We start from the raw sequence: 58,965 nt of genomic DNA on the forward strand, positions 1-58,965 counted from the left end.
GGGGGGGGGGGGGGGTGGGGGGGGGGGGGGGTGGGGGGGGGGGGGGGTGGGGGGGGGGGGGGGTGGGGGGGGGGGGGGGTGGGGGGGGGGGGGGGTGGGGGGGGGGGGGGGTGGGGGGGGGGGGGGGTGGGGGGGGGGGGGGGTGGGGGGGGGGGGGGGTGGGGGGGGGGGGGGGTGGGGGGGGGGGGGGGTGGGGGGGGGGGGGGGTGGGGGGGGGGGGGGGTGGGGGGGGGGGGGGGTGGGGGGGGGGGGGGGTGGGGGGGGGGGGGGGTGGGGGGGGGGGGGGGTGGGGGGGGGGGGGGGTGGGGGGGGGGGGGGGTGGGGGGGGGGGGGGGTGGGGGGGGGGGGGGGTGGGGGGGGGGGGGGGTGGGGGGGGGGGGGGGTGGGGGGGGGGGGGGGTGGGGGGGGGGGGGGGTGGGGGGGGGGGGGGGTGGGGGGGGGGGGGGGTGGGGGGGGGGGGGGGTGGGGGGGGGGGGGGGTGGGGGGGGGGGGGGGTGGGGGGGGGGGGGGGTGGGGGGGGGGGGGGGTGGGGGGGGGGGGGGGTGGGGGGGGGGGGGGGTGGGGGGGGGGGGGGGTGGGGGGGGGGGGGGGTGGGGGGGGGGGGGGGTGGGGGGGGGGGGGGGTGGGGGGGGGGGGGGGTGGGGGGGGGGGGGGGTGGGGGGGGGGGGGGGTGGGGGGGGGGGGGGGTGGGGGGGGGGGGGGGTGGGGGGGGGGGGGGGTGGGGGGGGGGGGGGGTGGGGGGGGGGGGGGGTGGGGGGGGGGGGGGGTGGGGGGGGGGGGGGGTGGGGGGGGGGGGGGGTGGGGGGGGGGGGGGGTGGGGGGGGGGGGGGGTGGGGGGGGGGGGGGGTGGGGGGGGGGGGGGGTGGGGGGGGGGGGGGGTGGGGGGGGGGGGGGGTGGGGGGGGGGGGGGGTGGGGGGGGGGGGGGGTGGGGGGGGGGGGGGGTGGGGGGGGGGGGGGGTGGGGGGGGGGGGGGGTGGGGGGGGGGGGGGGTGGGGGGGGGGGGGGGTGGGGGGGGGGGGGGGTGGGGGGGGGGGGGGGTGGGGGGGGGGGGGGGTGGGGGGGGGGGGGGGTGGGGGGGGGGGGGGGTGGGGGGGGGGGGGGGTGGGGGGGGGGGGGGGTGGGGGGGGGGGGGGGTGGGGGGGGGGGGGGGTGGGGGGGGGGGGGGGTGGGGGGGGGGGGGGGTGGGGGGGGGGGGGGGTGGGGGGGGGGGGGGGTGGGGGGGGGGGGGGGTGGGGGGGGGGGGGGGTGGGGGGGGGGGGGGGTGGGGGGGGGGGGGGGTGGGGGGGGGGGGGGGTGGGGGGGGGGGGGGGTGGGGGGGGGGGGGGGTGGGGGGGGGGGGGGGTGGGGGGGGGGGGGGGTGGGGGGGGGGGGGGGTGGGGGGGGGGGGGGGTGGGGGGGGGGGGGGGTGGGGGGGGGGGGGGGTGGGGGGGGGGGGGGGTGGGGGGGGGGGGGGGTGGGGGGGGGGGGGGGTGGGGGGGGGGGGGGGTGGGGGGGGGGGGGGGTGGGGGGGGGGGGGGGTGGGGGGGGGGGGGGGTGGGGGGGGGGGGGGGTGGGGGGGGGGGGGGGTGGGGGGGGGGGGGGGTGGGGGGGGGGGGGGGTGGGGGGGGGGGGGGGTGGGGGGGGGGGGGGGTGGGGGGGGGGGGGGGTGGGGGGGGGGGGGGGTGGGGGGGGGGGGGGGTGGGGGGGGGGGGGGGTGGGGGGGGGGGGGGGTGGGGGGGGGGGGGGGTGGGGGGGGGGGGGGGTGGGGGGGGGGGGGGGTGGGGGGGGGGGGGGGTGGGGGGGGGGGGGGGTGGGGGGGGGGGGGGGTGGGGGGGGGGGGGGGTGGGGGGGGGGGGGGGTGGGGGGGGGGGGGGGTGGGGGGGGGGGGGGGTGGGGGGGGGGGGGGGTGGGGGGGGGGGGGGGTGGGGGGGGGGGGGGGTGGGGGGGGGGGGGGGTGGGGGGGGGGGGGGGTGGGGGGGGGGGGGGGTGGGGGGGGGGGGGGGTGGGGGGGGGGGGGGGTGGGGGGGGGGGGGGGTGGGGGGGGGGGGGGGTGGGGGGGGGGGGGGGTGGGGGGGGGGGGGGGTGGGGGGGGGGGGGGGTGGGGGGGGGGGGGGGTGGGGGGGGGGGGGGGTGGGGGGGGGGGGGGGTGGGGGGGGGGGGGGGTGGGGGGGGGGGGGGGTGGGGGGGGGGGGGGGTGGGGGGGGGGGGGGGTGGGGGGGGGGGGGGGTGGGGGGGGGGGGGGGTGGGGGGGGGGGGGGGTGGGGGGGGGGGGGGGTGGGGGGGGGGGGGGGTGGGGGGGGGGGGGGGTGGGGGGGGGGGGGGGTGGGGGGGGGGGGGGGTGGGGGGGGGGGGGGGTGGGGGGGGGGGGGGGTGGGGGGGGGGGGGGGTGGGGGGGGGGGGGGGTGGGGGGGGGGGGGGGTGGGGGGGGGGGGGGGTGGGGGGGGGGGGGGGTGGGGGGGGGGGGGGGTGGGGGGGGGGGGGGGTGGGGGGGGGGGGGGGTGGGGGGGGGGGGGGGTGGGGGGGGGGGGGGGTGGGGGGGGGGGGGGGTGGGGGGGGGGGGGGGTGGGGGGGGGGGGGGGTGGGGGGGGGGGGGGGTGGGGGGGGGGGGGGGTGGGGGGGGGGGGGGGTGGGGGGGGGGGGGGGTGGGGGGGGGGGGGGGTGGGGGGGGGGGGGGGTGGGGGGGGGGGGGGGTGGGGGGGGGGGGGGGTGGGGGGGGGGGGGGGTGGGGGGGGGGGGGGGTGGGGGGGGGGGGGGGTGGGGGGGGGGGGGGGTGGGGGGGGGGGGGGGTGGGGGGGGGGGGGGGTGGGGGGGGGGGGGGGTGGGGGGGGGGGGGGGTGGGGGGGGGGGGGGGTGGGGGGGGGGGGGGGTGGGGGGGGGGGGGGGTGGGGGGGGGGGGGGGTGGGGGGGGGGGGGGGTGGGGGGGGGGGGGGGTGGGGGGGGGGGGGGGTGGGGGGGGGGGGGGGTGGGGGGGGGGGGGGGTGGGGGGGGGGGGGGGTGGGGGGGGGGGGGGGTGGGGGGGGGGGGGGGTGGGGGGGGGGGGGGGTGGGGGGGGGGGGGGGTGGGGGGGGGGGGGGGTGGGGGGGGGGGGGGGTGGGGGGGGGGGGGGGTGGGGGGGGGGGGGGGTGGGGGGGGGGGGGGGTGGGGGGGGGGGGGGGTGGGGGGGGGGGGGGGTGGGGGGGGGGGGGGGTGGCGGGGGGGGGGGGTGGGGGGGGGGGGGGGTGGACCTGGGGGGGGGGGGGCGCGGGGGGGGGGAGCCGGGGGGGGGGGGGGGCTGGGGGCGGGGAAGTTGGGGCGGGGGGGGGGCGGGGGGCGGGGGGGGGGGGGGGGGGGGGGGGGGAGCCGGGGGGGGGGGGGGGGGGGGGGGGGGGGGGGGGGGGGTGGGGGGGGGGTGGGGGGATGACAATCTCCTTGCCCTTCCCCCCTCACAACAAACACCCTGTGAGGTAGGTGGGGCTAAGAGCTCTGAGAAGCTGTGACTAGCCCAAGGTCACCCAGCTGGCATGTGTGGGAGTGCACAGGCTAATCAGATAAGCCTCCACAGCTCAGGCAGCAGAGCTGGGAATCAAACCCGGTTCCTCCAGATTAGATATACAAGCTCTTAACCTCCTGCGCCACTGCTGCAGGGTCACAACAGCTTTGGTCCATCTTTCTCAGGGGCGTAACAGCCATTGGGCAGTTTGGGCCATTGCCCAGGGCATCGGAATTTTGAGTCACATGGGGGGCATGTGAGCAATCCGTTTTTATTTTTTGTTGTTTTTTCACATTTTGGCCTGCAGGGGGTGCATTTTTGGACGTATCGGCACCAAAATTTCAGAGTATCATCAGGAGATTGTCCTGATGATACCCCCCCAGGTTTGGTGCAGTTTGGGTCAGGGGGACCAAAGTTATGGACCCTGAAAGGGGGTGCTCCCATCCCCCATTCTTTCCAATGGGAGCTAAGGAGATGGAGGCTACCCTTTTGAGGGTCCATAACCTTGGCCCCCTGAACCAAATTGCACCAAACTTGAGGGGTAGCATCAGGACAGTCTCCAGGTGATACCCTGAAATTCTGGCTCCAATTTGTCAAAAAATATGCCCCTCTGCAGGAACATCCCAGAAATTTGCCCAAGAATCTTTGTTCTGGGATGTTTTCTACATTGCTGTCAATGTGGGATGCAGGCTGGACGGGCACATTTCTGAAGGCACCGTCTCAAAAGTTTCAGGGTCTCATTAGGAGACTTCCCTGATGATACCCCCCAGGTTTGGTGCAGTTTGGGTCAGGGGTGTCAAAGTTATGGACCCTCAAAGGGGGTGCCCCCATCCCCCATTCTTTCCAATGGGAGCTAAGGAGGTGCGGACTACCCTTTTGAGGGTCCATAACTTTGGCCCCTCTGAACCAAACTGCACCAAACTTGAGGGGTAGCCTCAGAACAGTCTCCTGATGATACGCTGAAATTTTGGTGCTGATACGTTTAAAAATGCACCCCCTGCAGGCACCAATGACTTGGTGCAAAAAAATTTTTGGTCCTGGTGGGGTGGCCGCCCATGGGGGGGGCAATCCAACTCAGGTTTTGCCCAGGGCTCCAGTTTGCCAGTTTGCCTCGTTACGCCCCTGATCTTTCTTGTCAATAGCGGTTGTTGTTCACTAGTGCCGTGCCCGTCACACACCCCAGATTTGATCAATGAAGGAATCAACACTTTGAAAGCTGGATTCTCTTTTATTGCTGGCAAGCCTAGGGGAGCTGTTGACATATATTGTCAGAACTCAATACATTAAAATAGGCAAAGCATTATATCCCCAGAACAGATATATCAGCCCCCCCCCCCCTTTCTCTCTCCTGAAACGGGAAGGTACTGCTTCACAGCGGGGTGTGGTGGTTAACAGCAGGTGCACTCTCATCTGGAGAACCGGGTTTGATTCCCCGCTCTGCCACTTGAGCTGTGGAGGCTCAATTACCTGTGAACCAGATTAGCTTGCGCACGTCAGCACATGCCAGCTGGGTGACCTTGGGCTAGTCACAGTTCTTTGCAGCTCTCTCAGCCCCACCCACCTCACAGGATGTTTGTTGTTGAGGGTGGGAGGGAAAGGAGATTGTAAGCCCCTTTGAGTCTCCTTACAGGAGAGAAAGGGGGGTATAAATCTAAACTCTTCTTCTTCATACGTGCACACATCCCTCAGATGGTGTGAACTGGATTGAAAACACTGCAGTTCCACCACCGCCACCCACAGCTGCAGAGATAAGGGCAGACGGGTTCAGGGAAACATTCCCAGGCCTGCTTAAGCAGTAAGCATCCAGTAGTCAGAAATATGGCAGGACCCAGGCCAGGACACTAGAGGGCCGTGACGCTGCCTTTGTTATGCTTGTCAAACCTCCTCCTCCTCTTCCTCCTTCTTTGTGGTTATTAGCCCCTTCCCTTTCCCTGACCCTTTCGGCATAAATCATTGAAAACGTTTGCAAAATGTTTTCAATCCCCTTCCCCTTCACCATGATGTATGTCCGCACTCACCCCCTCTAAATGATTCGTGGTAGCATTACGTTATTTTCCCATCCTTTTTTTTTTAGTTAATTGAATGAATCGATGCTTTCATGCTGCACAGCTTCCGGCTGTGATTCCCCATATTTGTATAATCCTGCCTCATAGATTACCGCCCTCCCCCCCAAATATAGTAAGGGATAGAAATGATCTAATAAACAGGCGAGGGATGCTTGGAAAACGGCACCAAGGAGACAGTTCGGGGACGACACAGCGGCGTGGAGAATGCTTTAAAATGATCCGCAAACCTGTGGAGCTGTTTTGAAAACGGTATCCGCCTAAAGAATCGATCTTAAAAAGAATTCGCTGAAAACATTTTGAGGCTGGAAATAAAACGTTTTCAGAACCAAAGGGGTAAAATACACCGCCCGAGCCCCATGGGGGAGACAGGAATATACGTTTGACAAAATAAAAATTTAAAAAATAGTGTGGAACTCCACGCTCTCAGTAGGAGCTTTGTTTCCCGCCTCAAAACATTTTAAAAGGTTTGTGCGGAAACGGCCCTTTTCCCCAGCAGCAGTGGCGTAGTGGTTAAGAGCAGATGCATTCTAATCTGGAGGAACCAGGTTTGATTCCCCGCTCTACCGCTTGAGCTGTGGAGGCTTATCTGGTGAACCAGATTAGCTTGTGCATTCCAACACACGTCAGCTTGGTGACTTTGGGCTAGTCACAGCTCTACGGAGCTTTCTCAGCCCCACCTACCTCACAGGGTGTTTGTTGTGAGGGGGGAAGGGAAAGGAGTTTATAAGCCCCTTTGACTCTCCTTACAGGAGAGAAACGGAGGATGTAAATCCAACTCTTCTTCTTCTTCTTCTTCTTCTTCTTCTTCTTCTTCTTCTTCTTCTTCTTCTTCTTCTTCTTCTTCTTCTTCTTCTTCTTCTTCTTCTTCTTCTTCTTCTTCTTCTGACCTGATTGGTTCTGTCACCTTCCTCTCAGAGTGGCAACACTGTTGTATGTCTGGTTAGCTTCCAGCCCCCCCCCCCCCAATCCTCATATATGAGTGTAGGAGCAGCAGTGGCGGAGGAGGTTAAGAGCTCGTGCATCTAATCTGGAGGAACCGGGTTTGATTCCCAGCTCTGCCACCTGAGCTGTGGAGGCTTATCTGAGGAATTCAGATTAGCTTGTGCACTCCCACACACGCCAGCTGGGTGACCTTGGGCTAGTCACAGCTTCTCGGAGCTCTCTCAGCCCCACCCACCTCACAGGGTGTTTGTTGTGAGGGGGGAAGGGCAAGGAGATTGTCAGTCCCTTTGAGTCTCCTGCAGGAGAGAAAGGGGGGATATAAATCCAAACTCTTCTTCTTCTTCTAATCAGAGTGCCATCTTATGCTATGTTAGTTTAGATTAGTATTCATGGTTTTAATTACCTGTTTTAATCTGCGTTGACATATTTATGCTCATTACTGCTGCTGTCAATTGCTCTGGCCCTGGCTTTGTTGGGAAAGGGCAGAGCATAAATCCAACAAACAATAGCTGTCCAAACCGCGATAGCAGAAGGCTAAGGAGTGACATGTTAGCTATATTCAAATATTTGAAGGGATGGCATGTTGAAGAAGGAGCAAGCTTGTTTTCTGCTGCCTCAGAGACTAGGACCAGGAGTGACGGGTTCAAGGTACAGGAAAAGAGATTCCGCCTAAACATAAGGAAGAACTTCCTGACTGTCAGGGCTGTTCGACAGGGGAATTCCCTGCCCTGGAGAGTGGTGGAGTGTAGGGGTGAGCCAGCAAACCCAGCAGAGCCTCAGACAGAGCACAGGAATGCCTGCGCTATCTGTTGCCCTCTGGGCGAGCACTCTCACCTGTCACAAGACCCCCATGACTCACGGGTCACAAGATGTCCTGGACAAAGGGACAAAGGGTGCATACCCCCAGGTATGGATTAGGCCCAGACAGGAACGTTTCCTACGCAGCCCCTATGAGTCATGTACTGTACAATATTCTCCCGCTCTCCCGCCTTCCTGTGAACCCTAATAAAAGGTGCCAGGGACCCCAGCTCGGCAGATTAGCCGCTGGCTTCTCTCCACCGGATGATATCACTGCGCCTCGCCTATTCCTTGCGTTGAACGTAACGACTTCATGCTGGTGCCGAAACCCGGGAATCTCCAACCGCCGCCCGCTTACCGTCGCCTGGAATAGGCCCCAACGGTGCACAATCGTCCGCCGGATCTACACGTTCCTGGACCTGCGTTCTAGGACCCTCTCTCGTCCGACGAACCACCGGTAAGTATGGGAGCTTGCCAAAGCACGGCTTATGACAAGCACGTCCGCGAGCTGAAAGCGCTGACAAAAAGCGCCAGAATCCCAGTAAAGAGAAGGGATCTGCGCAAATTGGTTGGGGAGATTGATAGGCAATGTCCATGGTACCCTGAGAGGGGGACATTGAATCTTAAGGACTGGGAAAGTATCGGGCGGATCCTGCACGAGGAACCCCGTGCGCCGGTACAACTGCTACTGACGTGGAGGCAATGCTTTGCCACCATCAGTCAGCAAATCCTCGGCCACTCTGCCGAGGATCTCCCTCCTTCTGATCCTTCACCTTCAATTTCACCTCCGGAATACTCTCTTTCTGCTAAGTCTAGTGTCTGCCCTCCTCCTGCCTCGCCTGCTACTTTGCCTCATTCAAACTCTCCCGCTCCTACTCCCGTGGCACGTCCGCCTCCTCCTCATTCTCTGCCTTCCACTCCGCTCCCTCCTTCTATTTCTGAAGCCACCGTGCCTCCGTCAGCGCCACGTAATGGCGCGTGTTTCAAATCTCTCGCAGAACGCATAAACACTGATCTGCAGAGGAAAGAAACACTTATGGAAGAAGATACCGACATCTTGGCACTATGCCCCGTCCATTTCACTGACCGAGAGGACGATAATGGTGTCATTTATAGGATTGTTGAGTATCGCCCGATAGGCTATAATGTGCTCATTGAACTACGTAAAGCAATACGGGACGTGGGGATTACCAGCCCCTATGTGAGAGGCATGCTGGAAGCGGTCATGCGGAATCGCCTAATGGTTCCGGAAGACTGGAAAACAACTTTTCACATGCTTTTGAACACACCGCAATATGTGGTCTGGGAAAGTGAATTCCGGCAACAGTGCCAAAGCAGAGGAGCCGCCTCTGGCAGAGCCTACACCGCAGAGCAGCTCTATGGCGCCGGAGATTTCACTAATCCTCTCGCACAGATCATCCTACCAGAGGCCACCCTTACGGCCGCCTCTGAGGGCGCTTACAAGGCGTTCCTGAAAGTACCTAATACTGGACGGACGGCTCAGAGCTTCTCTAATATCAGGCAAAAGCCTCAGGAGCCTTATGCAGAATTCCTGAACAGGCTCCAGGAAGCTCTTAGGAGACAAGTTGATAATGATGTGGCCCAAACAGAACTTCTCATGCGCCTCGCTAAGGAGAATGCCTCCGCCGAGTGCCACCGGGCGATCACAGGTTTAGGAAAAAATCCGGAACTGGCCAGGACATCGGATCGCCCTCACATCAAGCCAGTCTCCTAGCCGCAGCAATCATGTCTGGAAACAAAAAACTCCAAGGAGAGTGCTTCAATTGCGGTAGGCAGGGACACTTCCGAAAGGACTGTAGGTCCCCCGGAGGGGGGCTTACCGCCCCGACGGAGGAGGGTCCACCTCAAAACGGCAAGGACCCCAAGGAAAGCCCAAGACGAAATGTCCCTTGTGCCAGAAAGGCTTCCACTGGAGAAGCGAGTGCAGGTCGGGAAACTCGAATCCGGGCCTCTCCCTGGCCCAGGAACAAACGGGAGTACTAAAACAGCCCCAGGACCCGAGACCTGCATCGCATAAGCCTGAACGACCTCTCTCCGCCAGCATTTCTCTCACCTGTCTCCAACCTCTTTCCCTCAAATTTCCTCATGAGATCCTAATCACTCCTACTCAATACCGCGATCCAATTCCCCCAGAGGCCATTGGGTTGGTCTTGCCTAAGGCCTCAGCCGCTGAGCAGGGATTGTTTGTTATTCCAGGGGTCATTGACTCCACACACCAGGGAGCCATTCACATCCAGGTGTGGACAAACATCCCACAGGAGTTGCCCAGCGGAATCAGTTGCATCCAGCTGATCCTCTTGCCCCACGCGCTGCCAGCTTCCAATTCAATAAAGGCCACGAGCCCAGGTAACCAATGCAGCGCTGCCAGAACCACCGTGGCAGCGGTGGAAACACCCATTGGTAGCTCTCGTCCCTACTTGGAGCTCACCATCGAAGGGTGCCTTTTTTGGGGGTTGGTGGACACGGGCGCAGACGTGACCGTCATCAGAACAGCCGACTGGCCTGATCAGTGGCCAGCCGAGGCCTGCCCTCGTGTTTGGGGGTGAGTGGGGGGAAAGCAGACCGCGAGACGGAGCGTCCACCCGCTCACGGTCAGCAGCCCCGGGCTTGAGCGGCAGCTCACAGTTCGTCCCATCATTTTGGACATTCACGTGAACTTGTGGGGAAGGGATCTTATGAGCCAGGTCAAGAGGACCTTAGTCTGGGATGGATAAAGCCATGCCCACCGCCCTTCCTCTCACGTGGCTCACAGAGATCCCTGTTTGGGTAGAACAATGGCCGCTGCCCAGAGAGAAACTGACCGCCATGCACCAACTGGTAGAGGAACAACTTGCAGCCGGCCACATAGAACTTTCCACCTCACCATGGAACACACCCGTTTTTGTTATCAGGAAAAAGAGTGGTCGCTGGCGACTCCTCCAGGACTTGAGAGCAGTAAATGCGTGCATTCAGCCCACGGGCCCCTTGCAGTGTGGTCTTCCTAATCCAAAGAGGAGGAGGAGGAGGAGGAGGAGGAGGAGGAGGAGGAGGAGGAGGAGGAGGAGGAGGAGACTGAAAGGGCTGACAATCTCCTTGCCCTTTCCCCCTCACAACAAACCCCCTGTGAGGTAGGTGGGGCTGAGAGAGCCTTGAGAAGCTGTGACTAGCCCAAGGTCACCCAGCTGGCATGTGTGGGAGTGGGAGTGTACAGGCTACTCTGAATTCCCCAGATAAGCCTCCACAGCTCAGGCGGCAGAGCTGGGAATCAAACCCAGTTCCTCCAAATTAGATACACGAGCTCTTAACCTCCTACGCCACTGCTGCTCCTTGCCTAAACATAAGGAAGAACTTCCTGACCGTCAGGGCTGTTCGACAGGGGAATTCCCTGCCTCGGAGCGTGGTGGAATCTATTTCTTTGGAGGTTTTTAAAGAGAGGCTGGATGGCCGTCTGTCAGGAGTGCTTTGATTGTGTGTTCCTGCATGGCAGGTGGATTGGACTTGATGGCCCTTCTGGCCTCTTCCAACTCTATGATTCTATGAGTGTCAATTTTGGAGCCTCCCTTTGTCAGATACCTGTTCCAGGATGTAACTGTGTTATTTGTTCTTAAGAGTCCCCCCAGCACTGCTCTGCGTGAGTCTCTGTGGAGACCAATAATTCTGCCTCATCCCAGCAGAGGAAATGGTCCTATCGTTCATAACAAGGGAGATGCAATAGAATGAACTGCTTCTCTGACTTTTTCCTCCTTCTGATAACCATCTACACAGATCATTTTTGCTCTGCCTCTGCCTTTGGTGCGATCCTATCATCCGGGCACACCCAAGGTGGAACGACTAGCCCTTGGAGCAGGCTTCCCAGTGTGCTTCTGGATGAGTCTACGCTCTGGGCATACCTCTTCCCATCCAAAGGTGCACCCAGGACAGTGATTCACGGGGGAAAGGAGTTTTGGAATTCACTGAGGCCCTTCTTACCATCACATTCCCCAAACCATGACCTCCTTGCAGTGGTGGGATCCAAAAATTTTAGTAACAGGTTCCCATGGTGGTGGGATTCAAACAGTGGCGTAGCGGGGCACGACGGGGGCGTGGCCGGGCATTCCCAGGGGCGGGGCATTAATAATTTCTCTGTTACTATAAAAAAAAACTCTTACTGTAAAAAAAAAGTTCCTAATTTCCAGCTGGTATCTTTCTGTCCATCATTTAAACTCATTATAGCAAGTCCTATCATCTCCTGCCAACAGAAACAACTACTTCTCCTCTATTTGACTACCTGTCAAACACTTAATACTTTCAAATACTTAATTTTGTTTCTAGCAATCAAAAGAAGGACACTGTCCTCAAACAAGGAACTTGACCATATTTCTAAAACATGTGTTTAAAACAGCCCAACAGGGAGAATGATCCCGTTTTCTACCTTCGCTAGCCAGCCACATAGGAAACAACAGGACTTTATGGTTTTTGGACCTAATGGAATTTCTAACGGAAAAGCGGGCCCAATTAGTAACCCCCTCTCGGCACATGCAAATAATTAGTAACCCACTCTCAGGAACTGCTGAGAACCTGCTGGGTCCCACCTCTGCCTCCTTGGCACCACAGATGAGAAAACCAAGCTCTAAGTAGGAGTGAACCATGCCTGTGCGTTTTTAGCTTTGGGAAGTTCTGGATCTGGCAAGGACTGGATCTGGCAAGCTGCGGGCATTTCCCGTGCATGTTTTGGAGGTGGGCTGGGAACCCAACAGGTTCTGGGTGGGGCCAGCAGAGTTTGTCCCAGCTGTGGTTGCAACATCCGCCTTCTGTTCCCAGAGGATCTGCACAGTTGCAAGCCGAGAAGAGAAAGCCGGAGCTGATTTTCTGGCTCAGCCAGACAGGTCGGGCCCTCCCAGTGGTGCTTAGCAGATCTGACAGCCACCTGCTCTGGGGGATCTGGAGCACACGAGGATTAGCTCCCAGAATCTGAAGGTCCCTTGCCAGATCGTTCGGGTGACAGGTAAGCTGAGTCCAGGAGGGCTGGTGCTTTGGGATGATGCAGGTGGAGATATTGGCGGGGTGTAGGGATCAGGGGAGATGGGGAGGGGCTGCAGGCATCTTCCTGGCACACAGAAGATCCCAGGTCCAAAACCCCAGTGAAAAGGATCAGGTAAAAGGTGAGGTTAAAGACCTGTGCTGGAGTCCCGGGAGTCGGAGTCGACAATTTGAGCATAGAATCATAGAGTTGGAAGAGACCGCAAGGGAGGTGGTGATGGCCACTAACCTAGATAGCTTTAAAAGGGGCTTGGACAGATTTATGGAGGAGAAGTCAATTTATGGCTACCAATCTTGATCCTCCTTGATCTCAGATTGCAAATGCCTTAGCAGACCAGGTGCTCAGGAGCAGCAGCAGCAGCAGAAGGCCATTGCTTTCACCTCCTACAGGTGAGCTCCCAGAGGCACCTGGTGGGCCACTGCGAGTAGCAGAGAGCTGGACTAGATGGACTCTGGTCTGATCCAGCAGGCTAGTTCTTATGTTCTTAAGGGCCATCAAGTCCAACTCCCTGCAATGCAGGAACGCACGGCTTTATGGACCAACAGCCTGCTTCCGTATAAGGAAACTTCACGTGTTTATGGATCTCTGTGGCACCTCTCTTCCCACCCACCACTCACTCCATGTTCAGAGGAAATAGATCCCTGACTCGGAGCTGCTAGACATGCTGTGCTTGGTGGTCTCTTGGAGGCATCTTGCTGACAGGGGGAGGCAGAAGGTAGACTCCCAGTCCAATTTCCACTTACGTCGCTAGAGTCCTAGGAAAGAAAGCTGAACTCAGTTGGATTTGATGCTGCTTCTGATGTTACTGAGCAACGGCTGAAGTCTCAGGGCTGTATAACGTGCATAACTGATTCCTGATCCCGTCACAGCCAAAGCAGGGATGGCTGGCAGTAGCCTGCACTTAATATAGTTTCGGAGACCTGTGTTGGTCTGTGGCCGCTCAATTTGAGGTGAACAGCATCTTAGCGTTCTGGGTGCCGCAATTCAAGAATATTGATGAGGTTGTAGAGCCAGCGAACAGAAGATAGGGGATTTAAAAACTGTGTAACTTCTGTGTGATAATATTCGTTCTGTCATCTCAAGATCCAGTGTGTTAAAGCTAATATTCGTATAGTTTTGGGGGAGCTGTATTACCTTTTTCTGCTTTGTCTTTGCTTGACTTTTTTCTTTTTTCTGTTTTATATTTCTTTTTTGTTAACTATATTGAGAAAGTTAACAAAAGTATTATAAAAAGAAGGATATACACAGGCTGAACGGGTCCAGAGGAGGACGACAATTAGTGGTCAAAGGGAGCTGGGTATGTTCAGTCTAGAGAAGAAATGGTTAAGGGAGTGACATGATAGCCGTGTTTAGATATTTGAAGGGATGTCGTGTTGGTGAGGGAGCAAGCTTGTTTTCTGCTGCTCCAGAGACCAAGACCAGGAGTCATGGGTTCAAGGTACAGGAAAAGAGATTCCACCTAAACATCAGGAAAAACTTCCTGACAATCAGGGCAGTTTAATTCACTGCCTCGGAGTGTGGTGAAGTCTCCTTCTTTGGAGGTTTTTAAAGAGAGGCTGGATGAACCTCTGCCAGGAGTGCTTTGATTGTGTGTTCCTGCATTTGCAGGGGGTTGGACTGGATTGCCCTTGGGGGTCTCTTCCAACTCTTTCATTTTACGATTTTATGATTCCAGAGACCAATAAGATTTTCGAGGTTCAAGAGTCAAAGCTCTCTTCAGCTGGTTGTGGTGGGTTTTCCGGGCTGTGTGACCTCGGTCTGGTGGATCTTGCTCCTAACGTTTTGCCTGCAACAGACTTCCCTCTGCGATACACCTCTGAAGATGCCAGCCACAGATGCAGGCAAAATGTTAGGAACAAGATCCATCAGACCACGGCCACACAGCCCAGAAAACCCACAACAACCAGTTGAATCTGGCCACGAAAGCCTTCGACAATACTCTCTTCAGCTAATGACAGGGACTTTGGCTCTGGGAAACTTAGACCCTGACAATCTTGTTGAACTGTAAGATGCCACTGGACTCAAATCTGGTGAATATAGGGCGATTCCGCACACAAGTAAAATAGGTTCGACCCAGTTCCCTGAGAAGGGTACTGACCTAGGTCGAAGCCATTGTTGTTCCCCACTGCAGCCAGCTTGATCCCAGCTCGGAGGGCGGAATCATCCTGTGCCTCTTCGCCTCTCCGTTCCGATTGGCTACTGTTCTGCGGCCATGTCCCGTCTATCCCCACACACGTTATAAAAAAACTGGCACAGGAATGGAGGGACGAAGGTGGCGTTTTTTGATTGGCCAGCTGTACGGATGCCCAAAACGCTCAGCCGTGATTGGCTGAGTGGGGGACTCCTGGCACCAGAGATTCCGCACTTTACTGGAATCGAGCCGAGTTCGAGCGTTGGTTCCCTGAAAAAGTAGTCGTTCCCAACTGGAGTCGGAAATTGGACCGTTACACGGGGCGAAGCTGGTACAAATCGATCCCAGTGGTTGTGCGGAGCACTTAGGTCGAACGCAGCTCGAACTTAGGTCGATAACCCAAGTGCGGAATCGACCATATTGGTTATCTGTGTGTGGAACACCATGGGTTCGCTTCAGATACTGGGAACAAACCAGACTTTGTGATGAGCACAGTCCTAGTTGATGAGTGTCCCCCTGGTTCCTCTCTTTGTGTGGTGAAACAAGACTGAGATCTCGTACCAGCTCCACTATGTCCTGACTCCCAAAGGAGAGCTCTGCAACCAGTTGTGTTTGTTTCTTTCCCGAGGCTAAACCGTGGTGACAAATCCTGCTTATTGGGAAAGTTACGAACTGCCATCGATGAGAGTTTAATAGACCAGAGTTATGCATTGGGACAGAACTGTAATTAAGGATCCCAGTTTATCGGGGAAACCAGCATGCCTTTTAGCTGAGGCACCCACACTGGGATGTTGAAACAACCGGAAAAAATTGGGAGTCGGTTTTCGATTTCAGCCAGCTGTGGTAAGCGAAAAGGGGAAAAGAAAGAAGGAAGAATCCAAACTTGACAGCTGATCGGAGCCGTGTCTGTTTTGTTTCTGACATCTGAGCTGAGCTTTGGGCCATTTACGCACTTGTGGTCTGCTTCACGGGGACTATAAATTCCCTTTGGGTCGGATTCTCGGTTGCACACACGCCTGGATTCGTCGAACCGCAGATCGGAGAATCCCCACAGTTTCTGGTAGCAGGGAAAGTGCTACTTTTCCCTGCCTTTGCAGGGAAAGTGAAGGAGGTGGCCATGCTCTACTCTCTGCATTTTTACGCTCCTCCTCCTCAGGTCGTGCAAGTTGAGAATTGTGGCATTTTTTTATAGAGTCCATCCATCTTAGGTTGGGTCTTCCCCTTTTCCTGTCGTCTTCAACCTTTTGTCTTTTCCAGCGACTTTTGTCTTCTTAAGCATGCGCATTTTTATTGTCATTGTGCACGCACAACGAAATTTACAGCAGCATTCCTCGATGCACACAATTTCAGACTCATACCCCATCCTCACTTTCCCCTTCCTCCACCCATCCCTACACAGCCCCAAACACATCGACACGAAGCCGCAGAGTTTAGCATCGCCACAGCTCTAGAGTAGAAGCTGTCTCTAAGACTCTTTGTCCTCGTTTTGATAGACCTGTATCGTCTGCCGGATGGCAACAGTTCAAAAAGAGAGTGGGCCGGATGAGACGGGTCTCTCGGAATATTTGGGGCTTTCTTTAGGCTTCGGGGATTATAGAGTTCTTCCAAGGAGGGGAGAGGGCAGCCGATAATCCTCTGTTCAGTAGTGATCACCCTTTGGAGTTATACAAAGTATAATACTTTGGAGTTATACAAAGTATAATAACCTCTGTTTAGGAAGATGAAAATGCTCCACCCATGCTGTTCTATTTATTTTCACGCTGCTGATCTACCGATAACTCAACAAACCAGTGGAATTGACACAGTCCATTTAATTATCAATAGACCAAACGTGGCATACATCCCCCCCCCTCCCCCCAATCCAAAAGGTGGCAGGCAACCTTTCCAGAAAGATTTTGAACGGGAAGGAAAGGAAGTGGTCAGAGGACAAAAAGGTGGATCAGATCAGTGTAGAGGGTACACTTTGCAGCCGGAGACTTCCCTTTTAAATGGAAGACTGTAGGAAAACTCCACTGTTAAGCGCATAGCTTAAGAGGCTTTAGAGTTCATGCGTGCACATTGGATGATTCCACACGGTACGAATATAATGGGCTGAGAAAGGAAATTATTCCCTTTTGGAGAAGTATTTTGCACAGGTTGTTGTGGGCTTTCTGGGCTGCGTGGCCGTGGTCTGGTAGATCTTGTTCCGAACGTTTCGCCTACATCTGTGGCTGGCATCTTCAGAAGCGTATCACAGAGAGAAGTGTGTTACACATTATGTCCAGTGTGTATTTTGCACAGGTCCCTTCCCCAAAACAGGATTGGCCCGGAGCCAGCGTGATGTAGTGGTTAAGAGCAGGTGCATTCTAATCTGGAGAACCAGGTTTGATTCCCCGCTCTGCCACTTGAGCTGTGGAGGCTTATCTGGGGAACCAGATTAGCTGGTGCACTCCAACACATGCCAGCTGGGTGACCTTGGGCTAGTCACAGTTCTTTGGAGCTCTCTCAGCCCCACCTATCTCACAGGGTGTTTGTTGTGGGGTGGGGGAGGGAAAGGCGATTGTAAGCCCCTTTGAGTCTCCTTACAGGAGAGGAAGGGGGGATATAAATCCAAACTCTTCTTCTTAAATTTCCCTCAACCTGGGTTTTTCAAAAATCGCTTAACTAGCAATCTTTTTACCCAAACCTGGGTTAAATCTGCTTTCAGGCAAACAGCATGGGTGCCAAATGCTTTATTTTTCCCACCCACTATCTGTTTTCCCATCTTTTTAACCTCATTTCAGTTGTGTTTCTGCTGAGCTACCAGCCACCATTACGGTGTGATCCTTGCCAGCAGCCATTTTGTGAACACCGTGGGCAAATTCTCTCGTTCTTTCATAGCCCACCGTTTCCCAAACGTCCCCCAACCACATTTTCTCCCCCTGGCTGCGATTGTGAGCACCATTTCACCGATAAAGGAATGCTTTCACAATTGTTGGGCCATTTGGGGCATTTGGGTGAAGGGGTCGAAAGAAAACTGGTTATTTTCCCAGACCTCAACTCGATTCCTTCATGGAAAACGGGCACCCATGTGAAGAGAAAAAACCGAACACGGGTTCAAAAATTATGGCTGCAACCCGTTATTGTTATGCAGTGCGGAATTGACCATTGAGATACATATGCACTAAAGACAAGATGTACCCGTTTCCCAATGTTTCATGATGTTGTGAAACAGGGCTATTGTCAGCTGTCAAGAAGAAGAAGAAGAAGAAGAAGAAGAAGAAGAAGAAGAAGAAGAAGAGGAGGAGGAGGAGGAGGAGGAGGAGGAGGAGGAGGAGGAGGAGGAGGAGGAGGATTTATATCCCCCTTTCTCTCCTGTAAGAGATTCAAAGGGGCTTACAAGCTCCTTTCCCTCCCCCACCCCACAACAAATACCCTGTGAGGTAGGTGGGGCTGAGAGAGCTCCAAAGAACTGTGACTAGCCCAAGGTCACCCAGTTGGCATGTATTGGAGTGCCCAAGCTAATCTAGTTCCCCAGATAAGCCTCCACAGCTCAAGTGGCAGAGCAGGGAATCAAACCCAGTTCTCCAGTATAGAGTGCACCTGCTCTTATCTACAGTACCATGCTGATGGGACATTTCCAGGTAGAAACCGACCCACCTGCTAATCTACATGGAGTGGGACGGAGGCGATGATGTCCCGAGGAGAATCCAGCTCCCCAGAGGAATGAGAGTGCAGCCTTTCTTTTACTCTGTAGTCACTTTCAGTATCCTGCCAAGTTCACAATTATTCACAGCTGAATAGAGTCAGCTTGTGGCTTTTAAAAACAAGCTTTCCCTCTTCATAAAACAAGCGTTTATGATTTCACTGGAAAATGCACGTGACTTCTCTTTTGGAAGACAGCACAGTGGCTCCAGAATGGTGTGGCGGTTTCAGAGTCGAACTCAGACGAGACTGAGGTCCAAATCACCATTCAGCTGGTCGATGACACGGCCTACCTCAAAGGGTCGTTGTGTGGGCAGAATGGAAAATCATACGCACTCTCCCTGTGTTCCCTGGAGGGAATATTTTAGAAATGAATCCTGTGTAGGCTGGGAAGCGGGAGGGTTGGAACAAAAATGTCATAAAGACCTGTTGCGGTGAAAGTATGCTTCGGTTATAATACCTGATTGGCGGCCCCACCCTGGCTACCATAATGTTTAAGAAAGCAGCCCTGAAGGGGAAAAAAGATCAAGAAACAAAGGAGTCAGAGATTCACTGAGGGGAAGGAGGAGAAATTCAGGCCTTTCCGAAGGTAAATAAGGGCAGGGATAACACCATAGCCTTGCCAAAGCGTTGCAGATTTAAATAGTAGGATGTGAACAGTGGAGTCATCCTCACGTGGTAAACAAAAGACTTTTCTGGTTTTGGTGGGTTTTCCGGGCTGTGTGGCCGTGGTCTGGTAGATCATGGCCATGCAGCCCGGAAAACCCACCACAACCATTTGAATCCGGCTGTGAAAGCCTTTGTCAATACAAGATACAGCGAAGAAGAAGAGTTTGGATTTATATCCCCCCTTTCTCTCCTGCAGGAGACTCAAAGGGGCTGACAATCTCCTTGCCCTTCCCTCCTCACAACAAACACCCTGTGAGATAGGTGGGGCTGAGAGAGCTCCGAGAAGCTGTGACTAGCCCAAGGTCACCCAGCTGGCGTGTGTGGGAGTATACAGGCTAATCTGAATTCCCCAGATAAGTTTCCACAGCTCAGGCGGCAGAGCGGGGAATCAAACACGGTTCCTCCAGATTAGATACACAAGCTCTTAACCACCTACGCCACTGCAGTGGAACCTCAGTTTTCGTTGGTCATCCGTCCGAAAAGAATATATGAAAACCGAAACCGATGAAAACTGAGGCAAACTTTTCCATAGGAATCAATGTAAATCCAATTAATCTGTTCCAGGCACTCCAAAAAACAAACCAAAACACACATTTTTTGGTGAATAAACATAGTGTTTAATGCTGAAAACAGGAACAAACAATAACAATAGGACCAGCTTCAGAGCCAGTGGACCAATGTCGCCCCAGAAAGCTGTCCCGGGAGGTCTGTTTCAGACGGCTCTTTAAGATTTGTCTGAAATGGAGCAAGATATTGTCATTAAACAAGTTGCAGACACGGCCTGCAACAGCTTTGTCCGGGTGATTTTTCTCCACAAACCCCCGCACCTTACTGCAACTCGATGAAAACCGAGGCAAATGATGAAAACCGAGACAATTTTTTCCCTGCAAAAATCAATGAAAACCGATACCAATGAAAACCGAAGGCAATGAAAACCGAGGTTGCACTGTACTTTTCTTTTTCCCCTCTTGTGTCTTGTCTAGCTCAGCAAACAATTGCTCATATGTCTTGACTCACAGACCAGGTGGAGGGTTCGTCATCGTGACACTTTGCATGTTCGCAAATTATATAGGTAAAACGTATATGTTATCCGCCATTCTAACCACCTTCCATTGCAAAACTATCCACTCTACAGCTGTTTACGTTAGGTAGTAATAAAGTCAAAGGTGATTAAGCTCACCTTGCTTGATCGGCTTAGAAGAAGAAGAAGAAGAAGAAGAAGAAGAAGAAGAAGAAGAAGAAGAAGAAGAAGAAGAAGAAGAAGAAGAAGAAGAAGAAGAAGAAGAAGAAGAAGAAGAAGAAGAAGAATGCTTTAGCATTTTTACGCTTTTTCAAATTCAGTTTATTCTTTTCCTAGACACAAAGATACTTGAAAACTATAAGGAAAAATATACAGACGTTCCTTTTCCCCTCTTTGTAGATTTCTACATAAGAACATAAGAACATAAGAACAAGCCAGCTGGATCAGACCAGAGTCCATCTAGTCCAGCTCTCTGCTACTCGCAGTGGCCCACCAGGTGCCTTTGGGAGCTCACATGCAGGAGGTGAAAGCAATGGCCTTCTGCAGCTGTTGCTCCCGAGCACCTGGTCTGTTAAGGAATTTGCAATCTCAGATCAAAGAGGATCAAGATTGGTAGCCATAAATCGACTTCTCCTCCATAAATCTGTCCAAGCCGCTCTTAAAGCTATCCAGGTTAGTGGCCATCACCAGGGGTGTAGCTAGGGTAAATGGAGCCCGGGGCAAAATCTGAGTTTTGCGCCCCCCCCCCCCATATGGGCAGCGTCCCTCCCCCACCACGGCCAAACAACATTTTTTTGCACCAGGTCATCTCAAAGTCACCATCGCATTATAGAACATGCCCCAACACACAAATCTGAACACACCCAGGGCTCCCTAGTTTAAACAACATTGAAAGTGATGCTATTTTTTTTTTTGAGCGGGAATCCACCCACAGAAGCAGCATCAGCACGTGTATTTAAACTATAAATTAGATTCTCCTTTTAAATCCACCTTAAGGGGATTACTCTGGGCTCCCTAGTTCAAACAACATTGAAAGTGATGCTGTTTCAGGGTAGATTCTCCATTCCCAAACAGCATCATTTTCAATGTTGGTGTATCGTGAGTTTTCTGGGCTGAGTGGCCGTAGTCTGGTATATCTTGTTCCTAATGTTTCACCTGCATCTTGTGGCTGGTATTTTTTTCAGAGGTGTATCACAGAGAGAAGTCTACTATACACTATGTCCAGCCTTCTCTTATAACGGGGCTTCTCTCCCAGTGATACACCTCTGAAGATGCCATACAGATGCAGGCAAAGCGTTAGGAACAAGACCTACCAGACCGCGGCCACACAGCCTGTAAAACTCCTACAGCCACCAGTTGAATCTAGTTTTGAAGCCTTCAACAATACTTTCATTTTTTTTTTTAATCTAGGGAGCCCAGATTCTCCCTTTAAATCCACTCCAAAGGATTTAAAGAGAGAACCTAAGGGGAAAGTTTGAGGGAGTGCCTGTCAGGGGAGCAATGGTTAAGCTAACAGTACCAAACTTTTAGGCTATCTTCAGGAGACTCTCCTGATGAAACCACCCAGGTTTAGTGAAGTTTGGTTCAGGAAGCCCAAAGTTATGGACCCTCAAAAGGGTAGCCACATCTACCATTAGCTCCCATTGGAAACAATGGGGGATGGGGGCACCCCTTTTGGGGGTCCAGCTTTGGACCCCCTGAACCAAACTTCACCAAACTTGGCTGGGCCTATAATCAGGAGAGTCACCTGACAATACTCTGAAGGCTTGGTGCTGCTAGCTCTAAAAAACTGCGCCCCCCTGCGAAGCCACAAATGGAAAAAACCTGAAAAATAGAAAAAGCCATAAATGAACCTGCAATTTTTGCGCCCACCACAAGGTGGCGCCCGGGGCACTTGTCCCCGGATGTCCCCATGGTAGCTACGCCTCTGGCCATCACCACCTCCTGTAGCAGCATATTCCAAACACCAATCACACGTTGCGTGAAGAACTGTTTCCTTTTATTAGTCCTAATTCTTCCCCCCAGCATTTTCAATGGATGCCCCCTGGTTCTAGTATTGTGAGAAAGAGAGAAAAATTTCTCTCTGTCGACATTTTCTACCCCATGCATAATTTTATAGACTTCAATCATATCCCCCCTCAGCCATCTCCTCTCCAAACTAAAGAGTCCCAAACGCTGCAGCCTCTCCTCATAGGGAAGGTGCTCCAGTCCCTCAATCATCCTTGTTGCCCTTCTTCTCTGCACTTTTTTTCTATCTCTCCTCAATATCCTTTTTTGAGATGTGGGAGACCTCAGAACTGGACACAGTATCTCCAAGTGCGGTACAGCGACCACTGCTTTATATAAGGGCATGACAATCTTTTGCAGTTTTATTAGTCAATTCCTTTCCTAATGACTCCCCAGCATAGAGTTTCTTGCCTTTTTTCACACTAGCTTGCCATGCATTGAGTTGACATTCCCATGGAACTATCAACTACATATAGTAGCACCTTGGAGCACCTTCCTTATGAAGAGAGGCTGCAGCGTTTGGGACTCTTTAGTTTGGAGAGGAGACGTCTGAGGGGGATATGGATTGAAGTCTACTAAAATTATGCATGAGGTAGAAAACATTGACAGAGAGAAATTTTTCTCTCTTTCTCACAATACTAGGAACCAGGGAGGCATCCATTGAAAATGCTGGGGGGAAGAATTAGGACTAATAAAAGGGAACACTTCTATCTACGCTAAGAACGCATTGGCTTGATTGGTGTTTGGAATATGCTGCCACACAGGAGGTGGTGATCACCTCAACCTGGATAGCTTCAAAAGGGGCTAGGACAGATTTATGGAGGAGAAGTCGATCTATGGCTACCAATCTTGATCCTCCTTGATCTCAGATTGCAAATGCCTTAGCAGACCAGGTGCTCAGGAGCAGCAGCAGCAGGAAGGCCATTGCTTTCACCTCCTGCAGGTGAGCTCCCAAAAGGCACCTGAGTGGGCCACTGCGAGTAGCAGGGAGAGCTGGACGAGATGGACTCTGGTCTGATCCAGCTGGCTTGTTCTTATGTTCTTAGTACCACTGGCGCAAAAGAATTTAAAGATAATGACGCTGCAAAAGAAATCGTAGAGACTTGCTGCATCCAATGAAAACACTGGCATGAGGCCTGTTTAAAAATTAAAAAAGCAAAGAGACAAACAGGAGCCTAAACCGGCAGCCTCGGATTCAGGGCCTTTTGATTGGCATGAGGCAGCACAAGATGACACAACCGATTGCATCGGGGTGTGTCAGAAAAATCCTGCCTGGGAGTGGCAGGTGTGAGGCTGGCGGAGGGAGAGGTGGTGGAGTGGGATAATCTTCCCGTCCGGGTGCATTCTGCGAGGCGAAAACAAGACTCAGAGCATCACTCGGAGACACGGTTGCAAAGACGGCTCGCGATGCCTCATCTCTTTTCCAAGTCTCCTAAAAGGGCGCTGTTCCTGATGTCAGACCAAAGGAGGGCCTGTGGCTCTGAGGTAGATCCTCATGCAGAGGGTCCTAGAGCAGCAGTGGCGTAGGAGGTTAAGAGCTCGTGTATCTAATCTGGAGGAATCGGGCTTGATTCCCAGCTCTGCCGCCTCGAGCTGTGGGAGGCTGATCCTGGAATTCAGATTAGCCTGTGCACTCCCACAATAATACGCCAGCTGGGTGACCTTGGGCTAGTCAGCTAAAGCTTCTTCGAGCTCTCTTGAAGCCCCACCTGCCACCTCACAGGATGTTTGTTGTGAGGGGGGAAGGGCAAGGAGATTGTAAGCCCCTTTGAGTCTCCTGCAGGAGAGAAAGCGGGGATATAAATCCAAACTCTTCTTCTTCTTCTTCTTCAATCCCCGGCCTCTCCAGTTATAGGGATCAGTGCCAAGTCATAGGAAAGACCTCAACTGAGCCAAAACTAACAAAATGGATTTCAACAGAGATAAACGTAAGATATTTCATTTAGGCAGGAAAAAAAATGAAATGCACAGATATAGGATGGGAGACACCTGGCTTGACAACACTACATGTGAAACAGATCTGGGAGTCTTAGTAGACCACAAACTGAACATGAGTCAGCAGTGTGATGCGGCAGCCAAGGAAGCCAATGCGATTCTGGGATGCATCAATAAGAGTAGTGTCTAGATCGAGGGAAGTAGCTATACCACTCTACTCTGTATTGGTCAGACCTCACTTGGAGTGTTGTGTTCAGTTTTGGGCACCGCAATTTAAGAAGGATATTGACAAGCTGGAACGGGTCCAGAGGAGGGTGACCACAATGGTATAAGGTCTGGAATCGATGCCCTATGAAGAGAGACTTAGGGAGCTGGGGATGTTTAGTCTGGAGAAGCGAAGGTTAAGGGGGGACATGATAGCTATGTTTAAATATTTGAAGGGATGCCATGTCAAAGAGGGAGCAAGCTTGTTTTCTGCTGCTTCAGAGACTAGGACACAGAATAATGGATTCAAGGTGCAGGAAAAGAGATTCCACCCAAACATTAGGAAGAACTTTCTGACCGTCAGGGCTGTTCGACAGTAGAATTCACTATATCTGAGTGTGGTGGAGTCTTCTTCTTTTAAGAACATAAGAACTAGCCTGCTGGATCAGACCAGAGTCCATCTAGTCCAGCATTCTGCTACTCGCAGTGGCCCACCAGGTGCCTTTGGGAGCTCACATGCAGGATGTGAAAGCAATGGCCTTCTGCTGCTGCTGCTGCTCCTGAGCACCTGGTCTGCTAAGGCATTTGCAATCTGAGATCAAGGAGGATCAAGATTGGTAGCCATAGATTGACTTCTCCTCCATAAATCTGTCCAAGCCCTTTTTAAAGCTATCCAGGTTAGTGGCCATCACCACCTCCTGTGGCAGCATATTCCAAACACCAATCACACGTTAGTGAAGAAGTGTTTTCCTTTATTAGTCCCTCATTCTTCCCCAGCATTTTCAATGAATGCCCCTGGTTCTAGTATTGTGAGAGAAAAGAGAGAAAAATTTCTCTCTGTCAACATTTTCTACCCCATGCATAATTTTATAGACTTCAATCATATCCCCCCTCAGACGTCTCCTCTCCAAACTAAAGAGTCCCAAACGCTGCAGCCTCTCCTCATAAGGAAGGTGCTCCAATCCTTCAATCATCCTCGTTGCCCTTCTCTGCACTTTTTCTATCTCTAAAACTATTTCTGAAACTATTTCTAAAACTATTTCTAAAACTATTTCTAAAACTTTTGGGGAGTTTTAAACAGAGGCTCAGATTAACATCTGTCAGGAGTGCTTTGATTGTGTGTCATAGATTAGAAGAAGAGTTGGATTTATATCCCCCCCTTTCTCTCCTATGTTCCTGCATGGCAGGGGGTTGGACTGGATGGCCCTTGGGGGTCTCTTGGGGGTCTCTTCCAACCCTGTGATTCTATTATTCTATTATTCTAACTACCTGAGATCCTGGAAAGCTACTTCCGGACAGAGTGCATAATGCTAACTTTATTGAACCAAAGTCTGACTGATTCCGCACGTGCAGAATAATGCACATTTCAATCCACTTTCACAATTGTTTGCAAGTGGACTTTGCTATTCCGCACAGTAAAATCCAGCTTCAAAGTGGATTGAAAGTGCATTGAAAATGCATTCTTCTGTATGTGAGGAGGGGGCCTCAGTAAGGCAGCTGCAGGGGTTCGTAAGGCCGGTATCCTGTTCTCAACAGTGGACACCCCCTCTGGGAATTTCCCAACAGACAACCACAAACATAAGTTAAAAACACGGGCCTGAAAACCAGACTACTCCTTAAACGTCAATAACAATACACTCCAGTTGTGTGGCGGAATGCTAGGCGGTCAGAGGCATAATGGCAAAGATTCTGTCGCTCCACCTCCAAAGGGGCTTTATGCAGTGGTGGGATCCAAAAATTTTAGGAACAGGTTCCCACGGCGGTGGGATTCAAACTGTGGCGTAGCGCCAATGGGGCTGGGCGGGGCATGATGGGGGTGTGGCCGGGCATTCCGGGGGCGGGGCATTCCTGGGTGGGGCTGTGGCAAGGACGCAGCCGCTGCGCCGGTCCTTGGGCGGGAAACGAATGCACGCAGGCGCAGGCTGCCACGCACGGCGGCGCACCTCCTGCTAGACTGCTTCATGTTCTGCGCGCTACTGCTGAGAGGAGGGGCATGACTAAGGCAAAAATCACAGGGCAAAACCACCAATTAGTAACCCCCTCTCAGCACACACAAATAATGAGTAACCTACTCTTGGGAACCTGTGAGAACCTGCTGGATCCCACCTCTGGCTTTACGTGGTGCAAAAGGGAGGGGAAATGAAAAATCCGCCTGCTGCCCGAATTGCCCCATATGTCAAACAGGCTTTCATTGCTGTTTTGTGTGACGTGTGTCTGCAGGTCTGAGGGCTGTCATTCCCGGGCTGGAACACTGGTGGAATCTGGAGAACCAGGTTTGATTCCCTGCTCTGCCACTTGTGCACTCCAACACATGCCAGCTGGGTGACCTTGGGCTAGTCACAGCTCTTCTGAGCTCTCTCAGCCCCACCCACCTCACAGGGTGTTTGTCGTGGGGAGGAGGGGAAGGGAAAGGAGATTGTAAGCCCCTTTGAGTCTCCTATAGGAGAGAAAGGGGGGGATATAAATCCAACTCTTCTTCTAATCTATGACCATTCGACCCTCACTTCTGGATTGTAACAGTTCCAAACACTATCGATAACTCATGTCGGTGACCAACAAAGGATCAGACACTTCTCAGGTAAATTAGAAGAAGAGAAGAAGAGGAGCTTGGATTTATACCTCACCTTTTGCTCCTGTAAGGAGACTCAAGGTGGCTTACAATAAGGTGACCAGATTGTCACCTGTGTAAACCGGGACAGGGCGGGAAACGGGAGCACCCCAGAAGGCAGTGCAAAAATTGGGACGATTCAAAAAACCAGCGGGATGCGGGACAAATTGTTTTAAGGCGGGACTGTCCCGCCAAAAGCGGGACGTCTGGTCACCATAGCTTACAAGCTCCTTTCCCTTCCTCTACCCACAACAGACACCTTGTGAGGCAGATGGGGCTGAGAGAGTTCTGAGAGAACTGTGACTAGCCCAATATCACCCAGAAGGAATTTAGGAGCGTGGAAACACATCTGGTTCACCTGATAAGCCTCTGCCACTCAGGTGAAGCAGTGGGGAATCAAACCCGGTTCTCCAGATTAGAATCCACCAGCCCTTAACCACTACACCATGCTGGCAAGGAAGTAAGCATGCCAACAATTGGGAATCAGCATGCGATTGGGTTGGGTGAGCGAAGAAATTTTCCCCAGTTCTCTTATGTTTTATTCCAGATCCTTCCACAGGCCCGTTAAGCTCGGGCCAACCGTAAATGTACCACAAGCAGGAAGGAGAGTTTTGATTTGTACCCCCCTCTTCCTCTCCTGTAAGGAAACTTGAAAGGGGCTTAAATTTTGTGCTTAACCACTACACCATACTGGCCATACAACAATGGCGTATCTACCTAGGGACAAGGGGTACCCCTTGTCCCCGGGCGCCACTCTTCTGGTCACCTGGGGGGTGCAGAATCAGCCCCCCACGTGACCAGGAAGTCCTGCTGCCTCGTCATTTTCGCGGGCTTCGACCCCTTCCCTGCCAGTCGAGGCACGCAAAAACGAGGCAGCAGGACTTCCTGCTGCCTCCAAGTGCCCTCAACCCCACCCTGGACAACCTGGGAGCCCAGTCGGCAGAGGGAGTCTGGAGGGGGAGGTAGGCACCCTAGACTTTGCCCATGTCCATGGTGACATGGGCGGGTTTGAGGGCAGTGGGGGATGGAGCCTGGGGGCATCAGGGGTGGAGCTGGGGTGGGGGGCAGAGCCTGGGGGCCTCCTGGAGACAATTTGTCTCCGGGCGCCGTTTACCCCCGGTACGCTTCTGCCATACAAACATTATTATAAAAACAACACGTCCAGAAGTAAACATATTAGGTTTAACAACCCCAAAATGAAAAACCTTCTCTCACGTGTGACAGGGCGTTGTGTTTCGTGCATGCCTCTCCTTAATTAAAGCCCAACTGTATCATAGCGAGCATAATTTCAGAAGATGCGAGAAGTTGGTGAGAGAGGTGTCATAATCACCTCACAGCAGTCATTATGCTTCGCTGCGATACATTATGGGCTTTACACCACCTTTCCCTTCAGAGCCATTATTTTCATTCACACAGCAGATTTAGTGATTGATTTGGTGACTCAAACTCAAACGGTGAATCAGCTGAGAATCGTCACTGTTGGGCCTTAGGCCAAAATAATAACCAGTGTGTGTTAGTCCCATCTCTTTTGTTACTCATTACCTCAAGAAGGTACCGTTTTGGGGGTGCTAGCGAGAAAAACCAGAAAGACGCCACCTCCTAAAGAAGACAGCAGGCGGACTTCTTCTTTGGATGAAAACACTCATTATCTCACAGGAGGGATTTCCTGGGCCAGAGAAGAGAGAACGCTTTTAGATCATGTCCGCACACATCACTACTGGCATTGTTTGAGGAGACCATAAAAAGCAATCATTTCGCACCACTGAAGGACAGAAAACCGATTTCTCCTCAGCACCGTGTGTGCCTTCCAAAACTAGGTTAATCGATGTTACATCAGTCTCAATATTGTAGACGCTTCCTGCGTCTTATAATTTGCACTAGGTGTTTATGAGTTCTTCACAGGCTATTAGGCAACCTCGTATACAAAATAATGTTAGACCAATAACCCTTCGGGAAAAATAATGTTAGACCAATAAGCCCTCAGGCTCCGTCTAGAGGCTGGGAGCGTGGCCAGCTGGGCTCGCCCTGTCCCCATCTCCACCTGGAGGCTAAGTTTGAGGCCAACCACGCCCAAGATCGGAACAGCAAGGGCCCATTTGAGTTTGGCATTACCCAGCCTGCAGCTTAGATCCGCACGTGCAGAATAACGCACTTTCAATCCACTTTCACAATTATTGGCAAGTGGATTTGGCCATTTCGCACAGTCAAATCCAGCTGCAAAGTGCATTGAAAGTGTGTTGAGAGTCAGTGGCGTAGCTGCCATGGGATAGGGTGGGGCGCCACGCCCCAGGCACTCGCCATTGGGGTCATGTGGCCCCCGACACCCCTCCCCCTTCCCCCGGCAGGCCCGGCAGAAGCCCGGAGTTCAGCCAGCTGTGGCCGGACGTTGAGCATTTCCGGACTTCTTATCCTTCTTCTGGATCCTGTTTTTGAATCTAGCGAGGCCACCAAACAAATGTGCAGTCTACCACACTAGCGCCATTCATTCATTCATTCATTCATTCATTCATTCATTCATTCATTCATTCATTCATTCATTCATTCATTGGATTTATGGAGCAAATTAATTGACCTTGTTGAGGTGTAATACCACTCAGATTCTTACGCCACTACTCTACAAAATGAGTCTGTGACCTCTTTCTGTGGTTCTGTGGGGCAGAACTTGGAATGAGTTTGCAACAACAATTTTTTAAAAACAAAATGGTTTACTTTCTTAACATATAACATCAAACATCAACATTTGACATCACACTTCAAGGTCCTGTTCAGGTTTGCATTTTCAAGTCCTTATATTTACAGTCTACGGATACTTCCAAGTCCAATTCTTCTTTGCAAGTGGGTTGGCTCCTGAAGACTCCAAGGGCTTGATGAACAGGATCCAACATGATGAAGGTTTCCAGGAGAACTCTCACCCATTACAAACACAAAAAGAAACCCTGAAACTATAAACTCCAACATTTACAACATAGCAAAAATAAACAACTACCTTCCCACTAGTTCCCAACAACATTGCAGTTACCTTAACAAGGTGTTCAGGGCTTATACCAATCAAGGTCCGAGTCTGGTAGCCTCGTCTCCTCCAAACTACATGAGCTCTGCAGCCTCCTGCTGCTTTGAGTCTCCACCCCTTCCTGGGTCAACCCATTCTGAGCATGGGGGTTACAAGTCCACTAACTTTATCAGCCTCTGAGTCGTACTTGCAAACAGCCACTTTCTAATTCACCTGTGGTGGTGAACAATGATCCACTGCAGGTCGGCAGGAGAAAAAACCTAGAGGAACGTTTAATTCTTTTTACCCCACTCCTGTGCCAAATTACCAGCTTGTAATATTGATAGGGTCTTGCAGCGTGGTGTAGTGGTTGAGAGTAGGTGCACTCTAATCTGGAGAACCGGGTTTGATTCCCTGCTCTGCCACTTGAGCTGTGGAGGCTTATCTGGTGAACCAGATCAGCTTGTACACTCCGACACATGCCAGCTTGGTGACCCTGGGCTCATCACAGATCTTTGGAGCTCTCTCAGCCCCACCCACCTCACAGGGTGTTTGTTGGGGGGGGGGAGGGAAAGGAGATTGTAAACCTCTTTGAGTCTCCTTACAGGAGAGAAAGGGGGGATATAAATCCAATTCTTCTTCTTCTTAGCAACACGCTGCAGAGTGGATGGTGAAACCTTGATGAAAAGGTGCCGATTCTTTTGAAACCTAGATGTATCTAGATTAATTTCTCAGTGGAGATTCGGCCAAAGTGGCGAATATTAAAACGTTTCAAAGATTAAAACAGTGCTTAAAATACAAATGTATCTATAATATTGTAAAAGGAGGTATATCGATAGATCGATAGATCGATCGATAGATCGATCGATAGATCGATAGATAGATCGATAGATAGATCGATAGATCGATAGATCGATAGATAGATAGATAGATAGATAGATAGATAGATAGATAGATAGATAGATAGATAGATAGATAGATAGATAGATAGATAGATAGATAGATAGATAGATAGATAGATAGATAGATAGATAGATAGATAGATAGATAGATAGATAGATAGATAGATAGATAGATAGATAGATAGATAGATAGATAGAGGATGAGGATGAGGATGAGGAAGATGGATGGATGGATGGATGGATGGATGGATGGATGGATGGATGGATGGATGGATGGATGGATGGATGGATGGATGGATGGATGGATGGATGGATGGATGGATAACTGGGTTTGATTCCCCGCTTTACCACTTGAGTTGTGGCGGCTTATCTGGTGAACCAGATTAGATTGTGCACTCCAACACATGCCAACTGGGTGACCTTGGGCTAGTCACAGCTTTTCAGAGCTCTCTAAGCCCCACCTACCTCACATGCAGTGGTGGGATTCAGCAGATTCGCACCACTTCGGCAGAACCAGTTGTTAAAATGATGCTTGTAAATAACTAGTAGTTAAATTATTTGAATCCCACCACAGGAAACAGTTGTTAAATTATTTGAATCCCACAGGGTGTTTGTGGGGGGGGGGGGGGGGGAAAGGAGATTGCAAGCCTCTTAGAGTCTCCTTGTAGGAGAGAAAGGGGGGATATAAATCCAAACTACACCTCCTCCTCCTCCTCCTCCTCCTCCTCCTCTTCTTCTTCTCCTTCTTCTTCTAATGCTTTATAACATCAAACAAATATATTGGAAGAATGAGATGGGGAAGATTCCATAAACGTTTGACCCTCAGCCATAACCGTGAAAAAACCCTTTCATGACTACAGAAGTGTGGGAAGCTATTGGGAGACGGGGCAGTGAGATCGAATCACATCCCTTTTCTCTTTTTTTTCTTTCAGGTACCCAAAGCTGCTGACTTCCTTCTGGACTTTTAAAATCTGTACGAAGGTGTGACAAGGCGTTGCCATGTGGAAGAAGGAAATTGGCTTCTTGGCTGGCATCCTGTTTTTCCAGTTGACAATTAACGCGGCAGGTGAGAGTGTAAACTTGCTGCGGGACAGGCTGTAGAAATTCCAAGCACAGCGGCTAATTTGTGTACGGAACTCCCCGACACAAGATGCGTCAATGGCCACGGACTTTACAAAAGGGAATTGGACACATTCACGGAGGGAGGGGGAGGTTTCTCAATACTGAACGACAATCAGGGTTAAAGGGAGCTTCCATGTGCAGTGACAGTGTACCTTTGAACAGCAGGTACCAGGGATAAACAGCAGGGAAGAGCTGCTAATTGGATACCTGCGCTTTAGGACCCGCCCGCCCCTCAATCCAGCCAGATATTTTTAGAAATAAGTTGCTGAGCTAGATCAGCCATCAGATAAACGCGTTGCTGGACCAGTCTAGCAGAAGCAACAGTAATGAAGCACTGAACTTCCCTGTCCAAAGGCAGTTTGCCTGGGAATACCTTTTGGTTCACAAAGAGGGTAAGGTTATTACCTGCCTGAACCTGGTTTGCAGGTACCAAGGAACATCTGGTTGGTTCCCATGACATTATAGCCTCATGGAAATCCCTCCCGTCCCCAAAACCCCACACTCTGCATGCTCTGCCCCTAAAATATCCCGGAATTTTCCAGTCTGGAGCTAGGAACCCTAGTGTGTAAATGAATGATAATTCTCATGTTCGTTCCGGACTATATTCTAATGCGGAAGTATACAACTTTCTAATGCGGAAGTATACAACTATATTCATTCGGGACTATATTACACACAGTAAGACAGGGTTTATGTCTTCCCCGGCTCTTTTTTTCCAGACTGAAATTCTCCCCAAGAGTCGCTGTTTGCCTAGCTAGGGAAACTCAGGTATAACTATACTCTGTCCCTCATAAAGATGAGGTGCAGTTGAGGTGCAGTGGTTGGGAAAGTTGTATACTTCCGCATTAGAATATAGTCCTGAACGAATACGAGAATTATCATTCATTTTTACGCACCGTCAGAACCATTACGCTGGGCATTATTGAACGTGGGACTTTCATAATAAGAGCATTTATGCCAAAATGTATTTTCACTTTCAAACTTTCAAACGGATGAGGGGAGGCAGGGCTAGGTAGGCACTAGGACCCAAGCACAGCATTCGACAACAAAGAAGATCCGGCATGCTTTGTTCTGTGGCGGAGGAAATGGTGCCCGGGAACAACAGCTGCTCCTGGTGCCCCCCCCTGCACTTGGGGGCGGGGCTTGGAGGGAGGGCGGCACAGTGGTTTGGAAGGGAGGACTATGTCGAGCGCTCACCCCTCCTCTTGTCCACAAACCTGGCCACGCAGCTCCTCATGGCCCGCAGCGCCTCCCCTTCTGCGCCTCAGGCTGCCGCTATGGAGCAGCGAACGGGCACCAGGGCTGGGTGTTGGGCAGAGGAGGAACATCTGAGCCACGCCCACCCCTGAACCCTGCCCCTGAGAGTCGGCGTGGGGGAGGAGGGTGCAATTTTTGTGCCCCCCCCCCACTGTTGAGCCCGGGGTCATCTGTCTAATCCTGTCCCTGTGTGGGGGGGTAATGCCCCTGTAACAGGGCTCCCCGACACTGGAGGGCACCCCACCACCCGCTGGCAATTTTCCTGGCACCTGCCAAGTGTTGCAAGAAAGTGGGCAAAGCCAAGCAGGACTTTTGCCCAGCCAGACTTCTGATCGGCTTTGGGAGATCCAATTGTGCAGGGTTGTTGTTTTTTTAAAAAAAGGTTGTCTCAGCAATCAATGTCCCCACAGTGCAAAGATCTTAAGAACATAAGAACATAAGAACAAGCCAGCTGGATCAGACCAGAGTCCATCTAGTCCAGCTCTCTGCTACTCACAGTGGCCCACCAGGTGCCTTTGGGAGCTCACATGCAGGATGTGAAAGCAATGGCCTTCTGCTGCTGCTGCTCTTGAGCACCTGGTCTGCTAAGGCATTTAAGAACATAAGAACATAAGAACTAGCCTGCTGGATCAGACCAGAGTCCATCTAGTCCGGCTCTCTGCTACTCGCAGTGGCCCACCAGGTGCCTTTGGGAGCTCACCTGCAGGAGGTGAAAGCAAGGGCCTGCTGCTGCTGCCGCTGCTCCCAAGCACCTGGTCTGCTCAGGCATTTAAGAACATAAGAACATAAGGACAAGCCAGCTGGATCAGACCAGAGTCCATCTAGTCCAGCACTCTGCTACTCGCAGTAGCCCACCAGGTGCCATTGGGAGCTCACCTGCAGGATGTGAAAGCAATGGCCTTCTGCTGTTGCTGCTGCTCCTGAGCACCTGGTCTGCTAAGGCATTTGCAATCTCAGATCAAGGAGGATCAAGATTGGTAGCCATAGATGGACTTCTCCTCCATAAATCTGTCCAAGCCCCTTTTAAAGCTATCCAGGTTAGTGGCCATCACCACCTCCTGTGGCAGCATATTCCAAACACCAATCACACGTTGCGTGAAGAAGTGTTTCCTTTGATTAGTCCTAATTCTTCCCCCCAGCATTTTCAATGGATGCCCCCTGGTTCTAGTATTGTGAGAGAGAAAATTTTCTCTCTGTCAACATTTTCTACTCCATCTTAACGTCAGTCACGCCGTGAAGCTGTGTGCATACAAAAAAATATCTTTAATGATACGTTCATTTAAAAAGACTTCCTGTTAAACAGAACTCCCTTCTGAAACGTTGAAGAGTTATGGTTAGAGTTATGCATGACTTCATTCCCTGATGTTTTGTGGTTCGCTCTGGCTCCTAGAACAGTCGTTTTGCGGTTCGCCGCTGAAATCCAAAGGTTCCAAAAAGGTTGAGGATCCCTGACTTAAGCAAATAGAAGCCCCATTCTACTAGGGCCGTGATGGCGAACCTATGGGACAGGTGCCCAAGGTGGCACTCAGAGCCCTCTCTGTGGGCACCAAACTAAAACTTTGGGGGTAGGGTTAAAAAGCAGCAGTCTGGGTGAGGGGCTTCCATTGGGAGGAGTGTGTCTGTCAAGAGCAGGGCAGGCACAATGGTGGGATTCAGGCTCTCGCCCCGATTGGAGTGAACTGTTTGTAAAGGGCCCCCCTCCCCTGGGAGAGAGAGTGACAGGGCTTTTAGTGCCTGGGAGCCCAGGGCGGGGAGGAGAGATCTCGCAAGATCTCTAGGATCGCAGTTCCAATCTCGTTCCCACAGGATCAAAGCAAAAGTACAAAAGACAAAAGGCATTTCGCACCGATAAAGAACTGAACTAAACCAGGCTCCGCCCAACTGGCAGGAAAGGGAGAGGGCCATCCCTTACAGCAGTGGCGTAGTGGTTAAGAGCAGTGCATTCTAATCTGGAGGAACCAGGTTTGATTCTCCGCTCTGCCGCCTGAGCTGTGGAGGCTTATCTGGGGAATTCAGATTAGCCTGTGCACTCCCACACACGCCAGCTGGGTGACCTTGGGCTAGTCCAGGGGTAGGGAACCTGCGGCTCTCCAGATGTTCAGGAACTACAATTCCCATCAGCCCCTACCAGCATGGCCAATTGGCCATGCTGACAGAGGCTGATGGGAATTGCAGTTCCTGAACATCTGGAGAGCCGCAGGTTCCCTACCCCTGGGCTAGTCACAGCTTCTCGGAGCTCTCTCAGTCCCACCCACCTCACAGGGTGTTTGTTGTGAGGGGGAAGGGCAAGGAGATGGTCAGCCCCTTTGAGTCTCCTGCAGGAGAGAAAGGGGGGATATAAACCCAAACTCTTCTCTTCTTCTTCTTGCCCACCCCTCTTGTCAGAATTAGGGCCATTCTGACAGAGGCAAATGTGGGACAGAGAGGTCCACTTCAAAATATTTTATTTTTCTGTTCCTGTTGCATTTTTGTGGGAAGTCAAGTGCTGTGATGACATGTGAAGGACAAACTGCAGATCAGATGGCTGCTCCACAAATTTAGCTTTCCTGAAGTTATCTCACCCTCACACAGCATTCTTGCTCAGGATTGCCTTCCTTGACTGCCTTTTTACTTCTATTTTGTGGTAGTGGTGTTGTTGGGTTTCAGAAAGCGAAAGTTTTACTTCCCTCTCCCCCCGCGCCCCTCCCCCTTCCCCCGCCAGGCTCCCAGTGTGATAATAGTGTAATTATTTCAGGGATATTATCAGCATTAAACTTCAGACCTAGTTTTGGGGAAGCAGTGTAATTAACCCTGTTAAGCACTGTTAAACCCCACTGATTTTCATGGGAAGAACTAAAGTGCTATCCTTTACCCGGGAATAAACTCGGTTGATGGCAATGGGGCTTGCTTCTGAGTAAACCCTCCTAGGGTCGTGATTCACCCATTCGAAACGTTGCACGGTTGCTTCAAAGCAAAGCCACCGACTACCACTAAACTTACTCCCGCGTAACACGCACCTTGGAGCCAACCATTTTTTCTAAACTAAAAGCTCAGTATTCAGGTTAAACTGCCGTGTTGGCACTTTGCGATAAACAAGTAAGTTTTGGGTTGCAGTTTGGGCACTCCGTCTCGAACAGGTTCGCCATCACTGTACTAGAGCATCTCTAGAGAGTATGAGGTCGGCAGAAACGATGGTGCGGCTGCCAACAAAGAAAATGAAAACAGAGAAAAGATTTCTAACCTAACTTGGAAACTGCAACACCCACCGTCTATTCTTCCTTCCCTCCTAGAAGAAAGAACAGCTCCTTTTCACTCTTCTCCACCACCACCACCACCAATCTTTTAGCCAACTTTCTCAAAAGATGGCCACTGTATGTTTATGTTTAAGTGTCCATCAGTGGCTTCTTGGACTGGATCACCTGGAATTAATCTTGTAGGTTCGGATGCACTCTACCGAAACCTGTGATTAATAACCTCCCCCCATTCCAACATTTTATTATGTATTTATTAAAATATTTATTCCCATGTGTTCTCACAGGTTCCTCGTAGTTAGGTTACACTAATTATGTGTGTGTGCCGAGAGGGGGTTACTAATTGGTGATTTTGCCACGTGACTTTTGCCTTCGTTACGCCCCTCCTCTCAGCAGTGGCACGCAGAACTGGAAGCAGTCTAGCAGGAGGTGCACCGGCGTGCGTGGCAGCCTGCGCCTGCGTGCATTCGCTTCAGCCCAAGTGATCATGCGTGGCGGCTGCGTCCTTGCCACAGCCCTGCCCAGGAATGCCCCGCCCCCGGAATGCCTGGTCACGCCCCCATCATGCCCCGCCCAGCCCCATTGGCGCTACGCCACAGTTTGAATCCCACCCCCATGGGAACCTGTTACTAAAAATTTTGGATCCCACCACTGGATGGAGTAGGGGGCTTTGTTTTGCCACAGGGACCCAAAATCCTTCAACAGGAAAAAGCAAAATTCTGCAGTCTGAGTCAGTTACATACTGTTACAGCGTTCTTTGCTTCACCCTAGTCATGCGGAGGGCCGAAGAGCTGAAACCCCTCCCTCTGACCCCTGTAAATATTTTTTAGCAATTCTTCCAGCTCCTGAAATTTCACCAGGCCTAGCTTACAGACTTTGAAGCAGCTGTGCAGCTGGAAGTTTGCTTCGTATCGTTTCAATATAAAAGCAGTAAGTCTAAGGCCCCTTCCGCACATGCCAAATAACGCACTTTCAATCCACTTTCAGGGCTCTTTGCAGCTGTGCAGAATAGTCGAGTCCGCTTGCAAACAACCGTGAAAGTGGATTGAAAGTGCATTATTCTGCATGTGCGGAAGGGGCCTTTGGAAACCGAATGGCTCATTGGGATGCAGCTTTCTGCACTTTTCCCATGCTTTAGATCCATAGCCTTCTGAAGGCTGCCAACCTCCAGGTGGCGGCTGGGTGTCAGAATCTCCAGGCGAAAGAGATCCCACTGAAAATTTAATCTAGATACAACCAAGTTTCAAAAGAATCGGCACTTTTTCATCCAGGTTCCAACATCCTCACTGAAGACGTCTAGGCCTGTCCCTTGGGGAGCGGGGGGCGGGGGGTACCTACTGTCAGGGGTGCAATTGTTAAGCTAGCAGCACCAAAATTTCAGAGTATCTTTAGAAAACCCTCCTGATTATACCAGCCAGGTTTGGTGAAGTTTGGTTCATGGGAGCCAAAGTTATGGACCCTCAAATGTGCAGCCCCCATCTCCTATTAGCTCCCATCGGAAACAATGGGGGATGGAGCCACCCCCTTTGGGAGTCCAGAGCTTTGGACTCCTGGGACCAAACTTCACAAAACCTGGGTGGTATCAGTAGGAGACTCTGCTGATGATACCACCCAGGCTTGGTAAAGTTTGGTTCATGGCGGACAAAGTTATGGACCCTCAAATGTGTAGCCCCCATCTCCTATTAGCTCCCATTGGAGTTTTTTTTCCCCAATAAGGTGCATATACAAGCAGGTCCCAGAAAATCCCGTGATAAGGGGGCGGGGAACACCAGAAATGTGACTGATCTGTGTTCTGCCATTCAGCACTGGGGAGATTGGCAGTGGGGAGATATTTAAGGTGACTCTCCCAGGATTAATTGTCAGGGGGAAATCGCCCATCAGTTCCCCTGGAGAAAATGGCCCTATACGCCACCGAGCTCCCTCCCGTCTCCAAACACCCAGGCTCCACCCCCAAATGTTCAAGGATTCCCCAAACCGTAGTTGGCAACTCTACTTGACTGTTATATTTTACAAGGTGAAATTCTGGCACTGAAACTGTATTCCAGCCGCGATTCGTCCCTGAGGGCTGAGTGAGAAAGCCCGAGCCTGACTGATATTTAGCTCAGCAAAAACTTTTCCTGCTGATGACAGCTTGCTTGCCTTTCCCAGGAGGACGCCAGTGCTCTGCCAGGAATTTTGGGCATGGCTCGTTGGTGTGCGAATGTGGCGCCTCCTACTGCGACACATTAGAGCCCGTCTCCCTTCCTCCCTTGGGCTCTTTCGTCAAGTATGAAAGCAACAAGGCTGGGAAGCGCGTGGAGCCCAGCGAAGGAAGAATGCAAGAGGGGCCTCCACAAACAGGTAGGTTGGTGTGCTGTTTAAGACTGCCTCCATGGTGCTCTATCTCCATTTACCGATGCTCTGTCTCCATTTAGCGATGCTCTGTCTCCAATTAGCAGTGCTCTGTCTCCATTTAGCCATGCTCTGTCTCCTTGCAAATCTCTATCTCTGTGCAGTCTGTCACTTTGACTGCTAGTCGTTTCTCTTTTTGGCTGTGGTTCCACAGATATAGAATGTGAGCAGAATCAGTCACTCTGAAGAAATTAAAGAGTGATCCTTCTCGGTTATTAAATGACGCACTTGAATCTCAGCCGGGGGCCATACGCTTACATTTTTTGATAGTATCCACAAAGGTCAAGCAGTCCCCATTTTAGAAGAGGGATTCTCTCCCATATGAGAAAGGGAAAATCAACACAGAACATCTAAGGAAGTCCTGCTTTGACCAAGAATTTTGAATAGTCTATGATACCAAACATATACAGCTTTCCTGGCAGGAATCAACTGATTGTTATGGGTTTTCCAATCTGCGTGGCAGTTGTCTGGTAGTTTTCGCTCCTAACATTTTGCCCGTATCGACAGCTGGCATGTTCAGAGGCATGTCTCTGAAGTTGCCAGTCATTGATGCAGGTGAAACATTAAGCACAAAACCTACCAGACCACGGCCACACAGCCTGGAAAACCCACAACACCCAGATGATGAAGAAAAAGAGTTTGGATTTATACCTACCCATTTATCTTCCGTAAGGAGACTCAAGGTGGCTTACAGACTCCTTTCTCTTTCTCTTTCCACAACAGACCCCTTGGGAGGTAGGAGGAGGGGGAGAGAGTTTGGAGAGAACTGTGACTATCCCAAGGTCACCCAGCAGGCTTCATGTGTAGGAGTGGGAAAACAAATCCACTTCACCAGATAAGAGTCTGCTCATGTGAAGGAGTGGGGAATCAAACGTGGTTCTCCAGGTTAAGGGTCCACCATTCTTAACCACTATACCATGCTGCCTCTCCTGCTTGAACTTCTTGTTCCTGTCTTAGATGAATAACTTTTTCATTGTCTAGGATTGCTACAAATATTTAGAAATACTTAACGCAATCTTCCTCTCCTCTCAATCCTAATTCCCGTAACTGAAGGATAACTGGTTTGGGGAAGGATTATTCAGTACCGATCCTGCCTAAAATAGCATTGGCATCACATGCTGCAGTGTCACAGCGCAGGCATCTGTTCCGGGTGTAATTCATCCTAGTCTCGGTTGTTATTGTTGGTATGTGCAAATGCAGGCCCAATGCAGGCCTGTTGTATTCATTGCCTCGGGACTCATCACTAAGATGGGCCTAGGAATCTATAAGTCCTGGAGGGAAAGCCTTCTTCCTAATGTCGCTCCCTCTTTCCCCCCAGCTCATCTACAGCTGAAGCTCAAGACGTCTCAGAAATATCAGAAAATCAAAGGCTTTGGTGGGGCTCTCACGGACTCTGCAGCAATCAATATCCTGGCGCTGTCCCCAAAGGCTCAGACGAACCTTCTCAAATCTTACTTCTCGGACCAAGGTAAGAGCCAGGGAAAGGTGGGCTGGCACTCCTGTGCCTCGAACAAGACGGGCCAGCGGGAATTAGAACGGTTTTGCCGGTTTAGCTGCTTTATAAAGTCCCGAGAACGACCTCACAAGAACAGCCATTTCAGATTCCCTGCTAGAATTGCCAATGTCCAGGTGGGGCCCGGAGTCCCCCCCCAGAATTCCAACAGATTTCTAGACCTCACCGGTCAGTTTCCCTAAGGAAGAGGGCAGCTTTAGAGGGGGAACTTTGTGGCATTATATCCTGCCGAGGTTCCTCCCTATTCCTAAACTCTGCCTCCTTTAAGGCTTCACCCACATGTCTTCAAATTTCCCAGCCTGAAGATAAGCTGATTTTAACAACAACAACAACAACAACAACAACAACGTAGCCTTTATTGAACATAAGAACATAAGGACAAGCCTGCTGGATCAGACCAGAGTCCCTCTAGTCCAGCACTCTGCTACTCGCAGTGGCCCACCAGGTGCCGTTGGGAGCTCACCTGCAGGAGGTGAAAGCAATGGCCTGCTGCTGCTGCTGCTGCTGCTGCTCCCGAGCACCTGGTCTGCTCAGGCATTTGCAATCTCAGATCAAGGAGGATCAAGATGGGTAGCCATAGATGGACTTCTCCTCAACAAATCTGTCCAAGCCCCTTTGAAAGCTATCCAGGTGAGTGGCCATCACCACCTCCTGTGGCAGCATATTCCAAACACCAATCACACGTTGCGTGAAGAAGTGTTTCCTTTGATTAGTCCTAATTCTTCCCCCCAGCATTTTCAATGTATGCCCCCTGGTTCTAGTATTGTGAGAAAGAGAGAAAATTTCTCTCTGTCAACATTTTCTACCCCATGCATAATTTTATAGACATCAATCAAAACAGTTTACAACCAAAATAACATTTATACAGAGCAAAATTACCATCGTTTAATATAAAAAATTTCCCTTTACTGAAACACCAATCACATCAGACAAGAACTTAGCAACTAAATCAGACACATCCTGGTTAAAACCATCTAAAAATACTTTATTCGTTGCTCATCAGTCATATCCACATTTGTAAATTTAGACGAAGCTCAATGTTTATGCTTTAACTGTTCCCTGTTTGGGCAGTGAAACATAGGCCCCTTCCGCACACGCAAAATAATGCATTTTCAAACCACTTTCACAACTGTTTGCAAGTGGATTTTGCTATTCCTCACAGCTTCAAAGAGCACTGAAAGCAGTTTGAAAGTGCATTATTCTGCATGTGCGGAATGAGCCATAGTGTGCGCTAGCGTTTCCACTTGTGCACTAATACAGGGGCATAACCTTTCAGACCTTGACATTTTCTGAAACCTGCCCTCAAATAAAGCAGACGGCAAAATATTAAATCTTGCTAAAGAAACTGCACGGCTTAATTTGGGATTAATCATGCAGAAAAGATAATGGGACGTACAACCCTTTTCTACAACTAAAAGTTGATTTACAGATGAGCAAGTTGAATTTGCTGCTATTAAAGATCTTTGGTAATCCCATTCTGAAAAGCTGTCTTTTACCAGCTTTTTAGCCTCAAGATAAGTTAGCATTTCGACTTCGTTCATGGATCTACCAGTTTCTGTGATTTTTGTCAACAATTTCCCCATGCCAAATTGAGGTGTCTAGTTCAGACAAGAGCAAGTTAGTGAAACTTCCTGCTTTGGAAGGATGACGGCTTTTTAACCAGTAAATTACCACACGGATCCAAGCCAAGGTAGTTAGAGAGGATAGGCCTAATTCAATGCATAGAGCTCATAGACGTAGGGGGGGGGTTTCTCGGGGGGGTTTGCACCAGGCTCCATTTTCCCTCTATGCCTCTGCCCAGAGGGGAGGGCAGGGGAGGGCAGGGCAGGGCAGGGCAGGGGAATCTGTCATCCCTGACCTCGGAGAGCTGCTTTTATAAGCGCTAGGCCAGGGGCGGGGCTTGGGGAGGTGTGGCCATGCCCTAGGGGCGGGTGGGGTGAAGGTTTGGTGAAGTTTGGTTCAGGTTTGGTGAAGTTTGGTTCAGGGGGTCCAAGGTTATGGACCCTCAAAGGTGTAGCCCCCATCTCCTATTAGCTCCCATTGGAAACAATGGGGGATGGGGGTACCCCCTTTGGGAGTCCATAGCTTTGGACTCCCTGGACCAAGCTTCACAAAACCTGGGTGGTATCAATAAGAGACTCTCCTGATACCTGCCAGGTTTGGTGAAGTTTGGTTCAGGATGTCCAAAGTTATGGACCACACCCCCGAACCCCACCCCCATAAAAAATCTATACCTACGTCCCTGATAGAGCTGCGTAAGGCACGCGGTTTGGAAAACCCACAATCCTGTGTAAAAATTTAGAATGCATAGTATTTATATTGAAGGAGAATAAGAAGACGCTGAAGGAGTATTTATTGAAGGAGTATTTATATTGTATTTATATAGTATTTATGACAATATAGTACTTATAGTACAATATAGTACTTATGACAATCATTAAGTGCTGTACCTTATGATTCTTGACAAATGTATTTTCTTTTATGTACACTGAGAGCATATGCACCGGAGACAAATTCCTTGTGTGTCCAATCACACTTGGCCAATAAAGATTCTATTCTATTCTATTCTATTCTATTTATATTGAAGGAGAATAAGAAGAGCAGTAGTGGCATAGGAGGTTAAGAGCTGGTGTATCTAATCTGGAGGAACCGGGTTCGATTCCCAGCTCTGCCGCCTGAGCTGTGGAGGCTTCTCTGGGGCATTCAGATTGGCCCGTGCACTCCCACACACGCCAGCTGGGTGACCTTGGGCTAGTCACAGCTTCTCGGAGCTCTCTCAGCCCCACCCACCTCCCAGGGTGTTTGTTGTGAGGGGGGAAGGGCGAGGAGATTGTCAGCCCCTTTGAGTCTCCCGCAGGAGAGAAAGGGGGGGATATCAATCCAAAACTCTCCTCTTCTTCTTTTAATTCAGGAAAAACACAGCGCTCGGGTAGAATGACCGGCTGCAGAGGACTTGTTTGCCATTTTGTGATCCACGAGTGTCTTATTTGCTTCTCTTGCAGGGATCGAGTACAACTTAGTCCGCGTCCCCATGGCGAGCTGTGACTTCTCTGTGAGGCTGTACACGTACGACGACTCCGAAAATGATTTTGAGCTGAAGAACTTCAGTTTGACGGAGGAGGATACCAAAATGAAAGCAAGTATTGCTGTTGACTCCACTCCAGGTAGCCTACCCCATCCCAGGTAATGGTCATTTGACTCACGACATGGGCGAACACCAAGAAAATGGTAAAGAGTCCCTGTGTTACTCTGGCGTAGCAAAACAAAACAGAAGTCCATTGGCATCTGAACGAATAACAAGTGATTTCCTTACGAGCTTTCACAAGTCGCAGTTATTTTCCGCACAGAACGTTTAAAACTGTTTTGCAAACTCTTAAAAAGAAACTGTGGCTTTTTTTATTCATATATATCACAGAAAAATAAAGCATTTCTGGTGACAGCTAAACATAAGAACATAAGAACAAGCCAGCTGGATCGGACCAGAGTCCATCTAGTCCAGCTCACTGCTACTCGCAGTGGCCCACCAGGTGCCTTTGGGAGCTCACCTGCAGGAGGTGAAAGCAATGGCCTTCTGCTGCTGCTGCTCCCGAGCACCTGGTCTGCTAAGGAATTTGCAATCTCAGCTCAAAGAGGATCAAGATTGGGAGCCATAAATCGACTTCTCCTCCATAAATCTGTCCAAGCCCCTTTGAAAGCTGTCCAGGTGAGTGGCCGTCACCACCTCCTGTGGCAGCATCTTCCAAACACCAATCACACATTGTGTGAAGAAGTGTTTCCTTTGATTAGTCCTAATTCTTCCCCCCAGCATTTTCAATGGATGCCCCCTGGTTCTAGTATTGTGAGAAAACTGTTCTTTTTGTTGCTATTTTATTTTCTGGGAAGAATCCTCAAAGCTATGCAGACTCGAAATCTGTACACCTTGCCAATTCTCATCTCGTGTCTCCGTAGCTTCGAGGATACCTCCCGGGAAACAAAAAAGGAAAAATACACGCTCGTATATACTGAGGCTGAAATGCAATTTTAAATTCCCCTTGTTGTGGAGTCGTCTTAGCTTAAATTTTAAAAAAAAACCACACACACAATCCCTGCCATTCAAATTCTTGTTATAGCAGTTAGCATGCTGTTATAAACAGAGCTGAAAATGGGCTCAAAGACCTTTAGAAACAGCTGGGTCAAGCAAAATCCACTTACATAAAACCTAAAATGGAAGCCTTGGCTGTAAAAAGCTCTTTCCACACAAACGGCTGCCAATTCTGGGTTAGGAAATTCTTGGGAATCGGGGACAGAATCTGGGGAGGGTGGGGTTTGTGGAGGGGAGTATAATGCCGAAGAAGAAGAAGAAGAAGAAGAAGAAGAAGAAGAAGAAGAAGAAGAAGAAGAAGAAGAAGAAGAAGAAGAAGAAGAAGAAGAAGAAGAAGAAGAAGAAGAAGAAGAAGAAGAAGAAAGAGGAGGAGGAGAAGGAGGAGGAGGAGGAGGAGAAGGAGTTTGGATTTATATCCCCCCTTTCTCTCCTGTAAGGAGACTCAAAGGGGCTTAGAAGCTCCTTTCCCTCCCCCACCCCAACAAACACCCTGTGAGGTGGGTGGGGCTGAGAGAACTCCAAAGAACTGTGACTAGCCCAAGGTCACCCAGCTGGCATGCGTTGGAGTGCACAAGCTAATCTAGTTCACCAGATAAGCCTCCACAGCTCAAGTGGCAGAGTAGGGGATCAAACCCGGTTCTCCTGATTAGAGTACACCATGCTCAAAATCCTTTTGAACCTCAAACGCAGCTTTTTTTCTTCCCTGGGGGATCTCCAGGCCCCGCCTGGAAGCTGGCAACCGCACGACACCCTAGATCTGCTAGCTAATGAAAATGCTTGCCAGCATTCCAGCCACAAGCCAAAGTGCCGAACTCTACTCACTATCATTATTTAACACCTGCCCAGCCTGTATAGCACCGGCTAGCCTGATCTTCTCAGATCTCAAAAGCTAATCAGGGTCAAACCTGGTCCGTACCTGGATGGGAGACCCCCAGGAATGGCAGGCTCACGAGGTGGAGGAGGCAGGCAATGGCAAACCACCTCTGAACATGTCTTACCTTCAAACTTACCTACGAGACCGCATCACCCCATATGACCCTGTACGGCCTCTTCGTTCAGTGGAGGCCAATCTACTGGTGGTCCCTGGCCCCTCAACGATGCAGCTGGCCTCCACGCGGGCCAGGGCCTTTACGGCTCTGGCCCCGGCCTGGTGGAACGCTCTCCCTCCAGCTGTCCAGGCCCTGCGGGATCTCGGTGAGTTTCACAGGGCCTGCAAGATCGGAGCTTGTTCCGCTTACCAGGCGCTTGAGTGGTCCAGCTGCTGATGGTGCCCCCTCCCCTTTTGTTGGCTCCTTACATCTGGGCCTTCTGTCATCTAATGGACCTCACTGCCGTTCACTCCCTCTTAAGGGAGAGTGATTCTCTTTAAAAAAAAAAGGAGGGTTGTCCGGGATCGCCACTTATTATATTATTTCCCATCATGCTTCCATGTATATTTAGTCTTTATTGTTCCTACAACTGCCTTCAAGGTTGCCTTAGTTAGCATTTCCTATGACCAAGCTTATCAGACTGTAGTTGCCAGCACCCACCGGAGCCCCCGACAAGAGGCGGCATATAAAAGCCAAGATGAATAGATAGATTAAGACAGATAGATAGTATTAGATGAATAGATAGGATAGATAGAATACAGATACGACCAAGACAGAATAGATAATGATAGATAGGAATAGATACAGATAGATAGATGGACAGAATAGGCTTCATTAGATAGATAGATAGATAGATAGACATGACAGATAGACAGACAGACAGGATGGATGGATGGACGGACGGATGGACGGATAGACTTGGATCGGACGGATGGACGGATAGGACGGACAGGACTTGGATGGACGGACGGATGGATGGAATGGACGGACGGACGGACTACTGGACGGACGGACGGATGGACGGATGGATGATGGACGGATGGATGGGGGTCGGATGGATGATGGACGGATGGATGGATGGATGGATGGATGGATGGATGGATGGATGGATGGATGGATGGATGGATGGATGGATGGATGGATGGATGGGATGGATGGATGGGATGGATTGGATGGATTGGATGGATGGATGGATGGATGGATGGATGGATGGATGGATGGATGGATGGATGGATGGATGGATGGATGGATGGATGGATGGATGGATGGATGGATGGATGGATGGATGGATGGATGGATGGATGGATGGATGGATGGATGGATAAACTGCCACTAGGGGCCGCCATAACTCAGATGTGACTTCTTGTTTGGGGACGGGGGAGTGCTGGTAAATTAAGGGTCGCCCTATAGACCAGATGACTGCACTTCAGTTCATGCTAATGACCAAGACCTCCCCCCCCCACCCCAGATCCCTATTCTTCAGCAAGCCCAAGCTGTGGCTCCAAAGCCCATTTCCCTCTACGCCAGCCCCTGGACCTCACCGACCTGGATGAAAACCAACGGAGCCATGACGGGCCGTGGGACCCTGAAGGGGAAACCGGGGGACAAGTACCACAAGACCTGGGCCAACTATTTCATCAGGTAACAGTGCTTAAAACGGGTGCCGGGTTGTGACCACTATTGGCATCCCCAACGGCAGTGGTGGGATCCAAAAAATTCTAGTCACAGGTTCCCATGGTGGTGGGATTCAAACAGTGGCGTAGCGCCAATGGGGCTGGGCGGGGCACGACAAGGGGACATTCCCGAGGATCTGGGCGGGGCATTAATAATTTCTCTGTTACTGTCAAAAACTCTTACTGTAAAAAAAAAGTTCCTAATTTCCAGCTGGTGTCTTTCTTCTGTCCCATCATTTAGAAAACTTCATTGGCAAAGTCCCATCGTAAGTGCATGCCAACAGAAACTTGATCGACTTCTCCCTCTAATCGATGACCTGTCAAAGCGGCTTTTAATACTTCTCAAGTAAATACTTAATTTTGTTTCTAGAAATCAAAAGAAGGATACTTTCCTTAAACGAGGAACTTGACCGTATTTCTAAAACATGTTTTTAAAACAGCCCAACAGGGAGAATGATCCCGTTTTCTACCTTCGCTGACCAGCCACATAGGAAACAACGGGACTTTATGATTTTTGGCCCTAATGGAATTTCTAACGGAAAAGCAGACCCAATTAGTCACCCCCTCTCGGCACACACAGATAATTAGGAACCCACTCTCGGGAACTGGTGAGAACCTGCTGGATCCCACCTCTGCCCAACGGCTATTTCCGCATCTCGGAGAAGCTCTCTTTTTATGCCACCTGGAAACTGGAATAGTCGGCTTAGATTCAGTAGGCAGAGCCCAGGAGATTCATCTCTGGACTGAATGAGCAAGTAACTTTTACAAGGAGTGGTTTCGGATAGATAAGAATTGCACCTCCCTGTTCAAAGGCAGTCTACCTCTGAATGCCTATCAGAGGCGTATCTAGGGAAAATGTAGCCCGGTGCAAACTCTGAGCCCCCCCCCACCTCAGTATGGGTAGCCACCCTCCCCTACCACCATCAAACAACTTTTTTTGCACCAGGTCTTGAAGTCCGTGTATGGACCCAGGGGAAGGAGGAGGGGCCTGGGGGGATTTCCCCCCCCATGATAAAATGGCCACAGCCCAGAGACATTTGACCCCATAGGTCCCCCTGGGCAGCATGCCCCTTGTGCCTATCAATGCAGAACAGAGGGTAGTTGTTTACTTCCTGCCCACCATATGGGTTTCTTGGAAGTATCCAACTCCCCGGTGTTAAAAACAGGAAGCTGGAACAAACGGACATCTGTTCTGATCCAGCAAAGTCATTCTCGCTAACTGTGGTCAATTCCGCACAGCAGTTGTGATAAAGGAACCCGTTTTCCTTTTTCCCTTTCACACGCGTGCCGTGCAGGTGTCACCTCTACCTGTGGGTTCTGTGGGGCAAAACTTGGAATGAGTTTGCAACAACAAATTTAAAAAAACAAAACAAAATGGTTTGCTTTCTTAACATATAACATCAAACATCAACATTTAACATCAAGGCCCTGTTCAGGTTGCATTTTCAAGTCCTTATATTTACAGTCTGCTGATACTGCCAAGTCCAATTCTTCTTTGCAAGGGGGTGGGCTCCTGAAGACTCCAAGGGCTTGGTGAACAGGATTCAACATGAGGAAGGTTTCCAGGAGAACTCTCACCCATTACAACCACAAAAAAGAAACCCTGAAACAATAAACTCCAACATTTACAACATAGCAAAAATAAGCAACTACCTTCCCAGTAGTTCCCAACAACATTGCAGTTACCTTAACAAGGTGTTAAGGGCTTATACAACCAAGGTCCGAGTCTGGTAGCCTCGTCTCCTCCAAACTACATGAGCTCTGCAGCCTCTTGCTGCTTTGAGTCTCCACCCCTTTCTGGGTCAACCCATTCTGAGCATGGGGGTGACACAGGCAGCAGCTGGAGCTCACAGAAACAATCCGGGTTGCTTCCACGCCTTCTTTCAGAGATGGTTTATATAGCAGACTGCACTCGTTATATTTGCCCTATGCAAAATCCACCTGTAATAGGTATAGAAACTCCATATTTAGGAGCAGCATATCTTTGAACAGAGGTCTCCGACTTTTTGAGACTGGGGAGCCCTTTTGCCATGCCGAGAGGAAATGGCTGGAGCCGCCCGAAAACTGCTGCCACTACCAGAGGGGGCGGGACCAAATGGAATATCCTCTTCCTTATACCCCCTGGGAAGATCCTCTTCCTTACACCCCTGTTCCACCAATGAGCAATGAAACAATTGCTCTCCACCAATGAAACAGCCCTCCTGTCCCACCAATGGACACCTGTCCTTTGAATGAGGGCAGCCAACAAGGCCCGCCTTACAATGGCCCCACCCACTTTCTGAAAAGCTCCGGGGGCACCAAGGGAAAGTCTGCTGGCCACCTGGGTGCTTGTAGACAGGGGCGTATCACCCAGCGGGACAATGGGTCAAATGTCCCCAGGCTGCAGCCATTTAGTCACCTGGGGGTGGGAAATTGCCCGCAGGCCCCTCCTCCCTCCCCCGGGTCCATGCATGGACTTCAAGACCTAATGCAAAAAAGTTTTTTGGTCATGGTGGGGGAGGGCAGCTGCCCATACCAGGGCATACCTCAAATTTTGCACCGGGCTACATTTTCCCTAGATACGCCTCTTGCAGGTACCATGTTAGGGAACCATGCCCTTGAATATTAGATGTGAGGCAGAGGTGGGATCCAGCAGGTTCTCACAGGTTCCCTAGAGTAGGTTACTAATTATATGTGTGCGCCAAGAGGGGGTTACTAATCGGTGATTTTGCCACGTGATTTTGGCCTTCGTTACGCCCCTCCTCTCAGCAGTAGCGCGCAGAACTGGAAGCAGTCTAGCAGGAGGTGTGCCGGCGTGCGTGGCAGCCTGCGCCTGCGTGCATTCGTTTCCCGTCCAAGGACCAGCGCAGTGGCTGCATCCTTGCCACAACCCCACCCAGGAATGCCCTACCCCCGTCGTGCCCCACCCAGCCCCATTGGCGCTACGCCACAGTTTGAATCCCACCACCATGGGAACCTGTTACTAAAATTTTTGGATCCCACCACTGATGTGAGGACAGAGAAAAGGGGAGGTGGGTGTTGCCTTCATACCATGTTTGGGGGGTTTCCCCAAGTATCTTATTTCCTCATTCTGCCTAAAGCCCACTCTGAGCTCCGTCTCTCACCCACCATTTCCCTGCTTACAGGTTCTTGGACGAATACGCCAAGTACAACCTGACTTTCTGGGCAGTCACCGCCGGGAACGAGCCGACGGCTGGAGACATCGTCTTCTACCCGCTCCAGTGCCTGGGCTTCTCCCCGGAGCACCAGCGGGATTTCATTTCCCAAGACTTGGGGCCAGCCTTGGCCAACAGCTCTTACAAGGGCATCGAGCTCATAATTCTCGATGATCAGAGAATCATGCTGCCGTACTGGGCCAAAGTGGTGAGTATGCCGATCCCGGAAGAGCCCCCGTGTCACTGGTTAGGGTTCAAAAGGAATAAAGAACGTGAAAAAAGATTTATATCCCACCTTTCTCTCCTGTAAGGAGACTCAAGGTGGCTGACAAGCTCCTTTCCCTCCTTCTTCCCTCAACAAACACCTTGTGAGGTAGGTGGGGCTGAGAGAGTTCTGAGAGAACTGTGACCAGCCCAAGGTCACCCAACAGGCTTCATGCGGAGGAGCAGGGAAACTCATCTGGTGAACCAGACAAGCCTCTGCTACTCAGAGCAGCAGTGGCATAGTGGCTAAGAGCAGTGGCTAAGAGCAGGTGCACTCTGATCTGGAGGAACCGGGTTTGATTCCCCGCTCTGGCGCTTGAGTTGTGGAGGCTTATCTGAGGAATTCAGATTAGCCTGTACTCTCCCACACATGCCAGCTGGGCTAATCACAGCTTTTCGGAGCTCTCTCAGCCCCACCTACCTCACAGGGTGTTTGTTGTGAGGGGGGAAGGGCAAGGAGATTGTAAGCCCCTTTGAGTCTCCTACAGGAGAGAAAGGGGGGATATAAATCCAAACTCCTCCTCCTCCTCCTCACTCCTCCTCCTCCTCCCTCCTCCCTCCTCCTCCCTCCCTCCTCCTCCTCCCTCCTCCTCCCTCCTCCCTCCTCCCTCCTCCTCCCTCCTCCTCCTCCTCCTCCTCCTCCTCCTCCTCCTCCTTCTTCTTCTTCTTCTTCTTCTTCTTCTTCTTCTTCTTCTTCTTCTTCTTCTTCTTCTTCTTCTTCTTCTTCTTCTTCTTCTTCTTCTTCTTCTTCAGGTGGAGGAGTGGGGAATCAAACCCAGTTCTCCAGATTAGAATCCACCTGCTCTTAACCACTACACCACACTGGGTGGTGTAAGGGAGGACATATGCTCACGGACGGCATATTTTGTGCCCTTAGAGGCCCCGTATCCCACATATGTAAAATAATGAATTAATTTGGAACGTTACTATGGCCGATTCCGCACAGCAAATGACTAATGGATTGAAGCCGTGATAAAGGAACCCATTTTCTTGTTTACCCGTCAAAATGCATCCCGTGGAGGCACCACAGAATCACAGAGTTGGAAGAGACCCCCAAGGGCCTTCAAGTTCAACCCCCTGCCATGCAGGAACACACAACCAAAGCACTCCCGACCAGTTGGAACCCATGGAACTAATCTGGGTTGCTTTCAAACCTTCACACAGAGACACTTCTCTTTTCTTCATTACCGGCAAAACATGCGTAGCTACACAGGCATGCAGAGATAACCCCCCCCACACACACACACAGAGAGAGAGAGAGAGCCATACCAATTGCACCACAATAAGACCAGCTGCACCTGCGTAGCTACGCAAACGCAACCTGCAAAAAAGAAAAAATTAAGGAAAAGGGGCCTCCCTGGGCAACAGCAAGCATTTTCTCCCTCACCCTGGAGGGTGCCGTGAAAGGGACGCAAATAAACCATCTCCTGCCCGGCCATTTGCTTGTGAGCGGCCCCAATCCCAAATTTTTGCAAAAGAACCGCTAGTTTAGCCATCTTCAGAACACCCCTTCAAAATGAGGAGATTCCTAATCATCAGCGGAACATCTCGTAACTTTACCTCCCCGTAATGAAATGTCAACTCCTAGACCTGAGCAAGGCCCCGACACAAAGGACGTATTGGCCAGCAGCTGTAACATCAGCACTCTGCTTGTTTCTAGGTTCTCAAAGACCCTGCAGCCGCTCAGTATATTAACGGCATTGGCATCCACTGGTATTTGGATTTCCTGGCCCCCATCGACTTGACCCTGCCCATCACCCATCACCTCTTCCCCGAGTACTATCTCATCTCCACCGAAGCCTCTACTGGCTCCTACTTTTGGGAGCCCCGCGTGGTGCTTGGAGGTTGGGACCGTGGCAGCAAGTACAGCCACAGTATTCTTGCGGTAAGCTTTCTGCAGCTGGGGATAAGTAAACTCTGGCTCTGGGGCTATGTCTTTCTTTGGGTCATGGAGATTTTATGGCATAAAAACCTGGTGGAGAGATATGTCAACTTTGGCAGAAGAACCCAATTTTCAGCATCAGAGACCGCCTGCAGTCTTTGTTAACCGCTGCAAATTGTAATTGCTTTTGTAACTGGCACTTGGTTGGGGAATTCCTTGAGATTTGGGAGTGGGCCATACAAGGGGAAGTATTAGGGAAGGAAGGAAACTCATCAGGAATGTGAAACCATAGAGTCCACACTGCTATCTTCTGGGTCTCCACTACGGAGCTTTTTGAAGATAAATATATTCAACAGAGATACTTAGTAGCAGAGATGCGGAAGCAGTCTCGTATGGAAAAGAAGATAGCCAGAGACACTTTGAATTGCTTCCGTGTTTCCCCGAATATAAGACAGAGTCTTATACTAATTTTTGCTCCCCAAAATGGGCTATGTCTTATTTCCAGGGGATGTCTTATTTTTCTGTGTTCTGTTCGTCAGGCATGCTTCCAAACAAAAACTTTGCTATGTCTTACTTTTGGGGAATGCCTTATATTTCGCACTTCAGCAAAACCTCTACTATGTCTTATTTTTAGGGGATGTCTTATATTCGGGGAAACAGGGTTTTTGCATAAAAAATAGTTTACTAGCTTAAAGGAAGGGTTACAAGGAATAAAAGAACAAATGCTGTACTACTCCCGTGGTGGCGAACCTTTGGCACTCCAGATGTTATGGACTACAATTCCCATCAGCCCCTGCCAGCATGGTCAATTGGCCATGCTGGCATGAGCTGATGGGAATTGTAGTCCATAACATCTGGAGTGCCAAAGGTTCGCCACCACTGTACTACTCTGTTACATATTTACAGCAGTAATTACAATCTACGTATTGCTTTCTATCGGCTATCTCGCCTCATGACTCTGAACATGGGCTGTTGTTACCGCAGGTTCGGGGGTACAGACCCAGAGGCAAATGAGCCAAACCGACAAAAGAATAAAATTAAAGAAATAATTTTATTCAGCCCAACAGGGGCTGCGCTAGAATCAGGAGAGTCGCGCCCAACTGGTCAAAAACCAAGGGCTTATAAAGGGTACAAGCCAGAGTACATCGAAAGAGATCAAATGACCAATTGGTGCAACTAGAAGTACAGCCTAAGTGTCACAATTAAGTCATCAATATGCCAATAGGCCAGGAGATGTTCTTAATGTTCCCAAAACATGCAGAGATTTACATCCGTTGTTTGACCTGATTTAGCATATTTCACACTATTGACATCCTGTTCCTCGCATGTTCCTGCTTTCTTATCTGAATGTGCCTTTATGACCCTGACTTAACCTAAACAAAAGAAACTATGGAGTATCTCAGAACCTTGGTGCCAGGGAGGGTTTGTCTCTAGGCAGAGGAGAGGGGTTGTTTTCTTTATCATTGGGATGCCTGCATTCTTTAGCATGATTTAAAACAAAAGGGGTCTTTTAATGACACTATGAATTCCATTGGGCCGAATGCTAATAGACAGGGCAGAGAGCCTACGTGGTTTCTCGCTTAGCGGATTATGGCTGCTGCCATCCGGGGCATGACTAGGAAGAGAAAAATATATTTTTCTCTTCTGCGCTTACACTGTGAACGAAATAAACAGATAACTTTATAACTTTAGATATACATGCTTGCTAACATGTAAGCAATGGTGGTCTGACTGACCAATGGCTAATCCATGGACCAAGTCATAGAACAGTAACCTCAGTAGCTTCTTTACATGCAGACAGTTAACGCCTTAATAGCTGAACTGTGACAGACCCTTGCAAATACAAACACCTTTTTGGATTCACCTCAATGCATTTTCTTGTGGCACCCAAGCAAAGTTTGGGACTGGTTGCTTCACGGTCTCTTGATTTTGCAGAATCTCAACAACTATGTCACAGGCTGGACGGACTGGAACCTGGTTCTGGACATGGAAGGAGGCCCCAACTGGAGCAGGAACTACGTGGACAGCCCGATTATTGTTGACGCAGCCAACGATGTCTTCTACAAGCAGCCCATGTTCTACCACATGGCCCATTTCAGGTGAGACCCTTTTGCTGTCTGGCAGCATCAGGGCCGGAATTTGGGACTTTGGCCACCCTCACTCCACAGGAGGGCTACTAATGGGGCAAGGAAGGAAGGAAGGAAGGAAGGAAGGAAGGAAGGAAGGAAGGAAGGAAGGAAGGAAGGAAGGAACACTCAGTTCACCTCCTCATTCTTATTCCTCCCCTTTCTTCTCCCCGAAGACATTCTGGGAACTACAATTCCCAGAATTCCTGGCATTAATTGGTCCAGAGTCTTAAGTCAGTGAGTTCCATCTCGCAAAACTTTGTGACGGAAGAAGTCTTCAAGGTGTCCTTGGACTCTTATTTTCTCCCTTCCTGGATCTGAATTGCCCTTTCTTCTGTGGCCTACGTATCCAAACACACTGCTTGAGTTCTTTGTTTGCAGAGATAGAGGGAATATGGCCTCCTAATATCTCTCTAAAGCCAGCAAGGCAAAAATGTATTGATCAATTCATTAGAATATTTCTGTCCCACCTTTGTCCACTGTCATTGGAGGCTGGTGTTTTCAGGGGTGAAGCAAAATCTCAAATCCCCATCATAGCAAATCCCCCATAGTTGTGGTTGTGGGATCCCGCCCTTCATTGATTTGCTGTTCTGCTCATATAGTAAGTTCCTCCCAGAGGGGACTCAACGCATTGGCATCCAGAGCAGCAGATGGAACGGCTTAGAATATTCGGCTTTCCTGCGCCCGGACGGTTCGGCAGCTGTGGTGGTCTTGAACAGGTGAGTGTGTTATGTTTGTTTATTACGGTCATTTGACCAGTCCGGAAAGGTATCAAAATATTAAAAACTCTGGGGTGCTGTGTGGTTTCCGGGCTGTATGGCCGTGTTCTAGCAGCGTTCTCTCCTGGCGTTTCGCCTGCATCTGTGGCTGGCATCTTCAGAGGATCTGATGGTAGGTATGGAAAGCAAGTGGAGTATATATACTGTGAGGTGAAAAGGTGAGGCCATCTGAATAGAGTAGCCTGGCATGTGAGTCACAGAGAAGTCTGTAGCATGGGAGTAACAATGACGCTAGCAAGGTCAATAGGTGAATGGATCTGAATAGAAGTATCGTGGTCTTTGTTCCCTTTGAGTGCTATAGTCTATAGTTGTCCTGTGTTTCTGTGGAGCTGATCAGTCACTGTCTTGATTCTAGAGTTTTTCAACACTGGCAGCCAAATTCTGTTCATTTTCATAGTTTCTTCCTTCCTGTTGAAATTGTCCATGTGCTTGTGAATTTCAATGGCTTCTCTGTGTAGTCTGACGTAGTGGTTGTCAGAGTGGTCCAGAATTTCTGTGTTTTCAAATAATATTCTGTGTCCAGGTTGGTTTATGAAACCACACAGCACCCCAGTGATTCCGGCCGTGAAAGCCTTCGACAATATATTAAAAACTCGATTGACAGGATAAAATCATAAACCATAAAACTAAAACTATTCTACATCAGTACAATCCAGCTATTGGAAATTCCCGATTAACTTATTAACTATACAGCGTGCAAACCTAGCAGCTGTCAGCATAATCCGTTTATCCATACTAGTTGTCAATACAGAAACAAGGGAAAGCTAGCGTGGTGTAGTTGTTAAGAGCACGTGCACTCTAATCTGGAGAATCGTGTTTGATTCCCTGCTCTGCCATTTGAGTTGTGCAGACTTATCTGGTGAACCAGATTAGCTTGTGAACTCCAATAAGCCCGGTGCATGGTGCCCCGCCCCACCCCCTTATATCTCTGCCACTGGTTGTGGGGAGACGTGCGGAGCTTGTAAACTGCCTTGAATCTCCTTATAGAAGATAAAATATATAAATTCAAACTCCTCTTCCTCCTCTTCTTTCTTCTTCTTCTTTGGCTAGTCGCAGTTCTCTTGGAACTCTCCCACCCCAACCTACCTCACAAGGTGTCTGTTGTGAGGAGAGAAAGGGAAAGGAGTTTGCAAGTAACTTTGAGTCTCCTTACAGGAGAGAAAGATGGGGCATAAACCCAAACTCTTATTCTGCAATAGCACCCTGTTATTTTTGCGGGGGGGAGGGGGGGCAAGGAAGGTGATTTGAGATCCTTTTCGGTAAACCCAGAGGTGGGATCCAACCAGTTCTCTCCACTTCTCTAGAAGTGGTTACTAATTTTTTCTGAGTGCCAAGAAGGGGTTACTAAAGAAGAAGAAGAAGAAGAAGAAGAAGAAGAAGAAGAAGAAGAAGAAGAAGAAGAAGAAGAAGAAGAAGAAGAAGAAGAAGAAGAAGAAGAAGAAGAAGAAGAAGAAGAAGAAGAAGAAGAAGAAGAAGAAGAAGAAGAGGCGGAGGCGGAGGCGGAGGCGGAGGCGGAGGCGGAGGCGGAGGCGGAGGCGGAGGACGAGGACGAGGAGGAGGAGGAGTTTGGATTTATATCCCCCTTTCTCTGCTTTAGGAGACTCAAAGGGGCGTACAATCTCCTTGCCCTTCCCCCCTCACAACAAACACCCTGTGAGGTGGGTGGGGCTGAGAGAGCTCCGAGAAGCTGTGACTAGCCCAAGGTCACCCAGCTGGCATGTGTGGGAGTGAACAGGCTAATCTGAATTCCCCAGATAAGCCTCCACAGCTCAGGCGGCAGAGCTGGGAATCAAACCCGGTTCCTCCAGATCAGAGTGCACCTGCTCTTAGCCACTGCTCTTAGTCACTACGCCACTGCAGCTCCCTGGAGGGACTGGAGGTGCGTGTGTGCGGCGCCGCCACTGTTTGAATCCCACCACCTTCGGAACCTGTTATTAACATTTTTGGGATTCCACCACTGGGCAAACCCCTTTGAAATTCCTTTTGGTAAAGAAAAACAGTGTATTAAAAGCAAGTTTTACTTCTTGCCAAGGTAACCCTTTTCTCACAACCAGATGTATCAACCTGTATCTGAGCCTCGGCATTTTTTCACTGCCGGCTGATCCCCTTCTGTTCTTTTTCCTAGGTCCCCCAAAGACGTACCTTTTGGCATCACCGATCCCGGCGTGGGCTACATCCCGGCTGTGGCGACTGCAGATTCCATCCAGACCTACCTGTGGAAACGGCCCGCGGGCGAAGCGGAGCAGCCCAGCTCCAGATAACCACGGCGCTAAAATGTTTGCTTCACTCAAGAAGGGTTAACACTGCTGGGTAGATTTGGGGCCAGGGTCCTGCGGAGGGGTCTGTGAACAGAAAGGCCTGCATGAACCAGGACGAGGTGGTCGAGAAGGGGTGCCCAAAACCCCAAAATGCCATCGTGACCAGAATTGGCACAGTAAATATTCTCAGGGTGCCCCGTCCTCCCTGCCCGCTTCCCCCTGGTTAGTCAGCGTTAATCTATCATCACTCTCCGTGTCCTCCTCGTTGGCTCAGAGTTTCCTCCAGTCTTCAGACATTTTCATAGAATAAACATTTTTCTAGAAACCTATTTGTCCTCGGCTTTTCTTTGGCGTCCTTGTCATGCCCCCATAGAAGCCTTTATTATTTCCCCTATTAAGTATCAGTTCCCCCTATAGCCAGTGGTGGGATCCAAAAATTTTAGTAACAGGTTCCCATGCTGGTGGGATTCAAACTGTGATGTAGCGCCAATGGGGCTGAGGTGGAGGCTACGAGGGCGGCCGGGCATCCTCGGCCAGGCATTCCTGGGCGGGCTGTGGCCAGGACGCAGCACGCCATGCGCGGAGTCCTTGGGCGGGAAACTTGGAATGCGCGCGAGGCGCGTTATAGGCCATGCCACTGCACTGCCGGTGCACCTCACTGCTAGATCAAGCTTCCCAGTTCTGCGCGCTTATCATGCTGAGAGTGAGAGGAGGGGCGTAACTAAGGCAAAGACCACGTGGCAAAATCACCAGTTAGTAACCCCCTCTCGGCACACACAAATAATGAGTAACCTACTCTCGGGAACCTGTGAGAACCTGCTGGATCCCACCTCTGCCTATAGCTAGCATGGTTTAGTTCCTTCAAAGGGAAGGAATTTTAGTTAGCCCCTGTCCCTTTAGGAAGTTTCCCAAGAGGCAGTCTTCCTTTATTACCCAGTAATCCCCCTGTTTAGTCAGGCAGGCAGTCAGTTCAAGGTGCCTAGGGAGTTGGAAGGCAGCAGTATTTGTCACGTCCAAGGTGTATAGAGAGCATAAAGTTAAGGTTAACAGAGAATAGTATCCAGATAAAAGACTCAAGGAACCTAAAGAAAACAAAGACAAAAAGTGGACTTTCTTGAAAGAACCAAGAAAGAATCAAGTCTATAGCTTCAAGTTTGTTCCACTCAAGCAAGTACTTTATTTTAGACAGACCCTGGGAGGAGTTCGGGTCTCCATTCTCCTAAACAATAAACCTTTTATTTGAACTGTTAAGCCTTGATTGTGACTCTCCCACCCTGTCCTGGCCAAGCAAGGGCACCAGAAATAGTGTTTCTTGGGGAACAGAATTGTCCTGTTTGGCGTGGGAGCGAGGGTAGGCTGGGAATAGGCTGCCGAACAATTAACAAAAAACACAAACACACACACACAGTTCTATACTTACCAGCTCATTTACCTAAGTGAATTGAAAAGTGAATCAAGAAGAAGAAGAAGAAGAAGAAGAAGAAGAAGAAGAAGAAGAAGAAGAAGAAGAAGAAGAAGAAGAAGAAGAAGAAGAAAGCAGGAAGAAGGAAGAAGGAAGGAGGAGGAGGAGGAGAAAGAGAGAGGAGTGAGGAGGAGGAGGAGGAGGAGGAGGAGTTTGGATGTATATCCCCCCCTTTCTCTCCTGCAGGAGACTCAAAGGGGCTTACATTCTCCTTGCCCTTCCCCCCTCACAACAAACTCCCTGTGAGGTAGGTGGGGCTGAGAGAGCTCCGAGAAGCTGTGACTAGCCCAAGGTCACCCAGCTGGCGTGTATGGGAGTGCACAGGCTAATCTGAATCCCCCAGATAAGCCTCCACCGCTCAGGCAGCAGAGCAGGGAATCAAACCCGGTTCCTCCAGATTAGATACACGAGCTCTTAACCTCCTACGCCACTGCTGCTCCTAAGTGCACTTCTACCTAAAACAGCTGTGAACACAAAGCTTCCAAAAATACAAAATTGC

General features: G+C 51.1%; 1 protein-coding gene across 1 annotated transcript; it reads left to right on the top strand.

Moving 5' to 3' along the window:
• The first annotated feature begins 12,068 nt into the window (after positions 1 to 12,068).
• On the top strand, positions 12,069 to 57,315 carry LOC125425365 (lysosomal acid glucosylceramidase-like). Its single transcript, XM_048482979.1, has 11 exons — positions 12,069 to 12,239; positions 31,337 to 31,470; positions 38,162 to 38,353; positions 39,723 to 39,872; positions 42,920 to 43,053; positions 46,336 to 46,508; positions 49,666 to 49,903; positions 51,620 to 51,844; positions 53,777 to 53,940; positions 54,570 to 54,686; positions 56,872 to 57,315. Exons 2-11 carry the CDS (start codon positions 31,404 to 31,406, stop codon positions 57,005 to 57,007), a joined length of 1,596 nt encoding a protein of 531 aa, XP_048338936.1. The 5' UTR covers positions 12,069 to 12,239; positions 31,337 to 31,403; the 3' UTR covers positions 57,008 to 57,315.
• Positions 57,316 to 58,965: the final 1,650 nt, after the last annotated feature.

This window comes from Sphaerodactylus townsendi, unplaced genomic scaffold (assembly GCF_021028975.2).
Source record: "Sphaerodactylus townsendi isolate TG3544 unplaced genomic scaffold, MPM_Stown_v2.3 scaffold_33, whole genome shotgun sequence".
Classification (NCBI taxonomy): Eukaryota; Metazoa; Chordata; class Lepidosauria; order Squamata; family Sphaerodactylidae; genus Sphaerodactylus; species Sphaerodactylus townsendi.

Coding starts and splice junctions, on each gene's coding strand:
- LOC125425365 (XM_048482979.1), top strand. CDS start 31,404: ATGTGGAAGAAGGAAATTGGCTTCTTGGCTGGCATCCTGTTTTTCCAG. Junction 38,354..39,722: donor AGAGGGGCCTCCACAAACAG/GTAGGTTGGTGT, acceptor CTTTCCCCCCAG/CTCATCTACAGCTGAAGCTC. Junction 54,687..56,871: donor GCTGTGGTGGTCTTGAACAG/GTGAGTGTGTTA, acceptor TCTTTTTCCTAG/GTCCCCCAAAGACGTACCTT.